The 72,089-nt window shown below is 44.2% G+C and overlaps 1 protein-coding gene across 1 annotated transcript; it reads right to left on the reverse strand.

Annotated features, from left to right (window-relative positions):
• Nucleotides 1–17,748: 17,748 nt before the first annotated feature.
• Nucleotides 17,749–24,612, reverse strand: LOC141140587 (cystatin-like). Its single transcript, XM_073627953.1, has 3 exons — nucleotides 24,289–24,612; nucleotides 19,771–19,872; nucleotides 17,749–17,910 (listed from the first exon to the last, which is right to left on the reverse strand). Exons 1-3 carry the CDS (start codon nucleotides 24,505–24,507, stop codon nucleotides 17,839–17,841), a joined length of 393 nt encoding a protein of 130 aa, XP_073484054.1. The 5' UTR covers nucleotides 24,508–24,612; the 3' UTR covers nucleotides 17,749–17,838.
• Between the last annotated feature and the right edge of the window lie 47,477 nt (nucleotides 24,613–72,089).

Raw genomic sequence — 72,089 nt, forward strand, 5'->3', positions numbered from 1 at the left:
AACTGCCTGCCTGTAGTATATTAGGAAGAGAACAACAGGAATGATCTGCAGCAAGATCTAGCTGCACAGGATACAGTACTGAATATACTGCAGCTAACTGAATGAACTGTCTGCCTGTAGTATATTAGGAAGATAACAACAGGAACGTTCTGTAGCGAGATCTAGCTGCACAGGATACAGTACTGAATATACTGCAGCTAACTGAATGAACTGCCTGCCTGTAGTATATTAGGAAGAGAACAACATGAACGGTCTGCAGCGAGATCTAGCTGCACAGGATACAGTACTGAATATACTGCAGCTAACTGAATGAACTGCCTGCCTGTAGTATATCAGGAAGAGAACAACAGGAACGGTCTGCAGCAAGATCTAGCTGCACAGGATACAGTACTGAATATACTGCAGCTAACTGAATGAACTGCCTGCCTGTAGTATATTAGGAAGAGAACAACATGAACAGTCTGCAGCGAGATCTAGCTGCACAGGATACAGTACTGAATATACTGCAGCTAACTGAATGAACTGCCTGCCTGTAGTATATTAGGAAGAGAACAACAGGAACGGTTTGCAGCGAGATCTAGCTGCACAGGATACAGTACTGAATATACTGCAGCTAACTGAATGAACTGCCTGCCTGTTATTTGTTAGGAACAGAACAACAGGAATGGCCTGCAGCGAGATCCAGCTGCACAGGATACAGTACTGAATATACTGCAGCTAACTGAATGAACTGCCTACCTGTAGTATATTAGGAAAAGAACAACAGGAACGGTCTGCAGTGAGATCTAGCTGCACAGGATACAGTACTGAATATACTGCAGCTAACTGAATGAACTGCTTGCCTATAGTATATTAGGAAGAGAACAACATTAATGGTCTGCAGCGAGATCTAGCTGCACAGGATACAGTACTGAATATACTGCAGCTAACTGAATGAACTGCCTGCCTGTATTATATTAGGAAGAGCAAAACAGGAACGGTCTGCAGTGAGATCTAACTGCACAGGATACAGTACTGCATATACTGCAGCTAACTGAATGAACTGCCTGCCTGTAGTATATTAGGAAGAGAACAACAGGAATGGTCTGCAGCGAGATCTAGCTGCACAGGATACAGTACTGAATATACTGCAGCTAACTGAATGAACTGCCTGCCTGTAGTATATTAGGAAGAGAACAACATGAACGGTCTGCAGCGAGATCTAGCTGCACAGGATACAGTACTGAATACACTGCAGCTAACTGAATGAACTGCCTGCCTGTAGTATATTAGGAAGAGAACAACAGGAACAGTCTGCAGCGAGATCTAGCTGCACAGGATACAGTACTGAATATACTGCAGCTAACTGAATGAACTGCCTGCCTGTTATTTGTTAGGAACAGAACAACAGGAACGGTCTTCAGCGAGATCCAGCTGCACAGGATACAGAACTGAATATACTGCAGCTAACTGAATGAACTGCCTACCTGTAGTATATTAGGAAGAGAACAACAGGAAAGGTCTGCAGCAAGATCTAGCTGCACAGGATACAGTACTGAATATACTGCAGCTAACTGAATGAACTGCCTGCCTGTAATATATTAGGAAGAGAACAACAGGAACGGTCTGCAGTGAGATCTAGCTGCACAGGATACAGTACTGAATATACTGCAGCTAACTGAATGAACTGCCTGCCTGTAGTATATTAGGAAGAGAACAACAGGAATGGTCTGCAGCGAGATCTATCTGCACAGGATACAGTACTGAATATACTGCAGCTAACTGAATGAACTGCCTGCCTGTAGTATATTAGGAAGAGAACAACAGGAATGATCTGCAGCAAGATCTAGCTGCACAGGATACAGTACTGAATATACTGCAGCTAACTGAATGAACTGTCTGCCTGTAGTATATTAGGAAGATAACAACAGGAACGTTCTGCAGCGAGATCTAGCTGCACAGGATACAGTACTGAATATACTGCAGCTAACTGAATGAACTGCCTGCCTGTAGTATATTAGGAAGAGAACAACATGAACGGTCTGCAGCGAGATCTAGCTGCACAGGATACAGTACTGAATATACTGCAGCTAACTGAATGAACTGCCTGCCTGTAGTATATCAGGAAGAGAACAACAGGAACGGTCTGCAGCGAGATCTAGCTGCACAGGATACAGTACTGAATATACTGCAGCTAACTGAATGAACTGCCTGCCTGTTATTTGTTAGGAACAGAACAACAGGAATGGCCTGCAGCGAGATCCAGCTGCACAGGATACAGTACTGAATATACTGCAGCTAACTGAATGAACTGCCTACCTGTAGTATATTAGGAAAAGAACAACAGGAACGGTCTGCAGTGAGATCTAGCTGCACAGGATACAGTACTGAATATACTGCAGCTAACTGAATGAACTGCTTGCCTGTAGTATATTAGGAAGAGAACAACATTAATGGTTTGCAGCTAGATCTAGCTGCACAGGATACAGTACTGAATATACTGCAGCTAACTGAATGAACTGCCTGCCTGTAGTATATTAGGAAGAGAACAACAGGAACGGTCTGCAGCGAGATCTAGCGGTACAGGATACAGTACTGAATGTACTGCAGCTAACTGAATGAACTGTCTGCCTGTATTATATTAGGAAGAGAAAAACAGGAACGGTCTGCATTGAGATCTAACTGCACAGGATACAGTACTGAATATACTGCAGATAACTTAATTAACTGCCTGCCTGTAGTATAATAGGAAGAGAACAATAGAAACAGTCTGCAGCGAGATCTAGCTGCACAGGATACAGTACTGAATATACTGCAGCTAACTGAATGAACTGCCTGCCTGTAGTATATTAGGAAGAGAACAACATGAACGGTCTGCAGTGAGATCTAGCTGCACAGGATACAGTACTGAATATACTGCAGCTAACTGAATGAACTGCCTGCCTGTTATTTGTTAGGAACAGAACAACAGGAATGGCCTGCAGCGAGATCCAGCTGCACAGGATACAGTACTGAATATACTGCAGCTAACTGAATGAACTGCCTACCTGTAGTATATTAGAAAAAGAACAACAGGAACGGTCTGCAGTGAGATCTAGCTGCACAGGATACAGTACTGAATATACTGCAGCTAACTGAATGAACTGCTTGCCTGTAGTATATTAGGAAGAGAACAACATTAATGGTTTGCAGCTAGATCTAGCTGCACAGGATACAGTACTGAATATACTGCAGCTAACTGAATGAACTGCCTGCCTGTAGTATATTAGGAAGAGAACAACAGGAACGGTCTGCAGCGAGATCTAGCGGTACAGGATACAGTACTGAATGTACTGCAGCTAACTGAATGAACTGTCTGCCTGTATTATATTAGGAAGAGAAAAACAGGAACGGTCTGCAGTGAGATCTAACTGCACAGGATACAGTACTGAATATACTGCAGATAACTTAATTAACTGCCTGCCTGTAGTATAATAGGAAGAGAACAATAGAAACGGTCTGCAGCGAGATCTAGCTGCACAGGATACAGTACTGAATATACTGCAGCTAACTGAATGAACTGTCTGCCTGTATTATATTAGGAAGAGAAAAACAGGAACGGTCTGCAGTGAGATCTAACTGCACAGGATACAGTACTGAATATACTGCAGATAACTTAATTAACTGCCTGCCTGTAGTATAATAGGAAGAGAACAATAGAAACGGTCTGCAGCGAGATCTAGCTGCACAGGATACAGTACTGAATATACTGCAGCTAACTGAATGAACTGCCTGCCTGTAGTATATTAGGAAGAGAACAACATGAACGGTCTGCAGTGAGATCTAGCTGCACAGGATACAGTACTGAATATACTGCAGCTAACTGAATGAACTGCCTGCCTGTAGTATATTAGGAAGAGAACAACAGGAACAGTCTGCAGCGAGATCTAGCTGCACAGGATACAGTACTGAATATACTGCAGCTAACTGAATGAACTGCCTGCCTGTTATTTGTTAGGAACAGAACAACAGGAACGGTCTTCAGCGAGATCCAGCTGCACAGGATACAGTACTGAATATACTGCAGCTAACTGAATGAACTGCCTACCTGTAGTATATTAGGAAGAGAACAACAGGAAAGGTCTGCAGCGAGATCTAGCTGCACAGGATACAGTACTGAATATACTGCAGCTAACTGAATGAACTGCCTGCCTGTAGTATATTAGGAAGAGAACAACAGGAACGGTCTACAGTGAGATCTAGCTGCACAGGATACAGTACTGAATATACTGCAGCTAACTGAATGAACTGCTTGCCTTTAGTATATTAGGAAGAGAATAACATTAATGGTTTGCAGCTAGATCTAGCTGCACAGGATACAGTACTGAATATACTGCAGCTAACTGAATGAACTGCCTGCCTGTAGTATATTAGGAAGAGAACAACAGGAACGGTCTGCAGCGAGATCTAGCGGTACAGGATACAGTACTGAATGTACTGCAGCTAACTGAATGAACTGTCTGCCTGTATTATATTAGGAAGAGAAAAACAGGAACGGTCTGCAGTGAGATCTAACTGCACAGGATACAGTACTGAATATACTGCAGATAACTTAATTAACTGCCTGCCTGTAGTATAATAGGAAGAGAACAATAGAAACGGTCTGCAGCGAGATCTAGCTGCACAGGATACAGTACTGAATATACTGCAGCTAACTGAATGAACTGTCTGCCTGTATTATATTAGGAAGAGAAAAACAGGAACGGTCTGCAGTGAGATCTAACTGCACAGGATACAGTACTGAATATACTGCAGATAACTTAATTAACTGCCTGCCTGTAGTATAATAGGAAGAGAACAATAGAAACGGTCTGCAGCGAGATCTAGCTGCACAGGATACAGTACTGAATATACTGCAGCTAACTGAATGAACTGCCTGCCTGTAGTATATTAGGAAGAGAACAACATGAACGGTCTGCAGTGAGATCTAGCTGCACAGGATACAGTACTGAATATACTGCAGCTAACTGAATGAACTGCCTGCCTGTAGTATATTAGGAAGAGAACAACAGGAACAGTCTGCAGCGAGATCTAGCTGCACAGGATACAGTACTGAATATACTGCAGCTAACTGAATGAACTGCCTGCCTGTTATTTGTTAGGAACAGAACAACAGGAACGGTCTTCAGCGAGATCCAGCTGCACAGGATACAGTACTGAATATACTGCAGCTAACTGAATGAACTGCCTACCTGTAGTATATTAGGAAGAGAACAACAGGAAAGGTCTGCAGCGAGATCTAGCTGCACAGGATACAGTACTGAATATACTGCAGCTAACTGAATGAACTGCCTGCCTGTAGTATATTAGGAAGAGAACAACAGGAACGGTCTACAGCGAGATCTAGCTAAACTGGATACAGTATATATATATACAAAGCCTGGAATGTATTTATATACTAAATATACTGGAGCTAACTGAATCAACTGTCTGCTCAACTATCTAAATGAAATTAAATGACACTCTCTCTCTCTCTCTCTCTGAACGCCGGAACACACTACACATGGCCGACGTGCAGACGGCCTTATATAGTGTGGGGCGTGTACTCAATCCCCTAAACCATAATTGGCCAAAGACACCCTACCTTTGGCCAATTATGCCTCTGTTTGCTTACGGCGTTGTGATTGGCCAAAGTATGCGGGTCATAGTGCATGCTTGGCCAATCATCAGCCAGCAAACTACTGCGATGACACAGTGCATTATTGGCCGTGACGCGGTGCTCGAATTTGGCGTGAACGGCCCATAATGTTCGATGTTCGATGAACAGTCGAACAGTCGATGTTCGAGTTGAACTCATGTTCGACTCGAACTCGAAGCTCATCTCTACTGGCAACATGGAATGGTAAGCGAGCTCAGCGAGGCAAGAGGAGAGTGCCATCCTGTAGCCACGATGGGAACGATGTCACTGGTGAGGTATGAAACTGCTCAGTGTCTCCTAGTCACCAGCTTGGATTCTCTGTAAAGGGGATATCTTCTTTCCCCACTTCCCTGACAACTGGGGAAAAGACACACACCTCCGGGAGGTGATCTCCTGCCAACACTGACAGAAAAACCTTCAGAAATTGCTAAAACATATCCCTTAACACCTCCTTGGGGGGGCCCCTGAAGGGCTGCAGGCTCCAGATTTTGTGTCACATGGCTTTGCCCTCCCAGATCTAAGTTGCCCCCCCAAAGCCCCCTGACCACCCCCTCCACCCTGCATGCTATGCCCACCTTCTGAGCTCCTTTCCTATTACAGCACTCTATACTGTTCCTCCTCCGCAGGGCTGAAATCACATTCCTTTACAACACAGCCAGTTAGCCATGATCTGCATAGGGTGTATCTGCCTACTGCAACTACACTGCCGTTCCGACCAGAGAATTTCACAGGTCAGAGGGGAAACATAAAAGCCAGATACACCCTGAGAAGACTGACAGACTGTGTGTAAAGGAATGTGATTTGAGTCCTGTGTAGTGTGGGTGGGAGAGCTGTATACAGTGCTTGAATGGGAAACGATCTCTGCCAAGTGACCTGCCAGGGGTCCCTGTCCTCTGATTCTCCAGCGGTGATCCCTGTCCTCTGATTCTCCAGCGGTAATCCCTGTCCTCTGAGGAACTCTGGGAACTCAAAACTCTTAAGCCACTTTGAGTATCTTGGCGTGTGGTGGATGTATCTGTACGCACGTTGGAAGTAGTGGTGGGGGCAGGTCAACTTTTGCATCGGGGCAAAAGTTTCAAGCTACGCCTCTGATCGCAAGAATAGTTTTTTACAAATTAAAGTAATTCAACCCTCCGGGTAAATAGCCCTGTGCTGCAGCAGAACATTTGTACCAGGATGATCCTTGTGGTTAAGTACATATGGTGAATCACACATTCAACCCTCTGCTTTGGGACACATTTACTGTAAATAGCAGCTAGTCAAAGAAGAAAGTCGGTGACTTTGGTGGTTGATCGCAGCCCTGTGGTGAGACTGGGTGCTTTTTATTCCTCATTGCTTGGCACGGTCTACATATTGCAGCCTGCTGTGGTGCAGGGTCAGTTCAGGGACCTAGCCTAGAAAGTTGCGGCTTGCAGTGGTATATGCTGAAGGGACGAAATGCATTTCAAATACAGAGCAGTACTAATAGATGTGGGTGTTGGGAAGAGACATGAGAGACTGGTGAAGATTGAGACATGTTTTGCATTCCCTTCTTATAAATGCTATAGAGTTAGAGATTGGGTCTACAGTGTCTGTTGGTTTCAGGCATGAGGAGGTTATTGCACTAGGAACCAAAGTGCTCCTATGATGGCTTCTGGTTACATAACCTGCCCCTTGGGGCAACCTCCTTACAACACATAGGCTGCCAGCCAGTAGTAATGTGCTTGATGTTCGAGTCGAACGTAAGTTCGACTTGAGCATCAGGTGTTCGCTTGTTCGTTGAACAAACAAACAAATGGGGCGCTCAAGGGATGTTCACCCGCCACCAAGCACCCCATAACGCACTGCAAGATCGCAGTGCATTGATTGCTGCTAATTGGCCAAAGCATGCACCTGACCTGTATGCTTTGGCCAATCACAGTGCGCTGTACTGTGAAAGCCATAATTGGCCAAAGGCAGGGTGCCTTTGGCCAATCATGGTTTAGAGGCTAAGTCCACATCCCACACTATATAAGGATGCTTCCAACGGAGGCCGTGTGTATTGTGTATTATTGGAGAGAGATTAGGCAGGTAGTTAGTGGATTGTGCGTGCAGTCAGTTTAGTGTATATAATACAGTGTAGCGCAGAGTATATACTACAGTGCAGTGCAGAGTATATAATTCGGTGCAGTGTATATAATTCAGTGCAGAGTATATAATACAGTGTAGTGCAGAGTATACAATGCAGTGTAAAGTATATAATTCAGTGTAGTGCAGAGTATATAATACAGTGTAGTGCAGATTATATAATACAGCGCAGTGCAGAGTATATAATACAGTGTAATGCAGAGTATATAATACAGTGTAGTGCAGAGTATATAATGCAGTGTAGAGTATATAATTCAGTGTAGTGCAGAGTATATAATACAGTGTAGTGCAGATTATATAATACAGCGCAGTGCAGAGTATATAATACAGTGTAATGCAGAGTATATAATACAGTGTAGTGCAGTGTGAATAACACAGTGGGGGTTATTTACGAAAGGCAAATCCACTTTGCACTACAAGTGCAAACTACAAGTGCAAAGTGTACTTGAAATTGCAATGAAAGTGCACTTGGAAGTGCAGTCGCTGTAAATCTGAGAGGTAGATCTGAAATGAGGGTAAGCTCTGCTGATTTTATTATCCAATCATGTGAAAGCTAAAATGCTGTTTTTTATTTTCCTTGCATTTGCCCCTTGGATCTACAGCGACTGCGCTTCCAAGTGCACTTTCAGTGCAATTTCTAGTGCAATTTGCCTTTAGTAAATAACCCCCAGTGCAGTGTAGTGTAGTGTAGTGTAGCGTGAATAACACTGATGCGATGCTACTGAAGTGTTGGTGTGTACAACACTTCTGTGTCACTCACCACTTTTTTTTCATCAATAATTTTTTAATTTTTTTTGCAGTATCAGGTTTTGTTGCTGCCTTATATTTTGCAGCAGTGGTATACTTTTTTTTTTTTTTGGCAGCGCAGCAGCACTAAGAATATTTAGGGCATAATTGCTGTCCCCCCTTCTGCATTGCAGGTGTTAATCTTTCTGCGTCAGCAGGGGTTTCCTTTTTTTTTTGATCTTTTTTTTTTGGCGCAGCAGCACTAAGAATATATAGGGCATATTTGCCGTCCCCCCCTTCTGTGTCGCAGGTGTTCCTCTTTCTGCAGTGGCTCCCTTTTTTTGGGGGGGGGGGGCTTTTTGAATTTTTTCTTTTCCAGCAGAAGCAAAAAATAATAATTTCTCCATAATTTCTTCTGAGTCGCAGTTGGTCTCCCTTCTGCGTCACCACTGTTTTTTTTTTTTTTTTTGCCCATTCCTAATTTTTTTGACGTTTATTTTATTTTAGTTTTTCTTCACAATTGCTACACCCTTATTATCTTTGTTAAAAAGAAAACTGTAATAAAACGGTTTATAGTGCAGAAAGCACAAAAGTATTGCACTCAAGCACCATAATCCCATCCCACACTCAGTAATAAAAAGTTATAAAAATCCCCCTCAAAAAATAAAAAACAATAATAAAACGGTTTATAGTGCACCAAGCACAAAGGTATTGCACCCAATCACCATGTTTCCACCCCACACTCTATAATAAAAAGTTATAAAAATCCCCCCAAAAAATCCCCACCATGTTCAAAAGGCCAACAAGGAGAGGCAGACGCTCACAGGCCACAAAAAGAGGGCAAGCAGCCTCTGTGTCTACAGTGAAAAGTGGTGGCCACAGACACGGTGCATCCTCTGCAAGTGGGGCACACTTGTTCTTTTTTTCCGATGCTGGCCATGTTTTTGAGCCACAACATGCAGAAGAACTGGTGGAGTGGATAACTAAGCCGTCCTCATCCTCTGTCACCCATGCTCATAATAGTTTGCCTTCCACCGCAGTTGCCAAAGTGGCCTATTCCACCGACTCCTTGTCCACAGCTACTCCTTCTGTAACCCCACCATCATGCACAGAGGAGTCACCTGAATGTATTCGATCATAGTGCCAGTTACATGCTTCTGGAGGATGCGCAGCAATTTGAATGCTCCAATGTTAGTTCCCAGGTTGAGGAAGGGAGTCACGTGAGCCTAGAGAGAGGGGGTGCCAATGACGGACAAGAAACTAGCAGTCATGTTCCCCCAGCTGCAACATACTGCCAAGTTTGCTCCAGTTACGAGGAGGGAGGGGATGATGAGGTCACTGACTGTACTTGGGTGCTTGAGAAAACAGAGGAGGAAAGTGAGGAGGAGGCACAGCTCCAAAGAGGCAGGATGTCCTCCAGGGGCTGGCTTAAGGGCAGCCACCCTATTGCATCACACCACAGAGCTCCATAGGTGCAGGGCACTGCTGACTCCCCATTGACTTCCAAAAGTTCATTGGTGAGGGATTTTTTCAACACATGTGCAGCAGACTGCAGCGTTTCTGTCTGCAATCTCTGTCTGAAGCGGATCAAGCGTGGCCAGAACACCAGCCGCTTGGGCACCACATGCTTGACAAGACATATCATGACCTACCATGTAGTCCATTGGCAACAGCACCTGAAAGACCCACATCATAAAAAATGCAGACTTCTCCTTGCTCCTCATCTTGGATCTCTAACCCTACTATACCTCAAGTCTTCTCAAAAACCTCCACTGTGAGGAATGATGGCATAGCAATGGGTACCACAGGTACTTGCACACAATCTGCTAGCAGTATACCACCTGTTGATTTCCACAGGCAAGTTTAGTTACCCCAGTTGCTGAACACCATGCTTATTGTCTAAATGCTATCTTGGGCAAATTGCTAGCACTACCACTGCTGCCCTTTCATCTGGTAGACTCTGCCCCTTATCGTGAATTTGCAGAATGTGCTGTACCACAGTGGCAGGTTTCAAAAATACATTTTTTTTCACGTAAGGCCATTCCAGCTCTGTACCATAATGTGGAAGGCAATGTTTTGGCCTTGTGGACAGGGCGGTCAGCAGCAAGGTTCACATTACTGCTGACTCATGGTCCAGCAGGCATGGTCAGGAACATTACATTTCCTTCACGGTGCACTGGGTAACTCTGCTGGCAGCTGAGAAGGATGCAGGACAGGGTTCAGTGTGGAGCTTGTTCCGCCACCACACCTCCAAAAAGCCACGCTGGTGGCTACTGATAAAGATGCATGCACTGTCCTGTCATTATTTGAGGAGGCCACAAGGATGCATCAGTGACACTGTCCCTCTAGTCTTCCTACTGGAGGACATGCTTTGGGGATTCATGGACAGGGCACTTGAGGCAGAACAGCGGGAGGAAGAGGAGGACTTCCTTTCCTCTCAAGGCCCCCTTTATGCAGATACAATTCCTGTGGCGCCGCCAAACAAACAGGAGGAAGAGGAGGAGAAGGAGCATTGTGTCAGCATAGATGTAGAGAATAACATACAGCAGTCTTCAAGGGATGGTTTTCAGTCCCCAGAAACCCCAGGAGTTGTACGTGGCTGGGAGGAGGTAGTGCCTGACAATGTCATCCTTAGTGACCCAGAGGACTCAGATTCTCATGCCTCCTCCCTGATAGTGCAAAGCCTGCGAAAGAACCCGAGGATTCGTGGTATCAAAGAGAGGGATCGTTACTGGCTGGCAACCTTTCTTGATCCACGTTACAAGGGTAAAGTTGCAAATCTTATCCTGTCTTCGCAGAGGGAGCAGAGGATGAAACATCTTTAGGATGCCTTGTGTAACACCTTTCCAGACACTGGGAGGTTACCATTTCCTGGACAACATGTTTCAGAGGAGGAGCGGTGGAGAAGGTGGCCGGCTGACCGATGCCTCTAAACCAGCGGTCTCAAAGTACCGGCCCGCGGGCCATTTGCGGCCCGCGGACCGGTTAAAAATGGCCCGCTGGCAGGGCTGATCCAGGACTAGAGGTATGGCCATTAGGCCGATATATAGCACTGACCGCCGTTCCTCCTCCCTTCTCCACACTCAGCGCTTGATGCTTGTGTGAAACTGACACCTAACAAGATGAGAGAGACAGAGGAATCTGTCAGAATTAAGGTTGATGTTGGGGTGGGCGGGACCGGCGGGACCCGGCTGGGGTGGGCGGGACCTGGCCAATATCAAACACCAGCCAATGGGATCTGGGCAGGCCACTACGTGTATGTGGCCCGTCCCTTTTCTTAAGCAGCCCAATCATTAGCTGGTGTTTGATAGCTGCTGGGTCCCGCCCACCCCGACATCAACCTCAATTCTGACAGATCCCTCTGTCTCTCTCCTCTTGTTACGTGTCAGTTTCACACAAGCGTCAAGCGCTGAGTGTGGACAGCTCCTTGTCAGTTTCACACATGGTTACACTCCGCTCAGTGTGAAACCTGCCACTGCCAATCAGTGCCATCTGCCAGTGCCACCTGCCACTTCCAACCAGTACCACCTGCCAGTGCCACCTGCCACCGCCAACCAGTGCCACCGCCAGTCAGTGCCACTGCCAATCAGTGCCACCTGCCATTGCCTACCAGTGCCACTGCCAATCAGTGCCACCTGCCAGTGACAGCCATTGCCTGCCAGTGCCACCTGCCAGTGCCACACCAATCAGTGCCACCTGCCAGTGCCACGCTAATCAGTGCCACCTGCCAGTTCCAAACCAGTGCCACCTGCCAGTCCCAAACCAGTGCCACTTGCCAATGCCTGCCAGTGCTACCTTCCAGTGCCAACCAGTGGCACTGCCAATAAGTGCCACCTGCCAGTGCCATTGCCAATCAGTGCCACCTGCCAGTGCCATCTGTCAGTGCCAATCAGTGCCACCTGCCAATTAGTGCCACGTGCCACCTGCCAGTGACAGACAGTGCCACATGCCTAAGCCAACCAGTGCCACCTGCCACAGCCAACCAGTGCCATCTGTACTGAGGACATCAAGTGTGTGGTAGAGTGACAGGAGCAAGCAGGGAGGAGTGGAGTGGGTGAGGTTTTTTTTTTTTTTAAATCGGCCTAAAATATCGGCCACAAAAATCGGCATCATATATTGGCCATCGGCCGCCCCGATTTCTAAATGTCAGTATCAGCATTGGCCAGAGAAAAACCCATATCGGTCGACCTCTATCCAGGATGTCTTTTTAAACTGCACCCAGGCATCGCAGAGGGGGAGGCGCCAAAGAGATTTACCTCTCCATCTCTTCTGTCCTCTCCGCTGCACGCTGTTGCAGCCCAGAGAGAGAACAGAGCAGAGGAAGGAGCGGAGGAAGGATCCGCTCATCGATCCGCCCACCTAGGCATTGACGATCGACCAGAGCCCCTTATCCAGGGTCCTTCTGCCACCTCAGGGCGGGAGATTGTGTTCTCTGGGTCCCCTGTCACTAGGCCTGTGTGGAAGCCAGGAGGAGAGGACTTGGGAGGCAGATGGTCTTGACTGCCAGGAGAGGTGAGTGAGCCATCACACTGAGGCAAAGTCCTTAGTGGGGTGACTGGGGTAGAAATTTGTGCAGTGTGGGGGGGGTATTTTATGCAGTGTGGAGGGTGATTGTGCAGTGTGGGGGATAATTGTGTAGTGTGGGGGTAATTATAGAGTGTGGGGGGTACTTTATGGAGTGTGGGGCAATTTGTGCAGTGTGGGGGGTAATTATGGAGTATGGGGGGTATTTGTGCAGTGTGGGGGGTAATGCTGGGGGTTAATAATGCGTTTGCTGACACCAGTGCTGGGGGTTAATAATGCGTTTACTGACACCAGTGCTGGGGGTTAATAATGCGTTTACTGACACCAGTGCTGGGGGTTAATAATGCATTTACTGACACCAGTGCTGGGTATAATAATGCGTTTGCTGACACCAATGCTGGGGGTTAATAATGCGTTTGCTGACACCAGTGCTGGGGGTTAATAATGCGTCTTCTGACACCAGTGCTGGGTATAGTATAGTATATTATTGCTGGTATAGTTTATTGTTTTTGAAGTTTTGGAAGTTTGCATGCGGCCCCCATGGGATATGAAAACTTGTCATGTGGCCCTCAGGCAATTTGAGTTTGAGACCCCTGCTCTAAACAATTCTTTAGTCATCAGCGCCCATGGCTGTTAGGTTTAAGTAACCATCAGCAGCGTCAGCATCATATGGTGCAGGATTATCTAGGAGCAAGAGCAGACTTGGAGACCTTTCCAACTGAGCATACACTGGGTTACTTGAGGATGGACCACTGGCCAGAACTTGCTCAATATGCAAACGAGCTACTGGCCTGTCCTGCATCCAGCGTGCTTTCCGAAAGGACATTCAGTGCTGCTGGAGGGTTTGTGACAGATAAAAGAGTGCGCCTGTCCACAAATTCCGTTGTCAGGCTGATATTTATCAAAATGAATCAGTTCTGGATCAACAGCAGCTATCAAGCCGCTGATGCTGATGTAACTGATTGAATTTGCTAGGGATCTGAGATCCCTTGAAGATTGATTATGCTGCCTATCCTATTCCTGAATCTTGATTATGCTAGCTTCCAACAATATTTGGTTTAGGGCACCACCAACACCTAAGGCCCAGTATTTCTTCAACTGTTTGACAGGTGCATGTGATTTAATTTTTTTTTCTTATTTTTAACAGAAGGGCCTGTTCCTGCGCCCAACAAGAGTAACTGTGAGGGGTTACAGTGTTCAGGCACCACCAACACCCTGGGCCCAATTTTTCTGCACCTGTTTGACAGGTGCATGTAATTCATTTTTTTTTTTCTAATTTTTAACAGTAGGGTCCGTTCCTGCACCCAACAAGAGTAACTTTGAGGGGTTACAGTGTTCAGGCACCACTAGGGATGGGACGAACGGTTTGGGTCGAGCATAAGTTTGTCCTGAACATCACCCATTCAGGTACTCGACTAACACCCAAACTTTCTGGGCACTTATTGGGATCTTCGCCCGCTGAGCCCACAGTCAATAGGTTGTTAAGGCTTCCCCACTGAGAGCTAAATTAAAAAAAAAGAATTGTAAAAAAAAAAAAAAGAATGTAAATTTTAAAAAATTGGGGAAGAAACAGTGTGGGGGGACCTTTTGGGTCTGGTATGGATTTTAACCGCTTCCCTAATGGCGCATTGTAAAATGACGCCAGTAGGAACACTCCCTCCCTCCTGCAGCCCATCAGAGTACCCGTGTACCTATTTCCAACCCATTAGACTACCCGAGTACCTATTTGCAGCCCATCAGAATACCCAAGTACCTATCCACAGCCCATGCCTCAAAGAATATACGTTGGGTTGTTTTCTTTCCAAAATGTGGTCATTTTGTGGGTAATTCCACTGTCCTGGTGCTCCAGGACTTTCAAAAGCGTGATAGGTAGGAATGAAATTAGATGTAAATATATGCTCCTAGAACGCCTGATGGTGTTCCCTGCATGTTGGGTCTCTCTATGTGGCCAGGCTGTGAAAAAGTCTCACACATGTGGTATCACCATACTCAAGGGGAGTAGCAGAATGTATTTTGGGGTGTAATTGGATTTCAGCCATTTCATTTTGGGCTGAATTTGGATCTGAAATGGACCAAAAGACGCACAGGGCTCCTGTGCAATTCGCACTGGAGCTGCTGCAGAGATGTGTGAACCGGCTCCATAGTGAGCCAGTCACAATCTGCTATGTGAATTTGTTGCTGGGAAAACCCGTATCCAATTCACATGAGTGTGAACCCAGCCTCAAGAAATGAGATAGGCCGTCAGTACATCAGGTGTGATTACATTTTTAGGATTTGCACCATAGCTTGTAGTCGTAGACTCTATAACTTTCACACAGACTGAATAATATCCACTAATTGTTATTATTTTTACCAAAGATATGTAGCAGTATAAATTTTGGCCCAAATTTATGAAAAATTACTAATTTGCTAAATTTTATAATAGAAACAAAAAAAGTGGGGTTTTCTTTCAAATTTTCGCTCTTTTAATTATATCGCAAACAAAAAAAAAATCAGTGGTGATTAAATACCACCAAATGTAAGCTCTATTTGTGTGAAAAAAAATAATAAAATATTTGTTTGGGTGCAGTGTTGCATGACTGAGTAATTGTCATTCAAAGTGTGAAAGCACTGAAAGCTGAAAATTGGTCTGGGCAGGAAGGGGATGAAAGTGTCCTGTACTGAAGTGGTTAAGGGGAACCCTATGACAGAATTAAGAAACAAAATGGCATGGGGTTCCCCCCCAAAAAAAAATCCATACCAGGCCCTTTAGATCTGGTATAGATTTTAAGGTGAACTCCACGCCAACATTTAAAAAAAAATGGTGGAGGGGTCCCCCCCCAAATCCATACCAGACCCTTATCCGAGCATGCAGCCTGGCAGGGCAGGAAAGGGGGGGGACAGTGAGCACCCCCCCTCCTGAACCATACCAGCCTGCTTGCCCTCAACATGGGGAGGGTGCTTTGGGGTGCCCTCAAAGCACTTTTGTCCCCATGTTGATGGGGACAAAGGCCTCTTCCCGACAACCCTGGGTTGACGGGGTCTGCGGGGGGGCCTATCAGAATCTGGAAGCCCCCTTTAACAAGATCCCACCCAGATCTTGTTAAAGGGGGCTTCCCCACCCAGATCCCACCCCCCCCATGTGAATGTGTATCGGGTACATTGTATTCCTACCCATTCACCAGAAAAGTGTCAAAAATTAATAACCACAGGAAACAGTTTTTGACAAGTCCTTTATAAAAAAGAAAAAAAAAGTGTGGGGGTGTCGGGATCTGGGGGCCCTTTGTTAAAGGGGACTTCTAGATTCCGATAAGCCCCCCACCCGCAGACCCCGACAACTACAGCCCAGGGTTGTTGGGAAGAGGCTGTTGTCCCCATCAACATGGGGACAAGGTGCTTTGGGGTGGGGGGGCGCACAGCCCCCCCTGCACCAAAGAACCCACCCCTGCATGTTGAGGGCATGTGGCCTGGTATGGTTTAGGAGGGGGGGAACTCGCTCACCCCCCCTTTTCCTGACCTGCCAGGCTGCATGCTCGGATAAGGGTCTGGTATGGATTTGGGGGGGCCCCACGCCATTTTTTTTTTTTACATTTTGGCTTTTTTTTCATTTTTTTAAATCTGTGTTGCCAGGAGACGGCAGTACATTACAGCCACAAGCAAATTAAATTACACTTTTTCCTTTAGAAATGTAAGTGTTGCTGCAGCATGTTCTATACATCGCACAGATGCGTTACTTTACAGGCAGACTAATGCCCCGTACACACGGTCAGATTTGCCAACGGAAAATGTGTGATAGGACCTTGTTGTTGGAAATTTCCGACCGTGTGGAGGCTCCATCACACATTTTCCATCGGATTTTCCGACACACAAAGTTTGAGAGCAGGCTATAAAATTTTCCGACAACAAAATCCGTTGTCGTAATTTCTGATCGTGTGTACACAAATCCGACGCACAAAGTGCCACGCATGCTCAGAATAAATAAAGAGATGAAAGCTATTGGCTACTGCCCCATTTATAGTCCCAATGTACGTGTTTTACGTCACCGCGTTCAGAACGATCGGATTTTCGGACAACTTTGTGTGACCGTGTGTATGCAAGACAAGTTTGAGCCAACATCCGTCGGAAAAAATACAAGGATTTTGTTGTTCGGAATGTCCGATCAATGTCCGACCGTGTGTATGGGGCATAAGGGGACCCCCCCCAGACACGATATTATCGTGTCTATTATTAGTAATATTTCATTTCTATTGTTTCACTTTAAGCATCATTACAATCGCTGCTCCTTTAAAAATGATTGTTTTAAAAACTTTTTTTGCATTGATACATGTCCCCCAGGGCAGTATCCCAGGTCCCCGTACACTTTTTATGGCAATAACTTGCATATAAGCCTTTAAAATGAGGACTTTTGATTTTTCATGTTCGTGTCCCATAGACTTTAATATAGTTTGCATGTTCGGTAGAACCTTTTGCCTGTTCGAGATGTTTTGGTGCAAATCGAAGAACCGGGGGGGTGTTCTGCCCATTCGAACCAGCCAGGTAAGTATTATACTTCTATTTCAGGGATTTTTCCAGTAATAGACTTGTGCAGGGCCAGGCTAAAACAATGAACTATACACTATGCAGTGATTTTTGCAGTAAGGTCCAGTTTCCTGGACCACCAGAATGGCTAAATAAAATAACAAACCTATAAAACTGTATTTAGGTGTTTGAGGTGAGCTTTTAAGTCTACTGTAATTCAATAAACCACACGAGAAGAGTATTTTATAGAGTGTTTTATTTGATCAGATAAATGTGACAAATTATTTTTTGTGCCATCCAAGAGTTTTTTTTACATGGATCAATCTTCTCTATTTGCATGAACTGCTCAATAGATCTATCTGATTTTTCCAGGGGACAGAATAAACTTCAAATCTGCATATCTGTGGAAATATGGAGAGAGAATGCATTAAAAGTCTACACAATTCATATATTGACTTCAGAGAAAACCTATTAAACCCTATAGTGAGTAGTCTGACCTCACAAGAAGATCATCAAGCACTGGTGCTGAATCAGCAGCTTATGAGATTTAGCCCCTTTCACATATGCGGACCGCTCGTTTCATCAGTTCAGTCATATTTTTTCAAAGAAAAAATGGATGAAGTTTACATCAGTTTGTCATCCATTTTCCGTTTCCGTCCATTTTCCATCTGTTTTCATATCCTCCAGCTACAGTCCTTAACCACTAGAGTCTTAGAGACATTTTTTAATGCAAAATCTGTTTTTCGTCCGATCCGTTTTTTTAATGGAAGAAAAAAAGGGCACTGATCCGTTCCAAAAAACGGATGTTATTGGAGGCAGATGTGAACTGATGTGAATGGATTATCACCCATTTACATCCGTTTTTCCATAGAGATGCATTGATGTCCGTTTTCCACACGCTTTTCCACCCGATGAAAAAGGACAAACGGTCTATATGTGTGAAAGGGGCCCTAGGCTACTCTGCATTCCCCTGGATCTCATTGGAAGATGGTGATGTCACCTCCTGCATCCCAGAAATTGAGGGTAACCACAGTTTTTTTTTTCATGCAGCATTTTGGCATGGGGGAGTTTTTTCTGCAAAGCACCCCCATCCCACTTTGCTCACCTTACCTTAAATTCCCAGCTGCTCCTTCCTCCTCTGCAGATGCCACTAAAATGACTGGTGTTGCCTTTAGATAGCAGTGATGTCCCTCCTCCAGTCATGTGACAGTGCTTGGAACTGGAAGTTCAGAGCTCTGTCACAGAGGGGAGCAAGTCACATTCTCTTTCATACCTGAGAGCACCATACCTTGTGGACAGCTGCAGAGGAAAAGGAGTGAAGTACTCATTAGGCAAAGACATTATAACTTTGTCTTGCATTGAAATGGTGACGGTGTCTCTTTAAAGTGACATTAAAGGTTAAATTATTTAAAAAATAAAATAACAAACATCTTACTTGCCTGCTCTGTGCAATGGTTTTGCACAGAGCAACCCCGATCCTGATCTTCTCGGGGTCCCCCACCGGCGCTCCTGGCTCTTCCTCTTCTTCTAGCAAACCGCTTGCTAGAGGGGCATTTGTGCATACTTGCTCCTGAACCCTGCTCTGTGTGTCCATAAGACACGCAGAACGGGGCTCGGCCCACCCCCCCACTCTCTCCTCATTGGCTCACTGGATGTAATTGACAGCAGCGTGAGCCAATGGCTCTCGTACACATCACTGGATCAGGATCGGGATCGGGTATGTATTACAGGAGCTGCATACTGAAGGTTTTTTACCTTCATGCATAGAATGCATGAAGGTAAAAAACCTTCAACCTTTAGCCCCCATGCAAATTGACGTGTGATTTGACAGGTCACATTGCATACAAAACCACAGCCTATTGCCGGCAACGGCACTCTACCAATCGGTGCGACACCGACTTTGCGGCGCCGCACCAATTTCCAAAATTAGTTCCTGCACTACTTTTGGCGACTTCGGGGACAATTTTAATAGGCATCTGTGTATGAACCCACACAGATGTCTTTCAAATCACCCCGAACTCGCACTGAAATGAGGGTTTGAAATTGTGCGAGTTCAGCTGAACTCATGCGATTTCAAACCCACGTTCAGTGTGAACAAGGGCTAAAACCACTTTAAGTCTTTTCTTTACAGCTGGCTCTAATGTTCACGTTTTTATGCTAGCAACTTAGAGTCACTTTATTTAAAGTACAGGACACCTGACATGCATCATTTATAATATTCTAGTAGTAAGAAACATTTTATTATTTCAGCAAGCTCTCACCTTTGTTTGATGTATCTCATCGAGGCATGGTTCTGTATCATCAATGTTACAGGAGCTCATAGTAACTTCAACTTCCATTCTATATTTTGAGCCACTAACCACCTAACACAGATTAAACAAACCAGATAAATAAAATTGAAGTTATCTAATCACAGTCATCACAGAACTTAAATTGTACATCAAACAAGACTTTTTTTTTCAGTTTTGGATAGAGTGGGGAAGTATTAGAAACCTTGTCTGATTTTATGGCTATCTGGGGTTTTATTAGAGATAATTTCCCTCACTTCCTGTCTTGCTGACAAAGTTTCACCAGACAGGAAGTAAAGGGCAACCTGCAACAGGGACAAATACACAAATAAAAAAAAATTTCAGGGGTTTTTGCCCTCCCCTTTGTTGCTAAAGACACCTAGGGTAAATTCTGCCAAGATTCAATTTTGTACATCCACTCTGTTTACCAACAGTGGTTACAAGTGCAAATTCTCTGGTTGAAAATAGCATAAAACGACATTGACCACATTCACTTCACCTCCTCTTTGACTGGAAACATGTTTTATAACTGTACTACTTATACTTGTTTTCAATAGGCAAATGTAGAATCATTCAAAAATTCACAACATACAAATACAGCAGGGGTGCCAAGCCTAGAAGGTAGAGTTCAAAATATTTTAATGGTTCTACATCACATAAATAGCCAACACATTTCAGGGGCCCACAGCTTACTCCCTTTATCATGGTATACTTTCTCAATTTTGCATTGATGCCATTTTGGCTTGGAGCTCACATAAGTGTTTGAAGTCCCAGCGCTGTCTGGCTATGCTTTTATTTTAAATCATTCAGAACTTCGTCTCTTTTTGACCTTGCACAATTGTCCATCAATATTCCCTGGTATGGAGTGGGGAATATGCATTTTAAAGTGCTTATTTAATTTGTAAGGTGGATTTTTTTTTTGTATTTATTACAGGTTCAGCAATTATATGGTAATTTTTTTTTCTATTGAAAAAAGATTGTGTGGCCCCCAACCCCTTCCTAGAACTAACCACCCCAACACACCAGGCATGCAGGTTGGTATCCCCATAGTATCCCAATGGCAAAGGGATCGGTGAGCCCTTTTTTTTTATTTGGATACCAACATTCATGTCTTTCAGCACTAGGGGTTGGATAAGTGAAACCTTTAAAAAAAAACAACAACTACTCCCTGCTATGAGGTGGATCAGTGGGGGGGAAATAAATATAGTACTGTATGTGAAGCTGGGGAGGATAGGAGTTTAAGTGTACCTGTTGCCTTGTGCTTCATGCTATTATTAAACAAAAAAAAGAAACAAGCAGCTGCCTCTGCTTGTCTGCAAAAAAATTGGCCCTAATACAAAGCAAAATATCATTCCCCTGTTGTGATGAAAGCAGATCTCATTCAGGCAGATTTGTGACCTGCACAGGCAAAGATCAGGAAAGGTGGCAAAGAAACAATTGTGCAATCCAGAAATTCAGCCAGGTTTGTAAGTAAATCTGAAACATGAAAAAAATAGCAAGGCAAGATTTAAGAGCCACTAAAAGTGCATTTTTTCAGAACTCATTCCATATCCAATAATCCAACAGAATAATACCCCTGTTGTTGTATCTAACCGGGTGGAAAGTGTCAGTGACCTAGAGCTAGGGTTGGCAACTGTTGAATTAAAGACTGCCTGTAAAGCTGTTACTCCCCACTCCTGTCCATTAATGTCTGTAACCTGATGGGGGCAAGGTGTTAGCAAGAGTTGGCTCCAACCTATTATAAGCAGTGCATAAACTTTCCTCTTCCCACCCTAACCTTAGGTACCAACTGCCAACCACTCCACCCAAGATTCCTGCTGGCTCCGTGGTTAGAGAGGAGGAATGCTGTTGCTAGATTCATCGGATTGGGGAGACACTGCAGGACCAAGAACATGTTACATGTTCCACCCTAAAAAAGGGTGAAAGATGTAACATGTTCCCAAAAATTAACTTTTCCTTTAACAAAGTCCAGCAAGATCAGTATTAGACATTGAACATGAAAATGAACATTAACTGTGTTGAAAACAGTGATTTTGCAACTACTGAGGGTGCACCCAAGGTATGATTACGTACTATGTGACTTCCCTGTGCGGTACCTCTGAACTGCTAAGTAATTAGCAAAGGTCTATATATGACAACTGTATATAGTCAGTCGTTGGTCCTAACTCTTTAGCGGGCTAGCATTGCGGCCCAATCATACCATTGGGGTCATAAGTAAAAGTCACAGCAAAGCTTGCAGGCGGTAACAAGCTATGGGACAGCTAGGTGGGTAGTTTCTAAAGGCTCAGTCTCTCTAGTGGCAGTAAGTCATGGCCGCAGGGCTATTTCACCAGACTCCACGACACAGCTTGGAAATGGCCACCACTTGTGGAGGAATCCTCTGCCCCTGTTCAGAGTGGCTCCATGCCTTAGCTCACCCAGTGGTACTACTTTGATGTGAGTACAGCACAGAGTTCATAATGGTGGTAGCACAATCCCAGCTCTGTGCTCTCTCTCTCCCTCGTCTTACAGTGGTTTACTTTACGCCTCAGCTCTAACCGCAGCACTGCCCTCAGCAAAAGGCCACGTATTTCCAAAAGCAGCTCAGGAAGATACTGCTTCTTTCTCCTCCCAGCTTCCAAGCCCTTCGGGGACCTGTTGTTCATTTGGTAACAAAGGCACATAGTAACTCTCCTGGTACAGACCTCAAGTCCCATTATCCACTGCGGACAGCTTCACAATCATCAGGTACTGCCAACACTCCCGCTCCCCTTGCTGATGGGAGGTACCAGTAAATCCTGCTTGACAGATTGCTTTCAAAGAACAAATAGCTATTGATAAAGTCAGGACTTAACCCTTGCAGCCTAGTGCTCGGCTACATAATATTAATGGTATTAGCACATATTATGAGTTTATGTCATATTTGGGGTGGTCAGTGTAAATGTGCACATTTTCTGGGTATTTTCAGTAAAAATCATGGGAGGTTGGCTTTTCAGTCTTGAATAAGCAAACAGTTCATAAAGTGCTGGCACAACTGACATGAACATGGTTGTTGTAGACCAATGACTCACCAAGTAATAAAAAAGACTAAGAATGACAGTTTCAGAGTGTGCATTTCGAAACACAAGATCATAATTTGGCAGCTCCATTTTGTTTAGCCTAAAACAATCAGCTTAGCAAAATTTCACACGTCAACAATCAAATTTTAAACTCAACTAAGGGGACATCTACATCTACATATATTTTGGTGGATGGCATTAAAAGTTATTTTACCAATTGCTTTTTTTTTTTTTTTCGTTCTGCGGAGATTTTTTTTTTTTTTGCTGTGTGTGTCCTGATAAAATGATATCTCTTTACTTCTTATCTTGAGGTACCATAGGCAGTTAGAGGTAACTACTCTGAAGTCATGGACAGTTGTTACTGTAACTCATGTTGACATTGTAAGGTTTTGTTTCAGTAACAACAGTAATATTTTTTATTTTCCCCACTTTTTATAGTGATAGTAGTAAAAAGGATAATTAGAGAGGGAAAATATTCCCAACACCGATACAGACAGAAATAAAAACACAGCAAGGGTTCTAATCCTTCCCTTCATCCAAAACTATATAAAAAAAAAAAACTTTTGGCTTTAGAGTCACTAAGCCAAAGTCATAGGGCGTATCACAAAAAATGGCCTGGTCAGGAAGGGAGGTAAATCTTCCAGTGGTCAAGTGGTTAAAGCCACTTAGAGGATGCTACAGAGACTGTCACTGCTGATTTCTGAAAATACTAGCTCCCGGGTTTGTCTGCAGTTCTAATGGCTTTAATGTTTGTAGCCTTTGACCCCGAACGAGCACATCAATCAGTTCTGACTCTGTTCAGACATCACTTGCTGCATGCTTGTTCTGGGTTACTGACTCACAAAGTACTGAAGCGAATGGCAGCTGGGGTACTAGCATTGAGCTGACGAAGAAGGTCAATAATGGCAGCATATATGTTTCTTTCAGTAATATTTCCTTAATGTATCTAGTCAAAATGTTTTTTTTCTTTAACTTTGTCCCCACTAGGTAGATTCACCCTCTGTACCTGCTCTGTTGACCATTAGTACTGGAATAGAAAATGATGAGAAATCATCATTGAGAGTTGTCACCAGAACAAGCCATGTTCACTAACAGTTGTTGACTAACAGTGTTAGTCTTCCAATGTTCCAGTGACAACCTAACTTTTTAGAAGTTACCCTTTACTTCTTGTTGCATCTTTGGGACAGGAAGTAAAGGGAAGTCCCCCCAAGAGGACACAGTCAGCAAAAAAAAAATGGACCCTTCCGCACTCTATCCAAAACTAATAGAAAGCTTTTACTATACATATACTTAAGGTCACGCAACAAATACAAATTTTAAAATAACATGGATTATTATCTAAAATATCTCAAGACAAGAAACAAATACCTTAATTTGTGAGAATTCCTGATTATATTTGTCACTGCACCAATTAAAATAATTTATTCAGAACAGATTACAAACACACACCTACCTGTCTCATGAGTTTTTTAGTCTTGTTGATATTGATGATGTATCCGCTGTTGCTGTTTCTGTTGAATTCTTCCTTTGCAAATTTCAAAGCAGTCTGGACACCCTGATTATCCTCGTTAATTTCATTCCAGCCTCCAAGTTTTCTTCTCTGTGCCTGTGCATGTACTTGTACAAACAAAGCCAATGTGAGCACTATGCACACCTTCCAGTACATATTCATACTGAGGGGTTCTTCTTTCTTAGTTCTTTTTCTGAGTGTTCAAGTCTGATCCTAAATTGCCGTGTGCAAATGTTTTGAAGGGAGGCAGACCCTGCAGTATTTATGCTGTGGGATCCTAGTACTTTGCCAAGTCATTCTTCTGAATCACATGTTTGGCATGCAGTTTATGAGGGTTATCCATGGAAACATTTACAAATGTCAGAGAGGGCTTAACATATCCTCCTCCAATCCTTAATGAAATCAAACTGCCCTTCTGGCTCCAGAAAGCCTGAGTTGTTCATATTTACTTTACAGTATATCTTGTTGTATTCTACTTTAAAGCTAATCTCCAGACATTAAAAAATAATCCATACAATAAAGTAAATGTCCACATATACTCAAAAGGTACCTCTGATTACTAAAGCGGCACTACTGTCATTGCTTATTATGACCAGCTTTCATATGGTAATGGCACATGAGAAAATCGAAGAATGACAGATGGTGATAAAAGTTCAGGAAGACACAGATGGTGGTCCTAATGTGGTTTAAAAGATGTGCACCTCACACCAGAATCACCAAATAAACTCAAAATGACATGTTCCATAAACTCTATCAGTCAATCAGTACTTAAAATTATCAGCATTCAAAAAGGCGTTCTACACAGCGCAGGACCCACGAGACTCACAAAACGAAGGAAGACAGCGTCCACCGCTTACTTCCGGGTTGTCTCTTTTTGGCTGTGTGTCAGGAAAGTTCCTGTGGCAGACGCAATACTGGCCGCCTTGATGCAGGCCTGTGCGCGCCAGTGCGCATGCTCTTGTGCACACTATGTAGATACTTGCCAGCACACCAAGGATCAACACTAGTGCGCCTGCACCTATGCGCGCTGGTGCGTGTACGCCTGTGCGCATTGGTGCGCGTTGGTGCGCGTACGCGTGCGGTGCTTGGCGCCAATCAGCCTATTTGAATTGGAGGTGCACTCTGGATCGGTGCTGTCTGATCTGCAGCTCCCTGTGACCCTTGCTCCTGTTTACCTGTCTTGTACGTTTGATCTCCTGACGACCCGGCTTGCCCTTTGGATTCTCCTTGTCTTCTGCCCGCACCTGACCTCGGCCTGCCTTTGACTCTGAACCCGTCTGCTCCCCTGGTACCTCATTGCCCGTCTGTTGCCGACCCTGCCTGTGACCCAACCTGTTTGCTCTGCTCCTGCTCTGCATCATTTGCCTGTGTACCTGCCTGCCTGTCTGCTGTTCGGTTGGTTACCATCCCCACCGCATCTGGGATCCAGAGCTGCCTTTCCTGTAACTACCCGCCAGGCTCTCATACCACTCTGCACTGCCGTGCCTCCTGTTTACACTACCAGGGGCAGCGAGTCAGACACATAAGGGAGACCTTCCTCTGCTCCATTGAGCTCATCAGTCAGGTACATGAAAGTCTGACACCGTGGAACGCAAACGTCACTACTGGTCGCCGTAAGGTCACGGGCTGATGCGTTTCGTCATCCCAGCTTCTTCTGAGGGTGATGGATTCCTGGATTTTATAGAACATGTCATTTTGAGTTTAAAATAAACGAGAGAGAAAAATGGAATTACGCTATTTGAGACACTTTTTTCTGTCCAAGTACCTGTGGGAGATCCAGTACAAGCTCTGACACCCTCCATGACGTGGAAAACAGCTGTGGTTAACATATCAAAGCTTGATGTGTTCATCTTTCTGGTGAGTGAGAACCCCTAAGGGGAGTGTGATGCACAGCTTGCGGATTCTGGTGTGAGGTGCACATCTTTTAACCACTTGCTTACTGGGCACTTAAACCCCCCCTCCTGTCCAGACCAATTTTCACCTTTCAGTGCTGATGCACTTTGAATGACAATTGCGCGGTCATACAACACTGTACCAAAATGACATTTTTATCATTTTTTCCCACAAATAGAGCTTTCTTTTGGTGGTATTTGATTACCTCTGCGGTTTTTATTGTTTGTTAAAAATTTTTTAAAAAGATCAAATTTAAAAAAAAAATTTATAATTTTTTATATTTTGTTATAACTTTTGCAAACAAGTCATTTTTCTCCTTCATTGATGTACGCTGATGAGGCGGCACTGATGGGCACCGATAGGTGGCAGTAATGGGCACTGATGGATGGCAATAATGGGCACTGATCAGCACTGGTTGGTTACACTGATAGGCAGCACTGCTAGGTGGCACCGATTGGCACCACTGGTGGGCATTGATAGGTGGCACTTGTGGGCACTTGTGGGCTGCACTGGTGGCCCTGATGAGGCGGCACTGATGGGCACTGATAGGCTGCACTGGTGGCCACTGATAGGCTGCACTGGTTGCCCCTGATGAGGCCGCACAGATGGGCACTGATAGGCTGCTCTGGTGGCCCCTGATGAGGCTGCACTGATGGGCACTGATAGGCTGCACTGGTGGCCACTGATAGGCTGCACTAGTGGCCACTGATAGGCTCCACTGGTGGCTGTCAGTTTCATTATGGAGTGATTGATGTAAGTATGGAGTGAATGGTGTGTGATTGTGTGTGCTAATGTACATAGAGGAAAAGGTGGAGCTCTAAGAGGAAAAGATAGAGCCTAAAGATGAAGGGGTGTGGCTTACAGATGATAGGGCGGGTCTTAAACAGGAAGGGATGTGGCCTTGACAGAAAGGGGTGTGTTATATTTAAATTAGGGGGTGCATGAGTTTAGTTAGGCCTAGGGCAGCACAAAACCTAAGTACACCATTGATAACAGCCACTTGAAATAATTGCATTTAAAATCTGTCAGTCTGGTTGTTACCAAGTTGATCGATTGATCAACTTGGGTACATTCACCCTGCCCATACATGGTTAGAATATTGTCCGGTTGCTGCTGAACTGGCTGAGATTTGAATTGTCTATGGTCAGCTTTAGTTTTCTTTCATTTAGCCCGCCGGCTCAACCAAAGAATTTTAACTGTGTATAGCCAGCCTTGGTATCAATACTTCCCCGCCAAACTGTATAGTTTGCACGGACTTCCTCTTTTTATACCACAATGAAACAATACAGCTTGGTTGTTGAACCACTGCCAGTCCATGCAGGAAAAGTTCCTGTAAGTAGTCATAAGTTACTATTTTTGTTGGTATTGTTGCTATGAATGAGAAAAATCAGCATCTAATCTGTGTGACGTGATTACCTAATCAATCCACAATACAATATACATAATAATCTACACAATATAAATCAGTAAACATATTTCTGTAATCAAAACAAATTCACACTATTGATACAACCAGACGCCATAGACAAATAAATAGAACATAAAATGTACAAAAAAGGTGAATGTGAATGATAAATTGAAAATACAATTAAACAAGTTCAATTGGAAGCCATTATAGATGGTAGAAATCATGAAAAAAGCGGTACTAAATACAAAACCAAGAATGTAATTAATTACAGCTTACTAATCATTAGATGTGTTGGCTACATTTTTTATCTTTTATAGGCTTTTTTCCCTCTGTGTTCACCTGGTGATCTGGCCAGTAACATACCCCTGTATTAGAACCCCCCCCCCACACTCTGGATGAATGAGCACAGGGGGCACCTTTGGTCAGCAGCATTGTCAGTCTGGGTGGAGGGGAGTGTTAGATGTACTGGCAGATTTAAATACACTAACACATTAAAACCAAACTCCAACTACTGCTTTGATTATAAAGCAACAGTTACAGCAACAGTTTTTTTTCCCCTTTTTTTTTAAAGGTTTTACATAAAATTAAATTTTTATGTTTTACATTTAAATAAAAGCTGATCATTGTAAGTACCACTGTCAGTGTTAAATGGTTTACTCCATCGATGTAACTGATGCAATCTGTTGGAGAGCTTGTTCTTTTGAAAAACAACAGACTTACTAGCTGGGTTGCCGGGTGAAAATAGAAGAAAGAAAGCCTAAAAAATGCAAATTAATGGAGCCATCACATTTATGAAATGGTAAGCTGCAATATAATACATGTTTGCTTTTGGGTTTACTAGAAATTTAAGAAATGTAAGGATACATGGGGCAAGGCAACATTCAAACTTTACATCTTGCATTCAACACAGGGCTAGGCTGAAGACTCCAGTGGCATGCTGAGATTTACACCACAGTGGTGGGCTACATGACAATCTAGATTGATAGCCTGCATTTTTTTGCATTTGTTTTCTTTAACTCTTACTTTACTCTTGTAGCGCTGGTAGATTTTTATCTACCACTGATAGGTAAATCTAGTGGGTCACTTATTATAGGAAGATATATTTGCCTCTGTTTCAGCTTGGCTGACATTGCGTGTAGTTCCACACCGTGCCAGTGGATGTCATTGTCACCATGGGCCAGTGTTGGAAAAGCAACGTGTTGAAGCGTATGAGTGTTCCTCTTTCCCGGAGATAATTCGGTGGAGGTGGTCCTCCGAGTTGCATTCTGGGAGAGGGTATTTATGGGACAGACGCCATCCTTGGGGGTTCGTTTTCAGCCACCTGCTGGCCCTCCTGGCCGACAGGTGTGCGTTAAGAGTACCACCTCATTGTCCTCCGTTCCAGAGGCCCATGTCGCTGCGGCGTGTGGGTGGGCCCAGAAGCCTGTCTGGGGCCTACCACAGCAGCAGAGGAACGGTCCTGAGCTGTCGATCCTGAGTGAAGAAGCTGGACAACTGAGGAGATCCCAGGGGAGGACCCGTCATGGAAGGATCATGCAGAGTGCTGGTCTGGAGAGGGGCCTGGTGACTCGGTTGGAGGACGTATCCTGAGGTAGTTTTACCGCATAGTACTGCCGGGTTGGCTTAAAGGTTCAAGTACTGACGTTCATTGCAAACCAACACATCCTGTGGAAGAGGATCGTACGGGTTTTATTCCAAACAAGTCTGTGGCAGAGACTTTTGTTCGTTCTACGTACTGGCTGCTAGACAAGTGAGAGAGGTCTATCCAGGCGGGCAAAGATTGAATCCTACAAGGGGAGCGCATTCAACTACAAGAGTTCAATTACTAAAAATGTTCTGGAGAATACTAAGGAAAGGTATTTGAGCTTCCCTGCAGCTTTCCTTCTGCCTCTTTCCTGCTACTTCCTTTATTTGTTCATTAAAGCATTGGAAAACCTACTCAAGTGTTTGGTGCTTATATCGTCCAGAGGTAAACCCTAGACCTGGTGCCGGTGAAACAGAGGTATCGAGAGTGAAGGTAACAAGCCTGCTTTAAACCAGCAGCTCCACCGAGAGTTATTGCTACACTCTAAAAAAATATATATATAATTTTGCACCTGACACTCCTAGCCAGTCCTTATTTTGTTGTACTCATCAACAGAGCTTACAATTTTTTTAAAATGTATTCTATTGTAAAGGGCTTGTTGTACACAAACATCCCAAAAATCTATGTCTCCTAAACTGTCCTTGCACATACTGTACCTCACCCTACAGAGAAAAACCCTATATATCTTAGTGTAGTAGTATTTTATTTTATAGCCTTCATCTTTACTAAGAAAAATATCTGTTTGTTAGATCAGTTGCAGGGAATGCCAGAATGCCTACAGTCTATAGAGTAAAAATGAATTCCAGGAATTCAGACACTTTGTAAAAACTGCAGACACACATGAGTTAAGTCCAAGGAGGTTCATGAGATCTGCTGAACTTAATTCTATTATTTATATCTGACAGCTTTATGGCCCTGTCAAAGCGTACGCTAGCATTCAGGGCTATTAGACAGAAAGGGGAGGAACACAGAGCAGCTATTCCCGTCCCTCCCCTCTGCTACCCATTCAGAGAAGCCTTTGTGTTTTGTGGATACGTTTACATAATACACAGGCTTCTGTGATTGGGCAGAAGGAGGGGAGAGGCAGGCATAGCAGCTGAAAATGCTTAGACCTCAAACCTCAGCATGGAGCTCCTGGAAATACAGTGATAGCTGTCTTCTGGGGAGTGCAAGATGTAAAGAATAGTGATAAGCCCAGGAGATGTCATGCAGCTCCTTGGACTTAATTCATAGTGTGCCTTCACTTTTTACAAAGAAGCAGAATTCCTGGAATTCAGCAATAACTTTTTCAGGCACAGTTCCATGTGCCATAAGAACATTCAGTAAATCTATGCTCCATTTCCGATTACAGGTGTGCGCTTCTTAGTTCTGAGACCCCATTGTCACTAATCTACACTAGTGATCAGTAAGCCAATCTGCATCGTTCCCATTCATGTGATCATCATGGCAGCCAACAAACCTGTCAGCTGCATCTGTCATTGAGCCTTGCACAGTGTTACACAGTTACAGCTGCAGTGACAGCGTATGGTAAAAACACAAGCAGGATATTTATTAAAACAGTGTGCCAAATATAAGCCCTATAAGTTCTTCTAATATTGTGTGTGGCATTCATGAAATTGTTTTATCCCCTAGTATCTAGATGTGCCATTGCATTCTAATAAAGATCTGTCCATATAAAAACAATACATATGAATAAGGATGAGATAAAGGTTTGGGTAGAACGTGAGTTTGACCTAAACACAGCCTGTTTGTAGCTCTGCGAATCACCATGCAAACTCACAAAATTTCCCTAGATACTGTTTGTAAATAAGCAGTGCCCCCATTGGGTTGCTAAATGTTACAGCATCCACACATTTCACCCTGATGGTCAGACATCCATTTGGCACACTTCCTCAGTCAATGAACAGTCTCTTGCTTGTTTTTGTTATTTTTATTAGGGGATTAACTTGGTTGGGGAAAAGGGGACATGGGATGCCCATAAGATGAATAGTTCTTTATAGAATTTAAAGATGGTTGACTCTAAACTTGTCAGTCTTTTCCTCAGCACACTTCCTCCAGCACACTCCTTTGGAGAACTTACTTCACCTCTCCTCCAGCACACTACTTTGTAGCATTTGTCCAAATTTAGCCTCCTGTCACACCATTAGCACATGACTAGGCCTCACTCTGAATAAGTCCTAGCGTCTTTTCTTGATAGCCCTTTGCAGGCAGGGGTCTGCAGTACCCCTTTGTGGTAGCAACCGATTTGATTGAGAAGAATGTACTTGATGGACTACGGATTCCAGCAAGTCCGATTGCAAATCCTGCCCGCCCTCCTGGCTGCAGCGACTTGACACATAACACCCACAGTCTCTCCCTCTGGCTCTACATTCAACTCCTAGCATGTCTCTTCCAGAGCTTTCCACTGTGTCTTTCACTTACCGACACCTGGCCTGGATCCCTCCTGAATGACTTTCTCCGGACATGCTCCCAGCTGTCTCTTCCAACTCCTGTTCCAGAACACCTCTCTATCACCATGTAAAGAGAGGCTCCCTCCCAGCTCCCGAGCTCCACACCTGAGGTACACCCCCCCAGAAAGGGGGTTCCCTCAGACACGACAGTCTAACACTCCATCATCCAGTTCACCCAGCTGACAACTCCTCCCCCAGTATGTTGACCATGGATATATGTAGGAGGCCTGCCCCCTGCTAATCCTAGTTGGGGATTGGTCAGGGCTCCCACATGCACCCCATGTCACTCCAGCTCTCTGCTCTGCCTCCTTTCCAGAACCTTCTCCCTGGAAACAGAGGAGGCGCCCAGGAGCTGAAGCACATGTCAGTCACTTACCTATGCTAGATCACAGCATAGACCTACCTAAATTTACCTGCGCTGGCAGCTTACACAAAACCTACACCTAGCACCTACCTACCTAAGGTAGAGGGTGCTAAAGTGGTTACACTAGTACTGCTAAATGACAGATCTCTGGTTGACTTCTGTTTTTAAACAAACCAGCTGGGAATCTTAGGTGACCAAATATAGTCATGATCAAATTTGGCAAATGGGATCATCCAGGAAGTTTGTTTACAAACAGAAGTCAGTCAGCAATCTGTCATTTAGTGGCAGTAGTATTTTGTTATGTCACTTTTAAAGGGTTTACTTGTTCTGTAATTTCATGTACAACCATAGCTCCCAACTGTCCCTGATTTCGAGGGACTGTCCCTGATTTGGAGCAATGTCCCTCTGTCCTCCTCATTTGTCCCTCATTTTGGTCTGATCTATATAGTTGTATATAAAATGCATGTTTTATCTTTCAAAAAGTGTTTCCCAGTGCTAAACCTTCCATCCAAATTCTAAATTTCTGCATTTGTAAATTCTAAAAGCCAATATAAGGGAATAGTAGTGGTAAAAAAAGCCCTTGTAGATTTAATAATTTTTTTCTGGTGTTAACTCACCTTTAAGGGATGTGTCCTATGCCTACATATGTTTGCTAGTAGGTGTCCCTCATTCCCATCTCAAAATGTTGGGAGGTATGTACAATATATCCCCCTGCAAATAATTTAAAGAATTTGTTTATTTCCCTGTAAACCACATTTGAAAACCCTCTCCCCGCTGAACTGTATTTTTTTAAACAATTTTTTTTTACATTGGTGCATGTCCCCCATCACAGTGCTCGCTCATCTACCCATGTTCTTTATTAAAGAAAGCTTGCAGATCAGCATTGAATAGAGAAATAAAATGACAAGAATCACCTCCCATAAGCTTCGTTTGGGTTTAGTGCTTTATTTGGTGTACGTCGAGTAACACGCAGGGTTCACAAAGCTTCCAGCAAACCGAATTTTGTTCAGGTCTAGTGATGATGATTCTGAAAATGGGGAATAGGTTAGAATGGGGTAACCAAGTACATCAGAATTAGAAGAAAGAAGTTGATGACACAACACAGGAGTAGGGTGATGGAGAGTTGAACACTTCTCTGCTTTTCCTTATATTTCTGATGCTTATGTCATTGGCCCCTAATGATTTTGTCCTTCTCAGTCTGTAGTCATATTTCATCATCTGTATTTCTGTCATCTTCCACTGTTATTGCTATTGTAGCACCCTCTAGTGTGCTACTAGTGTTAGAACAGGCAAATTTAAGTTATGACTTATGGTAAGTTGTGTGAGTCAGAAATTGGGTTGGGTTACTGCAGGTCAGGCTGGATGGCTCTACAGAGGCAGGTCTCTGGTACCTCCCCTAGTTCTAGAAACTGGTAGAAGCTTCTAGAAGTTAGCGGACGGAGGCCAGGAGGTTCTGATCTGCATACTCAAGGGAACTTGGCTAATCACCAGGCAGAATGTCCTGGCAGGGTGGTTAGGTCAGCCCTTAAATATAGGGGAGCATGCCAGCAGGGGAGTCGGGTGGAAGATGGAGTGCTGAGGAGGCTGCCGGTGCCCTAGGAGGAGACCCTTGGGAATGAGGGACTCTGCCACCAGGCTGGGCATAGGCTGGCTTGCAAACATCCTATCGGCATTACGGTTTAAGGAGGAATCTTGCCTAAGGAGCAGCAGGGAGCAAACAGGACAGAGTGAGTACATCAGCACACCCAGGGATTCACAAGGGGAGAGACTGTCACATGTAGCAAGCTTTCAGAAGGACAGTGCTGTGCTTAACCCTTTCTATCCCTTGCCCTAGGAGATCTTCCGAGCAGCCAGGTGGGCTAGTAGTTCCTGCAGGCAGTGGAGCTGGGAGCAGTTCTACAAAGTAGAGGAGGTACCCCTGCATGTCGTTCACAACAGACTGTGCTATTTTTCATAAGGGGGCTAAGAGTTCCTAGTCCTCAAGGGACTTTTTGCTGCTGATCCTGAAGGACTGAAGGGAGGGAGAGCAGTCTAGGTTTATTACTTTGTATAGAGGAAGGAGGTTGTCCCCATTCATTGTTTCTGTCAAGTTGTGCATCCCATAACCCCTCTACCCTATCCAAGTTGTTACCCCTAATCCTAGGTGTGCACAGCCTATTGCATTAGGGTGTGCACCTCAAAGCTCAAATCTGTGTGCATGTGTACATACTGTATACTGATGGTGTCAGTAGAGCAATGGACAGTGTCAGTAGGGCAGTGCATGGTGTCAATAATTTTTATTTTTATTATTATTTTTTATTATAATTTACATACATTTTTTATTGTTTTTTCATTTACAATTTTTTGTGGGGGCACTGCTAGGGGGTTTTGGTAAAATTACCGGCGGTTTAAATAGGGGGAATGTGCACCACACAGGGTGATTAGGGTGTGCCCAGGCACACCTGGCACACCCTGTGCGCACGCCTATGCCCCTAATAAAAACAACAAAAGCAAGTCCAGAGACTGACTTCTTGTGTCCGGATGCAAGTGAAAAATGCTTGTTGCCTGGCTGTGCAGGAATAAGAGACCAGCAGCCCTTATGGATGTAGTGCTACACTATACTAGTGATATCTTATACTGTAGCACAACCAAGTTATAAACAATACTTCTCTGTAAATGTCATTGTATCTGCTTTTCCAGTTTGTTGACCAATGAAAACAACAACAGGATGAAGGCACCAATGTGAAAGGTCTACGGATATCCCCTGTAAGCACTAAATGTACTGTACAGGAAAGTCATTCTTGCAACAGAATGTTTTGACAAGCTCTTACGCAGCAGCTGTTCTTTTTTTGTATTAGGAGTGTTTTGTGGTGCAATAGCAACATCTGTAATCTGTTAGTAGTGACATGAAGCCTCTTCTGTACAATGTAGTTTATTTTGTTTCAACATACTAAGCAGATTTTGAAACTCTTTGTTCTGGGTAAAGTCTGGGGTGTTGTCTGAGACCACTGAAATGATGCTGAGGACCTGTAAATAATACTCTACGATGAAGGAGCAAGACCACCATATGTCAACAGCAGTCAGGCAGTCATGGGACAGTACTCTGCTCTATCGGGATAGTATCTTTAAGTTTCTTTAAGTGGTGATGTTATGCAAGTGAGCTTTTATGTACAATAAGATTTATGTTTTCCCATTCTTTCTCATTTAAGGTGCGAGTGAGGTCTGTCTCCCATGCCTTACAGGCTGATCCCGTGTTGGGTGGGAGTGTACAGTAGTATAGATAATACTGCAATGGTCATAATGGTAATAGGCGAGCCCCACACTTCTTGTAATACACTTAGCTAGCATAGTATTCAAAGTACTGTATTTCACTGATTTTCTCTGTCATTGGTATCTTTTATTGATATGTTGCCTCATTGCAATCAATGTATTCAGTACAAAACAATTTTGGTAGGCTCTGCTTGTGCATGCAAGCATTATACTTTGGATATTATTTTTAGGCCCCTTTCACACTGGGGCGGTGGGTGCGTCGGCGGTAAAGCGCTGCTATTTTTAGCGGCGCTTTACAGTCAATTTTGCGGCGCTATTCGGCCGCTAGTGGGTGGCGCTTTTACCCCCCGCGCTAGCGGCATAGAAAGGGTTAAAACCAGCCGCCAAAGGGTTAAAACCACCCGCAAAGCGCTGCTGCAGCAGCGCTTTGCCAGCAGTATAGCCGCGCTGCCCATTGATTTCAATGGGCAGGAGCGGTGGAGGAGCAGTATGCACACCGCTCCTTCACCGCTCCAAAGATGCTGCTAGCAGACCTTTTTTTAGCGTCCTGCCAGCGCAATGCAGCCCTCGGGCTTTCACATTGGAGAGACAGGAGCGACTCTTTCAGGGCGCTTTGCAGATGCTATTTAAAGCGCTGTAGCGCCTGCAAAGCGCCCCAGTGTGAAAGGGGTCTTAAAGCACATACCTGGGACTGAAATTGAATTTTTTTTTACCATGTCTACGGCATAACTTTCTGACCAGAGCTACATTTGCCATTTTGCCTTATGCCTCTATATGGTAAAAGCGTTAAAGTGATTATAAAGGTAAATGTATTGAAAAATAATAATAAACATGTTATACTTACCTGCTCCATGCAATGGATTTGCACAGAGCAGCCTCGATCCTCCTCTTCTCAGGTCCCCGTCTGGTGCTCCTGGCTCCTCCTCTTCTCTGAGTGCCCCCATAGCAAGCCGCTTGGCATAGGGCACTGCTTGCTCCCGAGCCCCGCTCTGTGTGTCCATAAGACACATAGAATGGGGCTTGGCTCCCCCGCTCACTCCTCACTGGCTGTGATTGACAGTAGTGGGAGCCAATGGCTCCCACTGCTGTTTCTTAGGCAATGAGGAGGCAGAGAGCCGGGAGAGCAGCTGCTCTGGTGGATCGCGATCGGGCTCGGGTAAGTATGGGGGTGGGGGGGCTGTGGGAGGAGCAGAATGCATGAAGGTAAATAACGTTCAGCCTTAACAACCACTTTACCATCACTTGTATTTACAGATTTGGCTTTCTTCAGCCTAGGTTCCCATGTGGTGCGGGAAAAGCCTCAATCATTGCGTACTTCCTGCACCGCATTCAAATCACACTGCCCTTTCGATCTGCAGTGGGTGTCAGTGTAATATTAACAACACCTCAAACACAGGTCACAAATGCAGTGCGTTTGCTAGCATCAGATTGCAAGATACAAAACAACAATGCAATCTGATTGTAGTGCGGTTCCAAAATTGCTGCATGAACGTCTTTGGGGTGATGCAGTATGATTTGAGCCTATTCAAAATGATTGGGCTCAAATCACACCGCACTGAATCCCATGTGAATGGAACAGAAGTGCAGTGTGGTTCCTGTGCGATTCACATGCAGTTCATAGTGTGAACAGAGCCTTAGTAGCATCCTGTTAGTGGTTTTTTTTTTTTTCTGCATAATTTCTGCCAGAATGCAACTCTCAACATATTCTCTTGTCTGTTGGGATTATAAAGAGACCAAAAAACAGGAATGTAGAATTCAGTCTTTAATAATCCTTACTGCAGCCCTAACCCTTTGTCTAGCCTGCATTCTAAACCTAATGCCCAGTCTCAACCCTTAACCTACTGTATGATCAGGGCTTGAAAAAAAGCAAAAAGGTTTTTTACCTTAAAGGAAAAGCACAGCTAAAGCTTGTTTGGCTGTACTTCTCCTGTACATCACAGAAGTGCAATTCATTCTGCACTCCTGTGACCAGTTTTCAACAGATAGCGGGCTGAAGCACACTGTTGGCTAACATCACAGAGCCAGTCCAGGCTTGGGCAAGATCACGACCATATGGTCGGGATCCGCCCACATAACTGGACTGGCACCCAGTTCAGCCCCTCAGAGAGCAGTTGAGAGCCTGAGCCGGCCGCACCCACCCCTTCAACAGCCCAGCGCTCCAGTGAGCATGACAGTCACCAGTTCTCTGTTCAGGGAGCTGTGAGAACCAAGCGATCGGCTGTGTTTGTTTCACGTATCAGGTGTGACCAGAACTGTGTGGACAGCAACAGAGGAACAAAACGCATGTAAGGTGAAAATATTATGATTTATTAAAGATAAGTGAAAATATAGAAATACAACCACCTCCAATATCACAAAGTGCACAACAACCAATACCAAACAGAGACCTACAAATAATAACAGTCAGACAAGTATAGCAATAGACAATAGGCATAGACATAACAAGCTCAGCGGCGGGCACAGGCACATCAAGCTGGGCAGTAGGCACGTCAAACTGGGTAGCAGGCACAGGAACCTCAAGCTGGGTAGCAAGCATGGGCACATCAAGTTGGGCAGCAGGCACATCGAGCTGCGCAGCAGGCACATCTGGCTGGGCAGCAGGCAAATCAGGCTGGGCAGCAGACAGGGACACATCAGGCTGGGCAGCGAGAAGTGGTACATCAAGCCGGGCAATGGGCACATTGAGCAGGGCAGCAGGCACAGGCACATCAGGCTGGACAATAGGCATAGACATAACAAGCTCAGCGGCGGGCACAGGCACATCAAGCTGGGCAGTAGGCACGTCAAACTGGGTAGCAGGCACAGGAACCTTAAGCTGGGTAGCAAGCATGGGCACATCAAGTTGGGCAGCAGGCACATCGAGCTGGGCAGCAGGCACATCAGGCTGGGCAGCAGACAGGGACACATCAGGCTGGGCAGTAGACAGGGACACATCAGGCTGGGCAGCAGACAGGGACACATCAGGCTGGGCAGCAGGCTCTGGGTCGTCTGGCAGGGCAACAGGCTCCACCGGCTGGGAAACGGGCACCGGAACCTCAGACCGGTAAACAGGCACCGGAACCTCAGGCCGGGAACACTGGCACCGGAACCTCAGGCCGGGAACACTGGCAATGAAACCTCAGGCCGGGAACACTGGCACCAGAACCTCAGGCCGGGAACACTGGTACCAGAACCTCAGGCCGGGAACACTGGTACCAGAACCTCAGGCCGGGAACACTGGCACCAGAATCTCAGGCCGGGAACACTGGCACCGGAACCTCAGGCCGGGAACACAGGCACCGGAACCTCAGGCCGGGAACACAGGCATCGGAACCTCAGGCTGGGGGTTACTGACACCAGAACTTCAAGCCGGGGCACTGACACCGGAACTTCAGGCTGGGGCACTAACACCGGAACTGCAGGCTGGGGCACTAACACCGGAACTGCAGGCTGGGGCACTGACACCAGAACTTCAGGCTGGACAGCAGGCGGAAGGTTATCAAGGTTAGGTTCAGCATCATCGGAGGTAGACTGGAGAAAATTGGTTGGTGAAGAGGCAGGTTGGGTTACTGGCAGGATTGTGTGAGTAGGAAAGAACTTCAGTTTCTTTTTTGGCTTGGCTACTGAAGTCCTGTAAGTAACTGCAGGACTGTAGGTATGGGATGAAGCATACTGGAAAGGAGGGTTGGAATATGGCAGGGAAGAGGAAACAGTAGCTAAAGGAAGTTCTTGTGGGATTGTAGGCAGCAGAGAAGAGGCAGGTGGATTAAAGGCAGGATAGGTGCAGGGAGTAGAAACTGGGTATTGGTATTTGGTGGGAACAAAGCGTACTGGGCTGAAACTGAGGTTGCTATGGGTTATGGGGAGAAGACATTTGGGCAGGCAGGTGTCTGGTAGCAGAATAGGTTTGTTGTGGGCTGGCTGAGGCTGACTGTAATATATTAGACCATGCTTGAACCACTGGTTGGACAAAGAACGGTTCACATGCTGCCTGTCTAATAAGGGTCTCTACTGAGTTAATACATTCTATGAGCACTTGTTGAGGACAAGATGAATAGCGCTCAAAAAAGTCTACAGAATCTTCCTCTAGCAGCCATACCAGAGACTCCATCTGATCAGCACTGAAAGGGGGAGAAAAATCATCACAGGCCTTTGGAACACATGACCAGTGTAGTCCAGATTTTACCCCCATCTTGTACTTACCAAAAAACAGGCCACCCATACTCCAACCCCCATACCTTCCTAAATAATGAGACCACACCATACTTCTGGAGTATAAAATGGCCACGACAGCCTCTTTATTAACACCGTATAAAATTAACTCCAATATCAAAACTTTAAATATATAAATAACATATATATATAACATATATATATAACCTCAGGTAACGATCAACCTATTTAAACCAATCTATTGGTCAGTGACGGAGCTACACCCTATTTTACCACCCATCAAAAACAGTACACTGCGGGCACCATGATTTAAACTGAATAAGGCCTCCAGCTGTACCGCTCGGAGACAACCCCTACCCGCAGTGCAACATACCGGTATTCCATTTCGGAATACACAGGAGGGGCCATACTATTGATGACCCCCCACCCCATTTTAACCTTTCATTTACCGCTACCGTCACCGACCAACATCAAAAAACCAGCCACAGCCCGAAAGGATGAAACCTTATCCTTAAGGGCCCCTCCACACCCTCAAAGCCTTCTGAATTCCGTCCTGCAATCCCATAGACCAAAGATCAATCCCTACATCCGTGAGGTGAACCCCATCCTTTCTCAAATAGAGGCCTACATTTAACTCCAATTCTCTGTGACGAATCACCATGCCCCCTTGTTGCACTATAAACCTTCCAACCACCCTATTAACTCTTATCCGAGCCTTGTTGATTCTTTCCACTGACCTGGCATTGCGCCACGTCGTACGTGCCACAATATCTGACCATAACAGCAGTGTCTGCGGAAATTTAGAACGGATGTGTAACAAATCCGCCTTAACAGCCGCTATCAGCTCCCTGACAGTACTTACTCCAAAATCATTGCCCCCGGCGTGAATAACCAACACATCCGGTGGCCTATCGAGCCATGCATATCTCTCCACCTCTGGCACCACTCTACCCCACAACATGCCTGGTCTCCCCAACCATCTGATAAACGCCTCCCTCCTTGATATGCCCAACTGCCTACCATCGGGTCTCGCATCACCTCTCCTTGCCCCCCAACACACATACGAGTGTCCTAGTATCCAGACGAGGCGTGGAGACACTCCATCTGAAACGAAAAGACAACAAGGAACGGTGACACCAGTAAAACCAAGACTACCCCGCCATCTGCGTACAAACATCAAAACCCTTCATCTTCATTTTTTTTTTTTTTTTTTTTTATTCAACTACTAATTGAGGACGGATGTAAGTGCGGAATCTCCTTGATTCCCAACGCCCGATCCTCTTCACCGCCGCCTCGTCCAATCCACATCTGGCAGCTTCTGTAGCCGCCCCAATGCGGAAGGAGTGTGAGGCGTAAGCCTTCCCATCCAAACCTACTGCACCCAAACATTTCCTAAACACTGCCACAAATTGAAATCTGGATAAATGCGATCCATCTGCATGACACAAAAATGGCCCCTCAACTGACGGTCTCACTTTTTGAAAAGCGCTAACCGTTCTTACCGGACACACTTTTGATCCTGGCAAGGCGAACAACCACACATCCACGCCCCTGCCAAGCTGATCCGTTTTCGATCTGCGCAGCCGTAAACCCACCCTGTCAGCGTGAGTACTTACATCCTGAACCAAAATACCTCCCGCTTCCTTCCTGGACGGACTAACCAACTCGCCCACCCTAAAAGCCCCGAAAAAGGCTAACGAAAAAGCCGCTGCAAACAATAAACACTCATAACTTGAATCACAAACAAATCGTAACTGTGCACAGATTAATACCAGGTTTTGAAACGTGACAGGCCTACGGTTATCCCTTCTTTTTTGACCTTTCCGATACCCTTTTAGTGCCTGCCTCACCTCAAAATCTTTAGTCCAATCCCCTTTTCCTTGTAGCTTAAAGAGAAACGACAATGCGGCCAACTTTTTACCAATGGACGAAAATGCCACCCCACATTCCATATTCCTAGCCACAAAATATAGTACCATTAATCTCGCTTCCCCGCCAGCCTCACTAACCCCAGCTTCACAGATAAGTCCTGACCATTCCTTCCATACCTTCACATATGCCGCCCAAGTGGACTCACTCACAGACCGTTGTATCCATCCCGCGATGACTCCAATGCCAGCTCCCAGATCCACTCCGGGCAAGGGATTCCTTCCAACTCTGCATCCGGAGCTAATTCCCTGAACTTGTCCCACTGAAAGCGAGACAGTGAATCAGCCAGTGTGTTATCGACTCCAGGTATGTGGACAGCATATATGAAAATATTCAATTGCAAGCAACGCAAAACCAACTGCCGTAATAGCCTTATGACAGGTGGGGAAGACGCCGACATGCGATTGACTACCTGCACCACTCCAATATTGTCGCAATTCAATCGCAACTTCAGGTTCTGACAAGACTTCCCCCACAACTCTATAGCCAATACTACCAGAAATAATTCCAGCAATACCAGGTTACGCAGGAATCCCGCTTCCACCCAGGATTTTGGCCAATGCTCCGCACTCCATTGCCCTTGAAAATAAGCCCCGTAACCAGTTGACCCCGCCGCGTCTGTAACCAACTCCATGTCAAAATTACTTACCGGGCCCTCCATCCACACCGACTTTCCATTGTACTCTATCAGAAAATGATACCATACCTTTAGGTCCTCTCGATGCTCTTTCTTAAGCCTAACGAAATGTGTAGGTGCTTTAACCCCTGCTGTAGCCGCTGACAGCCGGCGGCAAAAAACTCTGCCCATCGGTATTATCCTGCAAGCAAAGTTCAATTTTCCTAGCAATGATTGAAGTACCCGCAGCTGTACTTTCCTCATCCCATGTATCTCTCTGATTTCTTTCTGCAGATCCCCCAACTTGTCCTGCGGTAACCTGCATTCCATTGCCATGGAATCAATAACAATCCCCAAAAAACTAATCTCTGTCTTGGGGCCTTCTGTTTTTTCTGCTGCCAGGGGCACCCCAAATCGTTCCGCAATGTGTTGCAGCGTTGCCATGAGGATCGCACACACCTTGGATGAAGGGGGGCCTATGCATAGGAAGTCATCCAAATAATGGATCACCGATTCTAGCCCTGACACATCCCTTACCACCCACTCTAAGAAGGAACTGAAAACTTCAAACATGGCGCAGGAAATAGAACAACCCATTGGCAAGCACTTGTCCACGTAGAATTGCCCTTGCCAGTGGCAACCTAACAGCCAAAAACTATCCGGGTGAACCGGAAGTAGCCGGAACGCCGCCTCTATATCCGATTTTGCCATTAATGCCCCTTTTCCATATCGCCTAACCCATCGAACAGCCGCGTCAAACGAAGTGTACGACACGGTACATGCCTCCGGGTCAATAAAATCGTTAACCGAACCCCCTTTTGGGAATGATAAGTGGTGAATCAACCGAAACTTGTTCGGTTCCTTCTTTGGTACCACGCCTAATGGGGACACTACTAAAGCCTTAAACGGCTGTTCCCCAAACGGCCCCCCCATCCGCCCCAATTTCACCTCTTTCTCCAATTTTTCCCCTACCACCCCCGGGTGTTGTACTGCGGATCTCAGATTCCGAGCCACCGGAGGCACCACCTCCAATGAACACGGTATTTTAAACCCCTCAGTAAAACCCTCAAACAACAACCTCGCTGCCTCCCTATCTGGATACTTACTTAGGAAAGGCCGCATCCTTTCCGCCATCACCGGTGTCATCCCTCTTGTTAACAGTATCTCCGGTACGCTTTCCTTTTTTGAAACACCGTGCCAGGGTATGGGTTCCCCCACACCCTGAGCATTCGTGTTTAAACTTGCAAGATCCACCGAACTTACAAGATCCTTCATTGTACTGCCAGCACACTCCCCATTTTCTGCCGGCCGGTAGTCCTGGGGAGTGGGTACCCCCGGCCCCCCCCTGAAATAACTGAGGCGGGGCCCTAGCAGACGTCATCAGTCTCATCCATAAGCTAATGTCCTTATGGTCCCAACGCAGCTCCGGACGCATCGCTCTGCGTTGACGAAACTGCTCGTCATACCGTAACCAAGCCGTACCACCATATACTCTGTGTGCTTCCCCTATAGCATCCATATAACAAAACAACCCAGAACAATGTTCTGGATTCTTTTCGCCAATGACGCTGGCCATGATAGCAAATGCTTGTAACCAATTTACAAACGTCCGCGGTATCAGTCTATACCTCCTCTTTTCCTCATCCTCCTTCTTGGAATCGTTGGGCTTAACCCTGTCCAGGTTAAACTTTTCCAATGGCAACAAGGAGAATATCTCTACATATTCCCCTTTGTGAATTTTGTCTCTCACTTCCTGTTTCAGATGAGCTCCTAGCGGGCCCTCGAAACATACATATATCTCACATTTCGCTGCATCTGCCAACCTTACCACATCGGTCTTACCCTTAGCTTCCGGGCCCCCTTTTTCACCTGACGTGTCCTTACTTGTCACCGGCTCCACCGTCTGGTCAGCTTGACCCACCGTAACCGCCCGTTCCACCGGCCCAACCCCTGGGTTCACACTCACAACCTGTTCTTCATCCTGGGCACCCCCTTGTGCATCCCCTTGTGCATTGCCAAAACGACCTACCAGCACCCGTAAACCCTCCAATAGCTCCTGAAGCTGTTCCGTGGACCCCGAACTGGCGGATACTGTACCCGCCACTTGTTGGTCCGGAACCTGTCTAACCGCCCGCGGCGAAGGTGCCGCCACCCCCCGTGCACTTGTTGCCACCACCCCCAACAAGCCCTGCAATGCATTGGTAAATGATAGATTGTCACTGGACTTACCGGGCTGACCAGGAGACCTCCCAACAGCCGCTGAGCCGCCTTCCCTCGCCGGTGCTTGCTGGCTGGGCTCCTCTGCCTCATCCGACATTTCCTCCTCTGATGGTGCCCCGTGCGCTGGAACGGACGCCACAGGCGAATCCCTCCTGGAGCCCCGGCCTTCTGCATGCTGTATGGCTTGTCCCCTGTTGCGATCCGACGAGAGCACATGCTGCCCTGACGTCCCTGCAACCGGGCCAGCCTGCACACGATTCCGTCCGCCATCTTGTGACACCTCCGCGCCGCCGAGTGAGCTCCGCCCCCTCGCAGCGTATCTTGACCCTCTGCTCACCGCTTCTCCTACTCCCGCCACTGCTCTGCTATCCTCCCCCCCACGCTCGTTTAGAGCTGCTGGGGTGCCAGTCTGCTGTTTTCCTCTGGTGACCGTGCGCAGGGAAGCGGCGCCATTGCGGCCCGTGGCCCCGCCCGGTGAACTCTGACCCCGCCGTGAAACGCGCCCGGGCCTCGCCGGTGCCTCCTTGCTGCTCCGTTTTGACGGCGGAAGCGATCGTTCTTCCCCTGGACTCCTCTCCGTTCTTCCCGGTCTGTTTACAGGCCCCGGCGAGTACCGTGCCGGAGGCCGCGATCTCTGCGCACGCGCCGCCGGCTCCTCCGCCCTCGCCGATCCGCTTGCCTCCCCTCCGAGCATCTCCACCACCTGTCCGTGCAGCCAATCCGACCCTCTCACCTCCGCTGCCCGCCTCAAACGCTCCAACAAGTCCTCTAAACCGGCCATAGCTGAGGAGCAGAGAGATTCTGCCTCCTTGTGTCTTTTCACCCCACGCACTGCCCGTTCTGGCTCCACCCCCACCTTATAACTGGACACTCCCCCCAACTTTCCTCCTCTCTCCTCCCCCTACCTTTTCCCAAAACTTAACCCTGTGTGTCACTAGACACACTGTCATGCCCGGCCCTGCTCTAACTTCATTTCTTTCATCGCTCCGGGCCTTACTGGACAGGGCCAGCTCAGCACACATTTGGATTAAAGTATGCACATCCCCACACAACATACAGCCCTGATCAACCAGGGAGTGAGCCAAACGGATGATCTCTAGCAGCTGGTCACTGGTCCACTCTTTCAGTGTCTGGCGAAGATATTCACCACTATCTGACGCCAGCAGAGCATAATAAGAAATCACATTAGGATTTATCTCAGCAAAGCCAACAGAACCAAGATGGTTCCTCTGTGCAGCCACTTCTGGTCAGGGATGGCCTTGGTATACTGTCATGTATCAGGTGTGACCAGAACTGTGTGGACAGCAACAGAGGAACAAAACGCATGTAAGGTGAAAATATTATGATTTATTAAAGGTAAGTGTAAATATATAAATACAACCACCTCCAATATCACACAGTGCACAGTAACCAATACCAAACAGAGACTCACAAATAATAACAGTCAGACAAATATATACAATTATAGGGGAATGCAAGAATCGTAAACGTAGCCAGGCCAGGGTCATCAATGGGAGGTCAGCAGCTGGGGACAGGGAATGAACAGGACAAGGAGAGGATGGATGGATCAGGCTGAAAGGCAAAGGTAGGGTTAGCAGGATCAAAGGAGGGACGGGTACAGGTACAAGGCTCAGGGTTCAGGTTTCAGGTTCAGGTACAGGGATCAGGTTCAGAGAAAGGATCAGGATCTGCGCTTACAGAGTCAGGGCACAAGGAAGATCTCAAGGCAAGGTGTGTGTGTGTGCTTGCCAGGTATTTATACACATCTCCTGCAATCAGGCTCAGATGACACCTGATTGCAGGAGATGATGTCGGCTCCACACTGCCAGGAACCACCCGCTGGTGGGCGCCAGTACTGCGGCCCAAAGATCAAATAATATCACCAGCAGGAGACAGCTCCCCTGACAGCTCCAGACTGCCAGGAGACACCCGATGGTGGACATCAGTACTGCATGCCAAATGTCTGACAATGCTACCAGCAGGTGGAACTATTCCTGACAGTTTGATCGCTTGGTTCTTAGTGTTAGAGCCGGTGGGGGACAGCTGCTGCATCCACATAGGTAAGTATGATTAAAAAAATATTTCTATACTTCTCTTTTAATGCATTCTCCTCATTAAGGTAAAAAAATTCAAAAGTTGCTCCCCCCAGTCCAACCCCAAAAACACTTACCTGAGCATGATCTCGATGCAGCGGTGTGCTTGTGTGCAGTAGATCTTCTCCCCTCTATCTCCTCTCACAGAAGGCTTAGAGCCATTGGCTGCTGCTGCTGTCAGACAAATCCTGTGAGGAGGGAGCAGGGGGCAGGACCGAGCCACTCTGTGAGTGTTTGTAGACCAGTGTTTCTCAACTCCAGTCCTCAAGGCGCCCCAACAGGTCATGTTTTCAGGCCGTCCATGATTTTGCACAGGTGATTTGATCAGTTTCACTGCCTTAGTGATTACCACAGCCGTTTCATCTGAGGGAAATCCTGAAAACATGACCCGTTTGGGGAGCAGGTAAGTATAACATGGTTTATTATTTTGAGAAAAAAAGAAGCTTTACAATCCCTTTAAAGCAAATACAATTTTTTTTTATTGAAATTAAAAATTTGTCACAATGCAATATATATTAAATTAGTCTATATCCTTCTGCTATCTGTCAGCAGAAGGTATATACTGTGCAAAATGTGTACTCAGATATCTATAAACAGCAGCCATAGTGATTGGCTCCAATGATGTTGAGACTAAGACAGAGCAGAAATCCCAGGGGTAAGTTGGGCAATATATCTACATATCTTATCTGAGGTAAGCTATGCTGTAACACGGATGCGCTGGGGTTAGGGTTGCCACCTCATCCCTTTAAACCCAAACACATATTAATTACACAGGTTCTGTGGCTGATAAAGGTGGCAATTAAACTCACTTGGTGCTTTATCTGCATTAAATTAGCCTCAGAACCTGTGTAATTCATGTGTGTTCAGGTTTAAAGGGATGAGGTGGCAACCCTAACTGGGGTTGATTTATTAAAGGCTGTTGACTTTGCAAAATAATTTTCCCCAGAACTTAGTGAATGTGGTGAAATTTCACTTTGCAAAGAATACCTAATCACATGCAAGGAAAATAAAAAAACAACATTTTTGCTGTCATGATTGGATGATGAAAGTCAGCAGAGCTTCACCTAACTTCAGTTAAAGTGGAGTTCCACCCAAAAATGGAACTTCCACTTTTTGGATTCCCCCCCCCCCCTCCGGTGTCACATTTGGCACCTTTCAGGGGGGAGGAGGGAGCAGATACCTGTCTAATACAGGTATTTGCTCCCACTTCCTGGCATAGATCACCGCGGTGCTTGCGGTGACCTAAGCTACTTCCGGCGCCTACCCCGTCCTCCCCCGCTGTATTCTGTGAGACACAGAACACAGCGGGGACCTGAGAGGACGCTCAGCGCGACTCACGCATGCGCAGTAGGGAACCGGGAAGTGAAGCCGCACACTTTCACTTCCTTATTCCCTTACCGAGGATGGCGGCGGCAGCCGCCGAAAGCCGAAGGACGGATCGGCTTCGGCTGCCAACATCGCGGGCTCCCTGGACAGGTAAGTGTCCATATATTAAAAATCAGCAGCTGCAGTATTTGTAGCTGCTGTCTTTTAATATTTTTTTTTCAACTAACCTCCGCTTTAATCTCTGGGCAAAATTCCCTTGCAAAGTGAACAGTCTATTTGCCTTTAAAAATCAACCCCACTATGTGGTTTTAGATATGTACAACATTCTGATATAGATCTCTCCTTTATGTGTTTAAGTAATTTTTTTTTTTCATTGGTTCAAAGACAATGAGCTTTTATCAGTGTTTACAAAGGATGTGTCTAATTTTTAAACTGAACTAGTATTTTTTCTCTCCTTATGGCTAGTGTGCGTTAGACAGGTATGTGATCATACCTATACAATTTTTTAAAGTGATACCAAAGTCTTGTTTTCTTTATGTTAAAAATAACAAGCATGTTATACTCATACTTACCTGCCCTGTGCAGTTGGTTTTGCACAGAGCAGCCCAGGACCTCTTCTTCTCAGGTCTCTTCTGGCCCCTCCCTCCTGTTGAGTGGCCCCACAGCAAGCAGTTTGCTATGGGGGCACCCAAGCCAAGCCGCAGCTCCCTGTGTCCAATTCAGACATGGAGCTGCAGCCTGGCCCAGCCCCCTCTCTCTCATCATTGGCTCACTGACTTTGATTGACAGCAGCAGGAGCCAATGGCAAGTCTCTCATGCAACATCACTGGATCGAGATGGGCTGAGGTAAGTGTTAGGGGGGCTGGGGGGAAAAGGGGGGGGGCTGTAGCACACAGAAGGTTTTTAATCTTAATGCATAGAATGCATTAAAATAAAAAAATTCTGCCTTTACAGCCACTTTAAGGTCTCTCTTATAATGACCTGCAGACTCATTCATTAATCCAGTGCCGGTCTTTTTTCAGTTGAATGAGGCCCTGCTTAATTCCTTCATTCCTTCATTCCTTCCCAATTCCTGTGAACTCAGAGTGTCAAAGGCTCACCTTGGACTCACAGGATAATGCTGCAAAGAGCAACACTATGTGATTATATGCAGGAAAAAGAGGATAAAGCGTACCTGTGACATCACTGGTATGTTTACAGGTTTAGAGGAAAAAGGATGGGGTGTGGGGATGCTCCAAGGGCAGGGGTATGCGAATCAGGGGAAGGGGGTATCACGAGGTTTGCAATGTTTCTGTCAATACAGATTGCTATCACTTTATGCTGTATACACTAATATACTGTACATTTGTTCCTTTTCAAAAGCTTTTTTATGCATTGACATACTTCCTTGGACCCAGTCTGTCCAGATATTATGGCCACCTGCTGACTTGGCACCATCCACAAGCAGGTTACCTTTTCAGAGACAGAGAAGTTAAATCCAACACAATTTTACTTTGGATAATTGCAGTACAAAGGATGTTTTTTAGTCTTTTGAAGTATAAGGAAACAGTAATATTTCTAAATCGTTTCTTCAATGAATTATAACTGACTGAAGGAACATGGAAGAAACAAATAGGGCCCAGCTAGGACTGAGAAAAGTCACATTAAACAGGAGGGGGGCACAAAGGGAGGTACCAAATCACAAAGTAAACACTTTGCATTGGTAAGGATTTAAGTGCAGCGCTAAGTAACTAGTGATATATGTAATAATGCAAACATATAGGTGACAGTGCACAATTAAACATACATTAACGACATTGCCTGCAAAGCAAGACTGGTATGCAAAAAAGTGAGACAACATATACATAAACATATACGAGAACAAAACAGAAGGTTCGGACTTTGAGCGAAGCATGTGATTGCAAGTTATTTTTCGGTGCAAAATAGGTGGATATTCAGACTTCCAGCCAAGGACGATCGGCAGAGGTGTGTGCTCAATTCAGCACAGGGGTGGATCCAGGGGGGGCAACGGGGCAATTGCCCCCCCTGAGAAATTCGTTGTGGGCGGTCGGCTGGGCGGGTGAGAGAGCAAGCGGCTCCACGGGCGGGTCGGGCTGCCGGGTGGCTCAGTGTTTTGAGCGGGCGGGCGGGTGAGAGAGTGGGCGGGCCAGGCTGTCGGGTGATTCTGTGTGTGAGCGGGCGGGTGGATGAGAGAGCAGGTGGGCTGGGCTGCCACGTGGCTCAGTGTGTGAACTGGCGGGTGGCTCGGCAGCGGCTGAGAGAGCAGGCGGTCAGCTGAGCGGCTCGGTGTATGAGCGGGCGGCTGGTCAATCAGTGAGCCAGCAGGCAGGGGAGCAGAGAGATGACATCATCTCTCACCGTCCCACGCCCACCCTGCATCCCTGCAGTAACTTCTGCCCTCACTGTGTAGGCAGCGCGGGCAGCAGAGAGATTACATCATCTCTCAGCTGCCTGACTCTGGGTGGGACAAAGCAAGAGACAAGCAAAACACAACCTTAGCAGGCAAGTGACAATCCGCAAGGTGTGGCAGGTGATGTGACAAGTGACAATCTGCAAGGTGTGGCAGGTGACGTGGCAAGTGACAATCTGCAAGGTGTGGCAGGTGATGTGGCAAGTGACAATCCGCAACTTGTGGCAGGTGACGTGGCAAGTGACAATCCGCAACTTGTGGCAGGTGATGTGACAATCCGCAACTTGTGGCAGGTGACGTGGCAAGTGTCAATCCACAACTTGTGACAGGTGATATGGCAAGTGACAATCCGCAACATGTGGCAAGTGACAATCTGCATCTGGTGGCAGGCAAGTGACAATCTGCAACATGTGGCAGGTGACGTGGCAGTTGACAATCCGCAACATGTGGCAGGTGACGTAGAAAGTGACAATCTGCAACGTGTGGCAGGTGACGTGGTATGTGACAATCTGCAACGTGTGGCAGGTGACGTGGTAAGTGACAATCTGCAACGTGTGGCAGGTGACGTGGTAAGTGACAATCTGCAACGTGTGGCAGGTGACGTGGCAAGTGACAATCTGCAATGTGTGGCAGGTGACTTGGCAAGTTGCAATCCGCAACGTGTGGAAGGTGACGTGGCAAGTGACAATCTTCACCAGTTGCCTCTTACCCCCACCGCTACTCCCATCACAAATGATAGCTCCCTGTTCAAATATCTTTAACCAAATTGTCAAGAAGATCATATTGGTGTCAGCCATCCCGTAGGCAGGTCATTAGGGTATTGTTTTTGATAGACATTGGACCTACATCACTGGCCAGCATGGTTCTTGTTGGATAGATGCTGGGGGACAATTTTGTAAATTACTTTTTCACAGTGTCTGTAGCCTTTGTCAAGGTGCTTTGCGGGGGGGGGGGCAAGCAAGGTACCCTCTGAAGGCATGTTGTGCATGTGGTCTCGTATGGTTTAGGGGGGAGGCACACTCACTGCCCCCCCCCCCCCCAACTGGACAGTCAGGTTGCATACCTGGATAAGGGTCTGGTATGAATTTTTTTGGGGGGGTTAGGGGTGGCACACTATGTTATAGTACACATTTTATGTTATACACTGTGTACTATTTCTTGGATTGTAGACTACCTGACAGGAAGACCGCAGTATGTGTGTTTGCAAGACTGTGTGTCGGATAGGGTGATCAGCAATATTTTGGCTCCACAGGGAACAGCTCTCTTTCCATTTCTAGTGTCTATACCAGACAGAGTCTTGCCATCTTCAGAAGTTTTCTGATGACTCTGCGGTAGTGGGATGTATCAGGGATGGGCAAGAGATGGAGTATAGGACTGTGGTGGAGAACTTTGTCACATGGTGTGAGGATAATCATCTGTATTTAAATGTGACCTAGACAAAAGGAGCTGGTTGAGGATTTGAGAAGGAGAAAGGCACCCCCATATCCATCCCCATATGACCCCCATATCCATCTGAGGAGTGGATGTGGATGTAGTAGAGTTACAGGTATCTGGGGGTGAACATAAATTTTAAGCTGGACTGGAGCAAGAACACTGAGGTGCTCTATACCAGTGGTCATCAACCCTGTCCTCAGGGCCCACTAACAGGCCAGGTTTGCAAGATAACTGAAATACATCACAGGTGTCATCATTTGCTGCTCAGTGATTGCAGTATTCTAGTCTGCATCTCCCCAAGGTAATACATAAAACCTGACCTGTTAGTGGGCCCTGAGGACAGGGTTGATGACCACTGCTCTATAGGAAGGGTCAGAGCTGCTTCTATTTTTTGTGGAGACTAAGGTCTTTTAATATCTGCCGAAAGATGCTAAAGATGTTTTATGAGTCTGTGGTGGCCAGCGCTCTCCTGTATGTAGTGGCATGCTGGGTAAGCAGGCTTAGGGTGGCCAACACCAACAGACTCAACAAACTGATTCACAAGACCAGTGATGTTGTTGGATTGGAGTTGCAATCTTTAACAACAGTGTTGGACAGGAGAATATTGTGTAAGGTACATTTGGTTTTGGACAACTCCTCCCACCCACTCCACAATACGCTGGTCAGTCCGTGGCGTACCATCAGTGACAGATTGTTACAACTACAATGCACCACAGAGCGACACAGAAAATCATTTTTGCCTGTGGCTAACAATTTATATAATTTTTCTCTGTGAGGGTTGGAGGTAAAGATTTAATTCTGGTTTGTGATCAGGATTTTTATGTAGATTTTATAGTATGCTGGTATTATGTTGATTTATTAATCTGGGTTATTTATGCTATATTGTATTTTAATCGTATGGATAGCTCATTAGAGTATAGTTTAAATTTGTTTTATTGGTGCTAATTGCTGTTATTGGTAATTTTGTTGTGTCATTGTGTCTTGTTATGTTCATTGTTTTGATCTTAAATTGTCTTTGTTGAGTGTGGCTGTGTCGCAATAATTTCAGTTTGGGATAAATAAAGTATTCTGATTTAAGAAGGAATGGCATAGGGTTCCCCTCAAAATCCAAACTAGACCCTTATCCAATGAATAAAGGTCTGGTGTGGATTTTGAGGGGAACCCCATGCCATCTTTTATGAACAGAATGAAACCGACTGGGAACCCTCATTTAGGGGTAATAGTTTTTTTTCCCTAAAAGTTACTTTTGCAGGAGTACATTGTACAGTTGTACTGTACTTCATGTACAGGTTTATACAGCAGTATTCTCAAATATATTATTTCAAGGAATTTTGTATTTTAAATGTTGCACTTTAGGTCGCATTCAAAGACTGGCTCCCACTGAATGGTATTTTTTTTTTTTTTTTTTAGCATTGGTACATATTCAAATGGCAGTGCCCAGCTACCCTGCCCCTTTACCAATAGCTTGTATACTGGTCCTGAGAAAGGGTGGAAAATAATTATAACATTTGGCTCCCGTAGACTTCAAAGGGGTTTGGACGCTATGCTTGGAATTCTCAGGATTTCCGCTGGGTTTAGGGAGCATCCAACAAACTGAACTTTGCTTGGTTTACTCTTTCCTACTGTTGACTCTCTTTAGAATCCTTAGGGCTAAACTCTTTTAATACAGAATAACTTTTCAGGTTCATTAACACAGATGTATGTAGGCCATTTATGCACCTAAATTCCACAGTGCTTTTCGGTGTCTGAGGAACGGTGTGTGTCGCATACAGTCTGCCATACAAGTCAATGGCTGTACATGGCCATACTCTTGTAAACGCTGATGCTTCTGTGCATAATCATGTGGCCTATTTTCTGAAACTGCTTTGGTAAATGCTGATACAAAGGAGCATCAGTGTTTACAAGAGTATGGCTGGGTCCAGCAATTCAGTTGTATGGCAGGCTGCATGTGGCATGTGCTCCCTGGGTGTGGGAAAGTCCCAGGAAATTAATACTAGGCACATAAAATACCTAAATACAATATATATATATAGATAGATATATCTATCTATAGATATATATATCTATAGATATATATATATATATCGATAGATAGATAGATAGATAGATAGATAGATAGATAGATAGATAGATAGATAGATAGATAGATAGATAGATAGATATACACACACACACAGTATATATATTGTATAGAGCTTGTAAAACAAATATAACCATAATCAATCTCCTTATGTTAAGTCCAATATTCATACATCGTGTGAACAAATGCTTATGATAAATAAAATTATCCAAACCATCTAGTCTAGGTTGTATAAATCACAAGTAATATATATGATAGTCACTTAACAATGCTTCATTGCACTTCATAAATCACCCAGCATGACTGAAATAATGTGTGAATTCCACCAGTTGGATTCTCACCTGGTTGAGATGACCTTACAAATTATGTAGGTTCAATGAAAGCTTTTGTCATTTAAAATGGACTTATTTATGTACATCTTGCTTCCAGTTTGAGCTTTTCTCTGTATCGGAAAATTATCCTTTTGATGGACTCCAATAAGAAACCACCTCCCAAAAATGCATGTTCTGCGCCTTTAAAAGCACTTTCCTGTCTTCACCTCCCACTTCGCAGTAACCGTCTTAAAAGAAGAAGCTATATAGTGTTTTATCTTTTTAAAATAAAATATCTATTCCTCCTTCGCAGCTTACAATATTGCACTCACATTATACAGGTGTTCCATCGCACCAAACAATAAGCATATAGCCACACCCACTCATAGAACGTGGTTCAGTGTATTGTATACTATTACCGCTGTGTAACACGGTTACCTCATCCTGCCCCACGCCTACGTGTTACATCTCAAGGTCATGCAACTTCCTCAGGGGATCACACAAAATACCTACAAATATACATAAACCCACATCAAGTTGTAAAGCGCTACGTAAACTGTTAGAGGTATATAAATCCTGTATAATAATAATAATAAAGTGAAAGTACCAACAAAAATATGGTGGGCACAAAGTCTCCATAACACTGTATGGTGTTGTAAGCATTGTGCTACAGTTGTCATAAACATTTATATATTATTTTAGAAAGGAGTCATCTAATTATCTAATTATGAAAACACCCATTCTGTGCAGTTCCATTTGCTCATAATTGCTTTACTTTCCAGCTTTCCAAACATGGTACTATTAACAAAGTTTCCGATCAATGTTTTCCATGTCAAACAAAGTTCACCAAACATTGCATAAGGATATCAAAACAGAAACGCAAATCTGTCAGTTCTGCAGCTGGTCCTTATACTGCTTATGTTTGTTTGTATTGAAATGTTTTTGTAATGAAAAGCACTTTTGGCTGAGTGTTATAAAACAAAAACAATTATAATCTCTATCATTTTGTCTTTTCAAAAAGTATTAAAGCTTAAATAAACCCTCAGTAGTTAAACAAATCATTTTCATTCTTATGCCGCGTACACACGATCGGATTTTCCAACAACAAATGTTCGATGGGAGCTTGTTGTCGGAAATTCCAACCTTGTGTAGGCTCCATCGGACATTTTCCATCGGAATTTCCGACAAACAAAATTTGAGATCTGGATCTCAAATTTTCTGACAACAAAATCCGTTCTCGTAAATTCTGATCGATTGTACACAATTCCGACGCAAAAAGTTCCACGCATGCTCTGAATCAATTACAAGACGGAAGTGCTCACTCTGGTAAAACTAGCGTTCGTAATGGAGATAGCACATTCGTCACGCTGCAAATTTTTAAATCTTTTAATGCAGCGCATTCTCTTCTTCTTTATAATGCTAGAATAATGAAATGGTTTTGCTGCTGATATTCACAGAGTTCTGAAAAAATGATTTCTTTATTATTTCTCGTGATCTCCTGAATAATATTAGTTATTTTTTTTCGTCAGATCTCCTTAATAATGTTTTGTATTTATTTTTATAGTGATTTTTCTTTTTTTTTTATCAATATCTCCTGTTTTTTTTTTTTCTAGTGATCTCCTTAATATTTTTTTTCGTTTTGTGTGTCAAGTTACTACAACACCATTATTATCTTAAATAATGATATTTGAAGCGCTTCACAATGTGCATGAAAATGAATATATAAGAATAAATATAAATAGTAAAATAAATCCAGCGGTGAGTAAAAATTCCTAAAAAATCCAGCAATCAAAATAGTGTAAAATTATAAAAAATTAGTGACACCAAATGTGTAAAAAAATTCACATAAAAAATCCACATAAAAATAAATATATAGGGATGTATTCAGAAGGTTCAATTATACAGGTGTAGAATCCTGATTGGTATAGAGCTTTTGATCACTAGCAATGCTGTTTAAAAACACTTGCTTAATCAAGGTGCTCATTGACCTTCATAGTAACAATGTGCTTTTTGCTTCTATTCACAACCAATGTGAGAATCATAAACAGGCAGATAAGAGAAAAAAACAATCATTGTGCAATAGTTAGGATACCAAGGTACACAGGCAAACTTCAATCCACTCACGTGTGCCTTATAATGATAAGGCATATGCAGGTTTTACTATAGCAGTCAGCCACCTTAGACAGGAGCAGATTCAGTGCAGTACACTGTGTGATACTGCTGATCTGCACAGAGCGTCCTTGGCTCCTCCCACGCGTTACATCACAGTCACGTGACTTTTTCAAGGATAATACAAGCTCTGACGGACTCAGCTTTATAGCACAACAGCAGAGTGGTTGCCATGGCTACAGCATGAGTTTAACATCATCCTGCTTCCTGCATAAACTTCAATCCTGTTAAAACGTACTTTTATTAGACATGTAATTCATATGAATATTGTTGGTTTATCAAAACCACGATTCCATGTGTAAAAAACTCAGTGTGTAAAAAGTAAAAAATATATATATTGATATCTCTAATCACGTTTACTTTTTCAACTCCCTCCAGTGGTCACAATTGGTATAACATCTCACAGAGGGACTATACTCCGAAGGAACTGGTTCTATATAAAAGATTCATAGACGATTGTATTATTATTTGGAAGGGTGATGAACTGAGTTTAAGATCCTTTTTCCAACGTTTGAATATGAACCAAAAAAGTATTAAACTTGAACATCAAATTAGTGAGACTAAAATCCAGTTCCTTGATCTTGAAATAGAACTAACAGCCAATATCATCAGCACAAAAACTTTCTTCAAACCGGTGGAAAGGAACAGCTATATACCAGTAACGAGTTGCCACTATGAGCCATGGTTAATCAACATTCCGAAGGGCCAGTTTATTCGCTTACGGAGAAATTGTTCAGAAAATAATGACTATCTTAAACAAGCTCAGTGGATAGGTAAGAGGTTTGAAGAAAAAGGGTACAATAAATGTTTTATAGAAGAAAAAATAACAGAAGTCAATCAAACCTCAAGAGAAGCGCTGATCCAAGATAAAATCAAGGTAAATGACAAAACAGATGACATACCTCTGATAATGGACTTCAGTATACAACACAGGAGGATGGAGAGGATTATAAAAAGACATTGGTCTATTTTAAAAACTGACACTACTTTGGCAAATATACTCCCAGAAAAACCGAGATTCATTTATAGACGAGCTCCAACTCTAAGGGACATCATAGCTAAAAATGTACCCAACCCACCCAAGAGAATAACTGATTTAACCTTTTTTCAGGGTAAAGGATTCTATCCCTGTAAAAGGTGTTATGCCTGCATAAATACTAATCAAAATGGATACAAATGTCAGAAATTTTCTTCAACAAATACTGGACAAGAATTTGAAATAAAGGATTTTATATCTTGCAGGACTGAGGGGGTGGTATATGCTTTACAGTGCTCCTGCTCCCTCCAATACATTGGCAGAACGAAGCGACCAATGTGGAAGAGAATAAGAGAGCATATCCAGAACATTAGAAAAGGCTATCCAAAACACAGTGTTTCAAAACATTTTGATAGGTATCATAACAGAGACCCTAGGGGTCTCCAATTCTGGGCTATTCAAAAGTATAAGGCTCATTGGAGGGGTTCCCATAAAGTGAGGGAACTCAGCAAGAATGAATCCAAATGGATATTCCAGATGGGTACATTAGAACCCCATGGTTTGAACATTGAATTGTTTTATTTCTGATTTTTAGAGGTTTGTCAGATTTATATATATATATTTTTATGGTATATATTTTAATTTAATTTTTTATATTTTATATTTTATTTTTTATTTTTATTTATTTTTTGGTCCAATATTCTCATTATTTGTCCAATACCAGTTTTTTCTGAGTGGCAATATTTGGTTCAGTTCTAGCATATAAATAATGGTCATCATCCATTTTTGCAATATTCTATCATGGAATTTTTAGATTTTAATTTTACATTTTAATATTATTTCCCTATTTCTTATATCATATCTTATTTTAATTTTATATATGTATATTTTATATATATATATATATATATCATGTCATCTTGTTTACTCCGTTTTCCATACATTTATGAGCAGAGCATGTGGATACCCCATTTTTGTGATATCATGGGGCACTGGTCAATTATCAAAACCATTAGAGACAACGCTTTGCCATATAGTCCCTCTGTGAGATGTTATACCAATTGTGACCACTGGAGGGAGTTGAAAAAGTAAACGTGATTAGAGATATCAATATATATATTTTTTACTTTTTACACACTGCGTTTTTTACACATGGAATCGTGGTTTTGATAAACCAATGATATTCATATGAATTACATGTCTAATAAAAGTAGGTTTTAACAGGATTGAAGTTTATGCAGGAAGCAGGATGATGTTAAACTCATGCTGTAGCCATGGCAACCACTCTGCTGTTGTGCTATAAAGCTGAGTCCGTCAGAGCTTGTATTATCCTTGAAAAAGTCACGTGACTGTGATGTAACGCGTGGGAGGAGCCAAGGACGCTCTGGGCAGATCAGCAGTATCACACAGTGTACTGCACTGAATCTGCTCCTGTCTAAGGTGGCTGACTGCTATAGTAAAACCTGCATATGCCTTATCATTATAAGGCACACGTGAGTGGATTGAAGTTTGCCTGTGTACCTTGGTATCCTAACTATTGCACAATGATTGTTTTTTTCTCTTATCTGCCTGTTTATGATTCTCACATTGGTTGTGAATAGAAGCAAAAAGCACATTGTTACTATGAAGGTCAATGAGCACCTTGATTAAGCAAGTGTTTTTAAACAGCTTTGCTAGTGATCAAAAGCTCTATACCAATCAGGATTCTACACCTGTATAATTGAACCTTCTGAATACATCCCTATATATTTATTTTTATGTGGATTTTTTATGTGAATTTTTTTACACATTTGGTGTCACTAATTTTTTATAATTTTACACTATTTTGATTGCTGGATTTTTTAGGAATTTTTACTCACCGCTGGATTTATTTTATTATTTATATTTATTCTTATATATTCATTTTCATGCACATTGTGAAGCGCTTCAAATATCATTATTTATTCTTTTTAAGTGACTCTGAAAACACTCTCTTTTTATAGCAGCCTCACTTGGTTTTATATGTAATTATCAGCTATTTAGCATCACAGCGCTTTGTGTTTTATATATATTTTTACCATTATTATCTTGTATTTTTTAACCTCAAGGAGGTTGGTTGGTGTCCCTTGTTAATTTGACATTACATTTTTGAAATGTACCTGCCTACTCACAAACAAACTGTCCTTTTTGAATTAAAACACATAGGCAAGTATTTTAAAAAAAATGGACATTTATTATGGGTCATAACAAAACAAAGAGGAAGGCAACGCTGGATAAACTAGTAAATTTGCAAAGCGTTTGTACCCCAGGGCACACATCAAAACCATTTTACGATGGGATGGGATGATGGGAAGCATGGCCCTTACACAAACCCAAATGTGAGAAAGGCCAAGATCATGGCTAAAGTTGTGAAAAGTCTGCACAGGAATTTTGGGGTACGGCGATCCAAGGATCAACTGAGGAAATGCTGATCAGACCTGAAATTGAGGGAGCACGATCAGTACAGAAAGATCAATTGAGTTCTTCAAAAAAGTAAGTAGTTGTCATGTGTTCCTATTATTATTATTACTTGCATGCTGCTCCATGTGCTTTTCTTTACTGTTGTACAGTTTAAAATGGCAAGTTTCAGGTTCGTGGGCACAGTAATTGTTCGTAGTAAACATCGTTCGTTCGCCCACTAATACAATGTTTTTGGCAGATGCAGGTTAACTACATTTGTTCATGCCTATTTGTATTAAAAGAAGTTTATTGTCTAGATGGGTTTGTAATTATAATGAAATGCAAACTTGATTCGTTGTAAGGAGAGTTTACACATCTGGATGCAGGAGCACTAGTGTGGGACACCAGAACACCCTTTTTAGGGTGTCCCACACAGGTGCTCCAGTGGATACTAGGGGTGTCTCCATGTGTGAAAATTGTACAAAAAATGTAAGTATTCCAGCTTTATAAAGGGAAAAAAATAATGTCTTCAACTTGGAACTCTGCAAAAGAAGACAATTGTACGACACTTCCAAGCAATGTTTCATATTACTATTTCTCGCATCAAATATCTGTGTGCTAAGTATACCTTTTTTTTTATTCACATAGGGGAGAAAAGATTTGGGATATCTATGGACACCAGGGACCCCCCACAGCCTAAAGAAAAGGAAATCCCCACACCGCAACCAGAAGATGTGGAGGAAAGAGAGGTTTATGAAGTGGGCGAAATAGTGACCACAACAGGTGAGTGTCTGAGACCACAGCTTCAGGTAATAGATGGATGCCTGCATATTTATAATACATGGTGTGTTTTTTATTTTAGGTGATGTGGATGCTGTGGAAGAAGAATCTCATTTCACAAGTGCAAGTGCACACATCCTCATCAGGGAGATCATGCTGTGCAATTGTGATTTACAGAAGATCAAGGAAGACATCAATGATGTGGAAAAAAGACTCAAAACATCACTGATGTTTTAGGCAGAATCTAAAACACCACAACATTCTTCTAGTTTGTATTTTTATTATTTTCACACATTTTAAATATTTTTAAATATTTTTTAGAAAGCCAAATTTTGAAGATGCACACAGTGTGTCAACATGTGCTATCTGCCATCACGGGATATCAAGGTATGCGTTTTAGGGGTGCAACCCCTTCCTCGCAACTAAAGTAGATGAGAGGAAGGGGTTGCACCCCCGAAACACATCCATTGATCCCCCACGATGGGAGCTAGCACATGTTGACATTAGGCATGGGATCAGGAGGGAAATCCCCATTTTGTAATGTTAAACGCCAAAATGTTATTTAAAAAATATGTTGGTTTGTTCAAAAACCCTTTTCTAATGCACATGTGAATGTGCACTGAGTAAAAATTTTTCTAATCAACAATGTGTGGCTTCTTCTTTCAATGCTAAATAGTTTTTTTTAAGTAAGTTGGTGTTTACAGTGACAAAGGGGGTTATTTATTAAAGGCAAATCCACTTTGCACTACAAGTGCACTTTCAAGTGCACTTGTAGTGCAAAGTGGATTTGCCTTTAGTAAATAACTTCCACAGTGCTTTAATATTTGCTACAATCAGGCCATTTTCGTGACTCACAAAAATTAATTCATGGTGGTGAAAATGATGAATATTTTTATCATTAATGCATTACATACATTAACAACAAAAACAAGGTGTGTGTGTAGCAGACCCACAATATAATAGTTCGCTGAAGAAGAGATTGTCACCTCATGTCTTAAATAAATTACGTTTGCAATGTTGAAGACAATGGCCAAAAAGAAAAGCCCCTTGGAGAACCTAGGAGACAGCTACAAGAAACACAAGCAGTAAATCAAAGGAGATCTTATTTCAGTTTAACTCAAAAATGTAGTTTTAAAATGTTTATGAAAGATTTTCTGGCATATCAATGGCCCCCCTACCCGCAAAGTACCCCATATATTTGATACGGACCTCGCGGGCGCTTTGGGGGGGCAAGCCAGGACGGCCAGCTTCAAGCGCCGTCAGGGTTTGTTCGTTAAGTCCGGCCTCAGGCCCAACTGAGGCAACATAGTTCACTGAATTTCTCCTTAAATAGTTGTGGAGAATGCAGCATGCAAGGATTATATGGTTAAGTTTATATTCCGCCATGTTGATTGCCTTAAGGAATAGGCGGAACCGGCTGGCCATTATCCCGAAAGCATTCTCCACCGCTCTTCTGGCTCCGGCCAGCCGGTAGTTAAAAACCCTCTGCTCCGGGGTTAGGGTCCTCATTGGGAACGGCCGCATCAGGTGATCACCCAGCTCAAACGCTTCATCAGCGACAAAGACAAACGGGAGTCCTTCCACATTTGCTTCAGCAGGTGGCAATCCCAAGCCACCATTCTGGAGCCATGTGTAGAACTCTTGGCGATGACTCCACCATCCGACATCCGGCCATTCTTCCCCACATCCACATAGAGAAACTCATATGTCGCAGACACCACCGCCAACATCACAATACTATTAAACCCCTTGTAATTATAATAGTATGACCCCGAGTTGGGGGGGTGGCACAATGTGGACGTGTTTCCCATCAAGTGACCCTCCACAGTTGGGAAAGTCCCACCGCTGGGCAAATTGGGAAGCCACAGTCTGCCATTCCTGTGGCATTGAAGGACACTGTGGAGTCAAACAAGAAAAAAGAACTTGCAAGCAGATTAGACACAAACATTCTTGGCCAACATCAGTATTTTTTTTAAGGAGTATTTAAAGTGGATGTAAACCCGAATTTTTTTTTTATGTCACAATGTAGAGTATAGGATTTCCTATTATTTGAGCCCAGTCTTTCCACAAAGAGTTAATCCAACTCTGAGCAATCCTCTTTTATTGTTTATTGAGATAAAACTTGACAAACAGAGAAAAACTTTGTCAAATCCTCCCCCTTGCTGTGAGTGACAGGTGATGCACTAGCCTAAGACATGCATTATTTTTTAATTCCCACCCCCATTCCTTTCTTCAGCAGCTCTGCAAGGATTGGCTGTTCCACACCTCAGCATGATTTGGCATGCTGAAGTCATGTGGTTACTTTCCTGTCTTTTCACTGGATGTTAGAGATCATAGCAGAAGTTCAGTGTAAGAAATACACAGGAGAAAATGCATATTGACAAGGGGAGTGTAGAGGTGGGCAGGGAGTCTACTGACATCATGACTCCACCCACCAAGCTTCAGACAACAGACCCACCCACAGAATCTGCAGTTTTTCGGCTCTCATAACAGACAGAGAGGAGACATTTGACCGGTAAAGAAACATGCAGGAGGCATGTATATCCTTATAGATAACCCCTATGGCAGTAGTTTAGAAAGGATGACGTTGGGTTTACATCCCCTTTAAAGACAAAAATATAAGGTCCACTTATCAGATTCCTCACCCTCTCTGATGGCCCATTGTAAAAAATTGAGATGGGGGGGGGGTATGTTTTGGACAGGTAACCCTCTCAACTTCATTGAGAGCTGAATGCATAAATAATGTGTTTTACTTTAGCCAGCCCCTCTTTACTTACACTATTGGCAGCCCACTGGACAGGTAAGAAGTGTCATAATACAAAAATATAAATACACACTGTACAAATTGAAGCACTTTTTTACATTCTGCAATTACCTATCAAGATAATAGGAGAACAAAACTTTAAAAAGTACCATTTAAAAGTATTCTGGCAGGCCCTTTCACTACATGCTTTGGGGAATTCATACAGAAATCTGAACACAAAAGAGGTAGGTATAGTGTGTATGGGTTTGGCAAAGTCAGCAGATAGAGGACTGGTATCGGTTGACTTAGCGGTTGGAGGGAAGGGAGGGTTCCAAATAATTTTGGGCCCCCCCAAAAAAAGCCTCTGGCACTTTGCATGAATGTAAGGACACAATTAACATTTGTACACATTTTAGAGGGTGTTTAGGGTAAAGCACTACTATGGAGCTGACAAAATACATTGTTAACTGACTAGGCTAGGTGTGTATGGGCCCAGGATAGCATGCTGGGGAGGTTAGTGAAGGCAAATATGCATGAAGGACAAAAAAGGAAGTTTAAAAAATTCAAGCGTGCATGAGAACAAAGGGGACATTTACAGCATATTACAATCATGGTAATTAAGGAATGATAAAAGAAATACAATACATTAGCAAACATTAAATACATAGAATGTGATGTTAAAGGAGAACACTTACCCTAATATAGTCCTTCTGCAGGACCTGAATGATGGCAGAACAGGTCTCTGGAATTATGATCCCCAGAGTCGGGGGGAGATGCCTGTCGAGAACTTGATGTCCTGCAGACTTCTCCCTGTCGCCAAGTACCGCAAGGACTAGCTTCTGCTCGGGAGTGCTGGCTTGCTGCATGCAGGTGTCCTGCTTGGTAATATAAGGGGACAGCAAAGCCAACAGACGGTGAAAAACGGGGTCCGTCACCCGGAGAAAGTTCCTGAAATCATCAGAATTATTCTCACGGATCTCCTGCAACAAAGGCATATGAGAGAATTGGTCACGCTGGAGTAACCAATTCTTTGTCCATAAACTCCTCCCCACCCTGTTCATGGACTGGGCTTGGGTCAAAGTAAGAACCCCAACCCCAAGCCCCTGCACAGCACGAACTCTGCAACGAGTACGTACCCGCAACATGGCTTCAAAACGGTCGGCTGGTCAGAACGAACTAACAGAATGCACTGAAAATTAGAAAGGCCTGAGAAGAGTGAGCTGAAAATCAGAAACGGGCGGACAAGAACGCACTGAAGATCAAATATGTATTATATGCCTGAGTACCCGAGTACCTGAGTACCTGTCACAGTGCCAATCGGAGTACCTGAGTACTTGTCACAGCCCATCTGAGTACCTGAGTATCTGCCATGGTTCATCTGAGTACCTGAGTACCTGTCACAGCCCATCTGAGTACCTGTTATAGTTCATCTGAGTACCCGAGTACCTGACTACCTGTCACAGCCCATCTGAGTACCTGTCACAGCCCATCTGAGTACCCGAGTACCTGTCACCAGCCCATCTGAGTACCTGTCACAGCCCATCTGAGTACCTGTCACCGCCCCTCAGAGTACCTGTCACCACCCATCAGAGTACCCGAGTACCAGTCACCAGCCCATCAGAGTACCCGAGTACCTATCTGTAGCCCATCAGAGTTCCCGAGTACCTGTCACCAGCCCATCAGAGTACCCGAGTACCTGTCACAAGCACATCAGATTTACCGGGTACCTGTCACCAGCCCACCAGAGTACCCGAGTACCTGTCTCCAGCCCATCAGAGTACCCAAGTACCTATCTGCAGCCCATCAGAGTACCCGAGTACCTATCTGCAGCCCATGCCTCATAGAATATACATTGAGGTGTTTGCTTTCTAAAATGGGTCATTTTGTGGGTAATTCCACTGTCCTGGTGCTCAAGGACCTTCAAAAGTGTGATAGGTAGGAATGAAATGAAATGTGTAATTTATGCTCCTAGCACGCCTGAAGGTACTAATTCAAAGTTGGGCCTCTGTATGTGGACTGGCTGTGTAAAAGTCTCACACATGTGGTATCACCATACTCAGGATGAGTAGCAGAATGTGTTTTGGGGTGTAATTTTTGCTATATACATGCTATGAGTTAGAAATATCTTATAAATTGACAACTTTGTGTAAAAAAAATAGGTTTTCACTTTCTTTCCTCGTCTTCTAAAAACTTGTGTAAAAAAATGAACCGTTCAAAAGACTCATAATGCTTCATAGAATATACGTTGGGGTGTTTGCTTTCCAAAATGGGGTCATTTAGTGGGTAATTCCATTGTCCTGGTGCTCCAGGACCTTCAAAAATGTAATAGGTCGTTAGGAAATTAGAGGTGTAATTTATGCTCCTAGAACCCCTGATGGTGCTCCCTGCATGTTGGACCTCTCTGTGTGGCCAGGCTCTGTAAAAGTCACACACATCTGGTATCACCATACTCGAGAGGAGTAGCAGAATGTATTTTGGGGTGTAATTGGAAGTATGCATATGCTGTGTGTGAGAAATAACTTGTTATTATGACAATTTTGTGAAAAAAAAAATTCTTAATTTTCCCAAGAATTGTGGGAAAAAATTACAACTTCAAAAAACTCACCATGCCTCTTACTAAATACCTTTGACTGTCTACTTTTCAAAAAGGGGTAATTTGGGGGGTATTTATACTTTCCTGACATTTCAGGGCCTCAAGAAATGAGATAGGCCATCAGTACATCAGGTGTGATCAATTTTCAATGATTTACACCATAGCTTGTAGACTCTATAACTTTCACAGAGACTAAATAATATCCACTAATTTGTGTTATTTTTACCAAAGAGATGTAGCAGTATATATTTTGGCCAAAATTTATGAACAAAGTTACTTATTTGCAAAATGTTATCATAGAAACTAAAAAATAGTGTTTTTTTTCCACAATTTTCACTCTTTTTTTCACTTATGTCGCAAAAAATAAAAAACCCAGTGGTGATTAAATACCACCAAAAGAAAGCTCTATTTGTATGAAAAAAATGATAAAAATTTTGTTTGGGTACAGTGTTGCATGGCTGAGCAATTGGCATTCAAAGTGTGAGAGCGCTGAAAGCGGAAAATTGGTCTGGGCAGGAAGGGTGTAAAAGGGCCCTGTATTGAAGCGGTTAAAGTCAGTTACTAAGGTAGCCATAGCTCCCAATTGTCCCTGATTTCAAGGGACTGTCCCTCATATAGCACAAAGTCTCCCTGTCCCTCTTTCTTTCTTATTTGTCCATCATTTTAGTCTGATCTATAGCTGTATATAAAATGCACTTCTTATCTATCAAAAAATGTTTTACAGTGCTAAACCTTTCATCCAATTTCTAAATTGCTACATTTGTAAATTCCAAAAGCCAATATAAAGGAATAGTAGTGTTTTTTTTGTACAATTCTCCTTTAAGGAGGGTATGGCAGGAGGTGTTTCCTATGCCTACATACTTTTACTAATAGGTGTCCCTCATTCCCATCTCAGAAAGTTGGGAGGTGTTTTTGTAGCTGCTGACTTAAAAACCGTTTCAAGGAAGAATTACAGATTTTTTTTTTTATTTCAATAAAAGATAAAATAATAAAGCCAGCTTTTGCTGCAATATTCACCTTTAGGCTAGGTCCACACTGGTGTGATGCGGGATTCCTATGCAGGTTACCACACTGCATCAGAATCGCAGGCAGTTCACACTGCACACTGCGAACCCCTGTGGGTATCAACATAAAGTTAATGACACATCCAAATCAGTTAGCAGAATGCATTGCAAACTGTGCAATCGGATGGAATCGGATCGAATGGGTCTGAACCTGTGCGGACAAAAAAAAAGGGTCCTACACCATTTGGTGCAATTGCAATTTCAGCCATACAAACTGTATGGCTGAATTTGCATCGCACAGACATCGCATGTGATGTGCACAGGAATGCAGTGCAAATCACATGCGATGTTTGAAGTGGAACCCAGCCTCAATCCAGAGATTTACATTGCAGTGCTTTTTTCTGCCACAAGATGTCCTCAGTCTGTCAATCATTCAAATCATATAGCTGGATAGCTACCACTTTGCCTTTAGAGCTAACCAATCCACAGAAGATGCTATTGTGTAAAGGCCCGTACACACGATCGGACTTTTTGACAACAAACATGCAAATTAGCTGTTTTGGAGCAACATCCGACCATGTATACGCTCCATCGGACAAACTTTTTCTGTTTCCATCGAACTTTTGTTGGCTGAGCAAACAGACAAACTTTCTGGCAACAAAAGTCTGATAGAGCGAAGTCCGATCGTGTGTACACAAAAGCATCGGACTTTTGTACAAACTACAGTACGTGGCCGCGAGAATGTTTCCAGCGCGAACCCATCGCGCTGGTTCTTGGCGACAGGGTACTGTACATCTTGCGCTGGCTGCAATAGGAAAAATACATTTTCCTACTGCGGCGAGCGCGAGAGGGAATTCCCCTCTGGGGGCATACCAGGCCCTTAGGTCTGGTATGGATTTTAAGGGGAACCCCCTACGCCAAAAAAAACGGCGTGGGGGTCCCCCCCAAATCCATACCAGACCCCTATCCAAGCACGCAGCCCGGCCGGTCAGGAAAGGGGTGGGGACGAGCGAGCGCCCCCCCTCCTTAGCCATACCAGGCCGCATGCCCTCAACATGGGGGGTGAGTGCTTTGGGGGAGGGGGGCGCCCTGCGGCCCCCCCACCCCAAAGCACCTTGTCCCCATGTTGATGAGGACAAGGGCCTCTTCCCGCCAAACCCTGGCCGTTGGTTGTCGGGATCTGCGGGCAGGGGGCTTATCGGAATCCGTGAGCCCCCTTTAATAACATCACAGTCCCAGCATGCCCCGGGACTGTGATGTCATAGGGGGGCGTGGTCACCGCTGATATAAGTCATAGCAGAGCGCACAGACAGCATTACAGCCGGAGAGAGCATCGTGCCAACATCTCTGGAAGAGAAGAGGGAAGAAGACGATCCAGATGTCCGGGCTCCTCTGCTAGCAAAAGGGCGGCAAAAGAGCAGAAGATAGCAGAGGAGCCCAGCAGAAAGAAGAAGGCACCGGAGAAGAACCAGAGAGCGCGGAGCCGACACCGGAGAGAGGCAGAAGACGCCGGAGAAACCCCCGAAGACGGAAGAAGACCCCGGAGCTGCCTAATAAATTAACTTTAAAACCTGTGTAGTGTGTTTTTTTTAATTGACACTTTTTTCCTAGGTGAATGGGTAGGGGTACGCTGTACCCCATACTCATTCACATAGGGTGGGGGGCCAGGATCTGGGGGCCCTCTTATTAAAGGGGGCTCCCGGATTCCGATAAGCCCCCCGCCCGCAGACCCCGACAACCAACGGCCAGGGTTGTTGGGAAGAGGCCCTTGTCCTCATCAACATGGGGACACGGTGCTTTGGGGGAGGGGGGCCACAGGGCGCCCCTCCTCCCCAAAAGCACCCACCCCCCATGTTGAGGGCATGAGGCCTGGTACGGCTCGGGGGGGGTGCTCGCTCATCCCCACCCCCTTTCCTGACCGGCCGGGCTGCATGCTCGGATAGGGGTCTGGTATGGATTTGGGGGGACCCCCACGCCTTTTTTTTGGTGTAGGGGGTTCCCCTTAAAATCCATGCCGGTTTTTTATTTAAAATTTGGCGTGGAGTTCCCCCTCAAGATTCATACCAAACACAGTGCCTGGCATTGGCGGGGATCCAAGTTGGATCCCCACACCAGTGTGAACCCGGCTCACATGGTGTCAATCTCGCCAGTAAAAGTGGCGAGATTGACACAATATCAGACGACAATACAGAAGTTGACCAAAGGGTGGTGGTAAAGAGCTGAAAAACCACGTGATTTGGTGAAAGTTGGCTGGAAAAGTCCTGTCGTCTGTATGCAAGACAAACTTCTAGCCAACGCCCTTTGTACAAAAATCCAAGGGAAAGTTTGTACAAAGTCCTATCGTGTGTATGGGGCTTAAGCCTTACATTCTGTAGTGACCCATTTGGAAGGTAAAAACAGTTATGTTCGTATGCTTTTTATTGATTTCAGTTCAGCATTTAATACAAGAGGATGCAAGAGGATCCCAGAGGGTGCCTTATTAGGACAAAACGTCGGGATAGGCTCTGCTGATGCCACTGCGTTGCTTTGATTTTATCCAATGCTTTTAATGTCTTCTCAAATGTGAGTGACCATTTTGTCATTTTTCAATAAATGCTTTATATTTTACGGTATTACACTATGTGGCCCTATTTGTTCTCCTTTTGCCATATGTCATATTGAGAGGAATCGCTCACAAATTCTGGTCACTATTCCTATGGTAGACAGCTACTGATGTCAAAACGGTCACGGATCCCTATCTGCTTTGGTCTATTTTGGAAGTCGTGGTTGCTGTACCTCCTTGGGTGTGTTACACCAAAAGCTTGGTTGACTCATCAGGAATATGCCTACAGTAGTTGGGGTCAACCTGTCTGGTAAGCCCCTTTCCTTACGGTGGTAGAATATCTACAGACAACCAGTTCACATAGATTCACAGTCACTATATTTGATGTCATATATGGACTTTATGCACTTTATATGCACTTACACTGTTGGTTTATACTACTTTATCATTATCGTTGTGATATCTTATTGCTGTGTATTTTTGTTTTGAATATTCATTTATCATATTCACTTTATATTGGTATAATTTTATTGCTTATTTTATCTTCATCAGCGCTGCACTATACTACTTTATTTGTTCACTTACTCACAGCATTTAATACAATCCTACCAGTTAAACTTGTTGCTAAGTAAATTCTCTGGGGTTAAGACCAACCATTTGTAATAGAATTTTGGATTTCTTGGCCGATAGGCAGCTGAGGGTTGGTCGTTAATAATCATTGTCGGTTTCCCTTAGTACAGGGGGGTAACAAGGATATGTGACCCAGCAACATGTTGGCACAAGCACAAAATCTCCCAGGAATTTGCAGATATGCAGCAGAGCTCTGCCAGGTCCCACATACCTGATAGAAAATTATGGCACATCTATGCATTTGCAGGATATTTCAGGATGGCAACACAGAAGTGAAGCAGCAAGAGGGGTATTTCAGTAGCCTAGCCTTGTTGCATTCAAAATAACGTTTGTTCAAATTACACCCTTTACTGGAATCTGCAGGCTACCTGCAGTTAATATCATTATTCACGGTTTCCATTATTTTGCCAATCAGCATAAAATGTGTACACTTTATTACTATAGCAAAGCAGTGACCATAAGTGAATTAAAAAAAAAAGTCAGCAGCTACAAATACTGCAGCTGCTGACTTTTATTAATCAGACACTTACCTGTCCCAGGGTCCAGCGATGTGGGGGGAACGAAGCCCCGCTCATCTCCCCCTCCTCTCTGCGGTGCTGGCATTGTCATTGTGGGCGCCGGGCTGTGATAAAGGGAGGGGGGAGAGGTGAACTTACTTCCGGCGCCACGGTGCCCTGGGAGGAAGTGGGAGCTGGAACCCTCTAAAAAGAGGGTTTCCGCTCCCCACCCCAAAAAATGACATGCCAAATGTGGCATGTCAGGGGGTCATCTCCCTTAAAGCGGAAGTTCAGTTTTTGGGTGGAACTCCGCTTTAACTGTGAATTTTATCTCCTGGTTTAATATCCAGTGGAACATACTAATAAACAAAACAAATGAAAAGACAGGCTGCTGTGGCAGCACATAACGCCTGGAACTTTCCTAATATTAACTTAACCTGCAGGCCAAATTAAATTCCAATTCTATGGGGTTTGTTTGCTGCTATAAATGTCAAAACAAACAATAAATGTACAAAGTATACGAAATGAAGGTGCAAATTCTCAATATACCCACAAGGTAACGTCTTTTAGAAAAGGTAGAAAACTGTGTGCCATGCTAAATGCCAGCAACCCCATTTCCAAGCAGTGACTCCAGGAGAATTTTTTTAAAGCAAACCTGTATTGAGAGAATACAGGCTGCCATTGCTGAGATTCTCCTTAGAATACTAGCTGCCTGGCCATTTCTGGCTTCAATATTTTCAATATTTTCTCAGTCAGTGTCCTGGAATAGGCATGTAAAAAGTCAGAAAGCAGTCAGAACTCTTGATACTTGTTACAGGTCCGTGCCCAAGAAAATATGAAAGCCATTGGATTGGCATGTCAGCCAGGTAAATGGTATTCTCATATGGAGAAATCATCAGTGACAGGTTCCATAATCTCTAAAGCAGATTTCCAGGTACAGCTTAAACAATCAAACAAATGTCCTCTCCCAACCCCAGTTTATAAAGAATATAATACAAAGAGTATTGATTATCTTAAAGTATCTTGCTCTATTCTACAGTTATACAAAAGCTGGTGTTCTGATCCTCTTCTCTCCAGTGCCAGAATTTTGGAAGACTCTCTCTGTCATCGTACAATACAGGACTAGCAGTGACCACTGGCCGTGCATTATACGTTATGACACCAATAGAGAGGGGTAGCAACAAGACTGGTAAGATGAGTGGCAGGAACCAATGAGAAGGAAGACTCTGGAGTAAGGTACATTATCCTCTAGTAAAATTACATTCCTATTCTGATGGGGGAAGTGGGTATTTTTTAAACTCAGCCCAGTGTTAGGCTTTAGGTAAAGCTTCCTGTATAATCGTTTTCTAACAAGAAAAAAAAATCACTACACACCAAAATCTATTTTTCCGTAAACAGCCAAAATTGCTCAACACTCAGTCGCTCTATACAATATAACCTTTAGAAGGAGGGAAAAAATAAATTATCAGTCAAGTGTTTAAACATAGGAGTACATGAGATTTCAAGTATAATGGATAGTGGCTGTTAACTTCCACAAGATAAACTGTGAATAAACCAAAGTACAGGCAGTTCCAGTCTATTGCAAGAGATATATTCAATGTGCCTTTATGTACACTAACATTAATGATTGCATTTAATTGAAGAAAGCATTTACTTAGTAACACAGTTATGCAAGGTAAGATAAGCTTTACACACTTGCGGCACAGTTCTAGATCTGTTTGTATTACTCACAAGGAACTTTGTGTGCCAGTGGACCACAAAAGAAAGAGAAATCATAAGTACTGGAAACAGCTACATGTTACTTATCCAACAGATTGACATATTATTACATTATCTTAAAAATATGTGGGTTGGTACAGAGTGGTGTGAAGG

Source organism: Aquarana catesbeiana, linkage group LG04, assembly GCF_042186555.1.
Source record: "Aquarana catesbeiana isolate 2022-GZ linkage group LG04, ASM4218655v1, whole genome shotgun sequence".
Lineage (NCBI taxonomy): Eukaryota > Metazoa > Chordata > Amphibia > Anura > Ranidae > Aquarana > Aquarana catesbeiana.

What these genes read in the sequence shown, in the direction of transcription:
- LOC141140587 (XM_073627953.1), bottom strand. Translation starts at nt 24,507, where the DNA reads ATGAATATGTACTGGAAGGTGTGCATAGTGCTCACATTGGCTTTGTTT. An exon ending in CTAAAAAACTCATGAGACAG is followed by an intron (nt 19,873 to 24,288) that starts GTAGGTGTGTGT and finishes AATCTGTGTTAG; the next exon opens with GTGGTTAGTGGCTCAAAATA. An exon ending in ATGAGATACATCAAACAAAG is followed by an intron (nt 17,911 to 19,770) that starts GTGAGAGCTTGC and finishes ATATTTCCACAG; the next exon opens with ATATGCAGATTTGAAGTTTA.